The sequence below is a fragment of the Aplidium turbinatum genome, chromosome 10, assembly GCF_918807975.1.
Source record: "Aplidium turbinatum chromosome 10, kaAplTurb1.1, whole genome shotgun sequence".
Taxonomy (NCBI): Eukaryota; Metazoa; Chordata; class Ascidiacea; order Aplousobranchia; family Polyclinidae; genus Aplidium; species Aplidium turbinatum.
Genome location: NC_137481.1, coordinates 4,623,208 through 4,694,145, shown reverse-complemented (window position 1 = coordinate 4,694,145; position 70,938 = coordinate 4,623,208). Strand labels below are relative to the sequence as shown.

Here is a 70,938-nt window from a genome sequence, read left to right as displayed (position 1 = left end):
CATGTGCCTGTCAACCTTCATAACCGAAGACATGGGTTTGGATCTTCGTGTGGAACATACGCACGGGTACAACAAAGCTGCCGGTACTGGCGGCCACTACCATACTGACGTCACACCCGAAGAAGTTGAGTACCTGGGCTACTTTGTACCGGCCGAGCACATCTACCGAGTCGATAGACCGAAAAAAACTCATCAAATTGGGAGAGATTGAACTGTGGCGTAGGCTAGGAAAGAATTTGTTTTCACAACTTAAAATAGAACGTTGCGCAATCATTTCGAAGAAGGTGAAGCAGTAATTCCTGGGCGCGATTTCTAAGTGGCGAATATAATTATAACCAATCCTTTTGTTTTAATATCTATGCATAATTGTCATACCGTCACTGCCGTGCTGCCATTGTTAAAACACATGATATTGATACGTCATCAGATTTACTGTCACATTGTTCCTTTATGGTCACGGTTGGTCAGTTGTTGAACTTGAAACTTTTTGGTGTGAAGGAAAGTCTTTTCTGCTAATGCAGTGGGAAGCTTAGTATCAGAACCTTATCAGGAAATTTTGCAATTTACCTCATTGAAGTGGAAGTAGTTGTATTTCCGCAAACAATTTTTCCGCTTTTTTGCACGAATTTCCTTTTTTTACTGGGAACTTACTGTATTTTGATGTTTCTATTTTGTTTTTCACCTTAGGCTTCAGTGTAGACCAAAACAAACAAATTGCAATGATGTATTTAACTTTCGCTCTCCGGTTTCCAGATGCATGAAATTCGTGGTAAATGGATGGTAGTTTCTTTGTTCTATGTGACGTTGCCTTCTCCTGCTCTATTTTTGGTGACAGGCTTGGTCTACACAAAGTAGCATTGGAAGTTCAAGAATCAACTTTTTCTTATTTTGGCTAATCACGAGTGTTCATGTTTTACGTTTAATTTTTTGTTTTAAATTTTCAATTTTCAGCAATAAACAGAAAAGTTTGGACTGGCTCTCTTTATTTTCTAGTGGTCACTGGTAGTGTAAGCACCCCACCGCGAGGGGGCAAATTGGTAGAAAGAGTCAAGTAACTGGTAGAAAGAGTCAAGTAACTCCTACGCAATGTAGTTTGTGCAGGAGAGCGTTCTTAAAGGGGGGTGGTAATCACTCACTGAGATTGACACCTTTATTTTTTGAAGAAAAAACTTGTTTGTGATGCTAATTTTGCAGTCAAGTGACAGTGATACACACGTTTTGCCTGTGAGCCTGGGGTCATCAGTATGGCACCACTAATTCATACTACATTGTCGGATAATCCCGGCTTTTTTACTAACTTATTTGTGCTCACATTGCAGCAGTCCAAGCAAATTTGTAGAATGTATTAATCAAGCGGAAACATAAATTAAGATATACAGTACAATGAATAGAAGGCTACTAACGCAACGAGATGCGCTCAAGCTTGTGTGTACAATATGGAACGAGAACAGGAACGTAGCCTTAGGAAGAAGAATAACCTCTCACAATAACGTCTTAATAATTGCAATAACTACTGATGTCAGATCAAACATGTCCCAATCAAGACATTAAAAGATGAGGGAGAAAAAATTTATCTGGATTTTGCATTCTTTCTTTTGCAACATCTTCAAGCCATTTCATACACTTTCTGTCTAATTCTCCTGATTCCTCAGCTTCTTCCGTTGTGTATTTGCTTTCTTCAGCATCAGGGTGAACTTTGACACTTTCTTCAGTGACGTGAGTGAACTCCGAATCTCTAGAACTGCCCAGTTCTGGTTCGAACTGGTTTTGTTGTTGCTTGCAGTCACCGCAAGTTGTTTGCTTACATGATTCTGTGATTTGTATGGAAGTGACGGCTTCGATTGTAATTTGATTTGATCCACTGCTACCATCGGGGCTTTTGAAGGAATCGCTCGAGACAGTGTTGCTTTTTACCTGCAAAATATACAACTCATGAAATGCTGTTGTGACAAAAACAACCGTAAAAGGTATTAGGTCTTGAAACTTGATTGAAAGTATTTCTATGCCTTGGCCTAATCGTTTTTATTGTTAATGTCTGATTTGAAAGGTAGAATCGACTAAGCCCGATGTAGCTACTCTGAGGCATAATTTATAACTATAGCGTTAATTAACCGATTAAAGGAGAATACATAGTAGCCTAACTGGCAGTAAAATTGTATTGTTTATGATTGCTAATTCAAGTAAACATATAAACGAAAAATGCAACAAACATTAAAACACCCATTTTTTCGTTAAACTTTACAAATTCCTTTTTATTTTCTATGTTCAAAACTAAAACTTAGTTTAATTTAAAAACAACATTACTTAGTCTGAACGCAATTTAGCCCTACACGCGACTCTGCGACAGGAACTAATAAGTCATCGGATCCTACATAAGGACCAACTCCTCTTTTTAGGAATAATATTTTCAGATTTCTTGCAAGATGTTACAGTTTCAAATTCACAATTTAAGTTCCGTCAACTAGGCTATTTGTATCAACTTATAGGCCCACTGTATTCATCAAATGGTCAACAAATCTCGACCATTTGAAGTCTTAAGCTTGAGAAAAAAACTTATAGCCTAAGTTAGTTTAAACTTGAAAGACCAATATTTTTGTTAAAGATCGAGTAAAATGATGGCTTATCAATTTTAACATTAAATGTACGGTATAATAGAAAAGCAACCTAAAAGCAAAACAACCACATTTTTCTCGAAACCTTGTTGTGTTAAATTTCTCACAAGCCTTTGTTACGCCAGAATGAATAAAAACCGAATAGAATCGCCCTTGTTTCGTTTTAGTTACATTATTGTTAGATAAAAAAGATTAAGTTGTTCTGCAACTCTAAAAGCTGTGTTGTTTGAAGAGTTTGCACAAGGAAAGTAAACTCTTCAAATTTTTCTTAGGAATTTACTTTTGTCACAATAAGATAAATCTTGAATTTAGTTGGATCCGAATTAAAAGATCTTTTTCAGATTACCCTTCAATTGTAGGTCGATGAAATATGTGAGCTATGGCAATTTAAAGTTGCAGCGTTCTTAAAGTATTTTGCAGCGCAGAATCTCTGACAGGTAAGCAAACATGATAACATTCACTGAACCTTCATAATGGGCAAATAATTTAAAGCACGTAGGCTACGCAAACTGGGAATTGACCGTTGAAAAAACGTTACATAGCCTATTCACTTCCAAAAATACAACCTACAAAAAATTGAAGACTGAAAACTTCTCTTGAATATTTTACCCTTTACAGACGTTAATTTACGTAAACTTACATCATCGCAACTTTTCAATGTTTAAAACATTACCTACCTCTAACACATCACCATTTATATCCAAACCATCTTCGTCATACTCCCTTGACGACATGGTTTGTTTCCCTCGGAAAGATCTGGATTGATTGAATTGATTCAAGCCGGTCCTGAGATTATGTGGATGGTGTTTCTCTTTATTAGAAGTGATCTGTGGTAACCTAGCAACTGTGGAGTGTTGCTGAAGAGGTGCTAGTGGCCATGATTTTGCAAAAGTTGTCATATTTTCCTCAATAGACGTTGTATTTTCGTTGGGGTTGGACTTTCTTGCTACAGCATCTCGTTTTTGTTTCGAAAACACATCGGGAGCACTGTTTACACTTTCTCCCAAGAAAATTTGCTTCTGGACAGCACTAAACGTCATACGGGTGATGCTGTCCGCTGAAAAAAAGTAGAGAGTTACTGATCTGCATCAGGGCCGGGTTTAGCTGATGGGGGGCCCGGGGCACGTTTAGATCGGGGTCCCCGTGAAAAAAATCAAAGGTCACCACTTTGCAAAATTAACCTTGAAACAAAAAGGAGGCATTTTGCAGAAACTTCAAAGGCTGAGAGAAAATAATAATAATAACACAAAATTACATTTTTCCACGTCGGGGCCCCTTCAAAAAGGAGGGCCCGGGGCAATTGCACCCTCTGCCCTCCCTAAATCCGGGCCTGATCTGCATACAACGCGCGCTTTGCAATGCCACAAATTTGTAGCTTAGGCTACTTTGCGGCAACAAAAGTTGACCGACTTTATCTTGCCCCACCCCAAATATATTTTTATAGTAGGCTACTACAAGGTTTTAATACCATTATAATTCATGGTGAATGATGTTTGGCCCCCAATAGTTGCTTTTGTTCCCCTGAAATTTTATTTCTAGATGCGTCACTGCCATAGCCTCTGTCTCACCTGAGATTTTACTTAAACGTCTGCGACTATGAGGTCCACTGGTGTTGGAGAAAGCATTTGCTAGCTGCAGCAAATCCACAGCGGAGCAGCTCTTAGTGGTTGGTGGCTTTGACTCTACTGGAGGAAGGTTGATGCTGTTTCCACCATCAGGAATTTGCGGAAGAGTGTTGAAGCATGAGGTTCTTCGTTCCATGTTCTCTCTCTTTGTTAACAGGGTTTTTGTTCCATCATTTTTGGACGAAGATAATTTTAAGGAAAAACGGATGTTACTTTGAGAATTTTGAAATCTTTGATGGTTTGAACGCATGTTGTTGCTGCTTGCAAACTCACGCTTGATCAATCAGCAACTTTGGAGCAAGAATGAAACTCAATTCAGCTCTTAGTGTAACAAATTATTCTGTAAAATAAATGTAGACCTTCATAAGAGCAACTTAATTTTTAAGAATCCAAGTCTAGTAGCCTTTAAGTCACAAGACCCTGTCTGCTTTGCAAAGCGCTGAGGATTTCTATTTTTTAACCCATTTCTAAGATGGATACAGCGCTATATAAAAACACATTATTATAGTGATTAGTGATCACCAATTTTGTTTTAATGCAGCCTAACTTTTTACTGGCAATGGTATTACAGGCATTTTGTGACATCAATGATTTTGCGATTGAATATGAAATGGCAGCTTAAAAAAAAGTTATGTTGAAAGTATAATTCATGAAGTGGAATGCAGCTCTTTTTTTAGTTTAGTTTTCTAAGATTGATAAAATAACGTAACCTAGCATAACGCTAACGGTACTGCTGTAAATCTGCTGTTAAAACTTTAGCTGATGCAACAATGTTGATTGTTGATACTCGTTCGTTTATTTATTGAAGATGCAAATAAAGCAATTCAACTTTCAGAGCGTTTCAAAGCTGTTACAGTGTATCGCTTTAGGCGGCGGAAGGCTATATGGAAAGTGTAAATGTGCATGCCTACCATCCATTTGCATTACACAAATACCGACCTATCCCAAAGAGCAAAATCCGTCATTTTTACATTGATTTACCCTTAGCCTACATTGATTCAATCAACGTCTATTTGTATGTATATCTTTTTCTTGGTGATAGAATTACTGAGTTAGTTTACACACTAAAATAAATATTATACAGTACGATAGTACATCCTACTTTAAGCTAAACTTTGTGTGAATAGTTCTGTTTGCAGCTTATCCTATACCCTGTGTAGGTTGGAGGTGTAAAATTAAATCTTTTATTTTAAAATAAAAAATATTGATTGGCAGAAACACTCAGACTAATCTTTCAAGAAAATTTTATTATCGATGCTTAGACCTCGTCATTCCTATCAAAATAGTGTTATCTAAGGTAAACTGACGTTTATTTTGCTTCAGCGGCTCCGCACTATAGGCTGTGCCAAAAAATGGCGAGGTTTATGGATTTTTCCCTTTCTGAAAATTTGTAGTGGACTTTTACAAACACAAACGTGAAAAAAAAATTGAAAATATATAATGACGTCACACAGTGGCGCTGGGCGTTTCTATGGTCCCCAGTAACCATTTTCATAAAAATTGTAATATTACGAAAGCCACTGGAGATAAAAAGATGAACGTTACATCAAAAGCTGCAGAAGTGGCATGTTTATATCTGCTCTAAGAACACTTTTTATTCTAGGACTACTTGAAAAATATTTATACGCAAAAAACTCGGCTGAACTTGCTTCAGTCTGTCGTCAATGCGACGGATTGCAGCCAAATTTTTATGATCTGAATTCAAGCCAGTTGGTTGGATAGCACAGTTCCTATTGCTCAGTTAGTGAGCGCGTGACTTCCTGAACGAAATAGCTTCAAGATCATGCGGTGCTGGTTCGACTCTCGGGGTGTGTGCTTGAGTAACGCACGTTAAGAACTGCTTTCAATTCCGCGGCATCGAATGGATGGGATAATTTTCCGGCAACAACACTTCAAGAATCGAAAAACTTCAATCTGTCAATCTCGGTGACCTGGTCTTCGTCAGTGATTCAAAGCCTCTACAAGTATGCCAGACTGCCAGGGTTAAGCTCTCAAAGAAGCTTTCCCAGTCCGAGGATAAAGATTCAATCAATCATAAGTTTAGTTTGTCAAAATAAAATCTACTTGTTAGCTTGCATTCATCATTAAAATACTGGACCTACCCCGCCACTGTTGATAGCTGCCTGTGAAGGTTACCAACTTCCTGTCATAAAGTCAGTCTCGGTTCGAATTGGGGCTGCAAATGAGCCCTCGGTACACTTAAATCTAAAATAGCTTAGGTTATAACTTATAAGTCTTAGACTACCCTTAGCCAGTGTAGGAGATAAGCTTCATTTGAGAAATATTTTCTGAATAAAATTTTAAATCTCCGTAAAAGCGATTGTGCGCTTGCAATTGCCAACTAAACGAGAGTTTTCCGTCTTCTTTGTATAAATATAAACTTCCTTGTGTGGGCAGGACATGAGCAGTAGCCTAATCCGAATCGAGAAAGTGTTTTCTCACGTCAAAAAATTGATACAAAAATTTAAGTTATCTTTCTACTAATATTTCGTCGATTCAACTACATTTGGTGTTAAAAAGACGATTCTACAATAAAATACCAAAATGGCAAATGCGTCATCCCTAGCGTACAATTCAGAAGTGCTCTTGTCTCCCAGTTGAAGTTTTTCAACTACCCAACACAGCGGATCCCGTGTTGATTTGGTCTTTTGTTAACTACTTGTAAAGTACAAGGCTTAAGCCATTGTATATACTTAAACTTGAGTTGAAAAGTAGAAAGTTTTTACCTTACAGACACTGACTGAACATAAACGGAAAGTGCTTGTCTAAACATTTTCTATATCAAAGTAACCTGAGTCATTTTATATTACACGAACCTGAATTTGTATAAAGAAAAATATTAAAATCTATTTCCTCGTGAAATAGATAAAATTCTCAACACATTTTGACCGGAATTTGTAGTTGCAAAATCAACTTATATGACAGAAACTAGTTACTAAAATAAATTATCTTTTTCTAGTCCTAAGGGTAGGCTACATTGCCCACAAAGAGACAACTCATAATAGAGGACTCAAGTGCCAAATTGCCATTTTAATATAATTTAATTGATTGCGGAATTTTTATTTTTAGATTAAGAACATTCTGTAAAGTTTAAATTTGTTTTGGACTTTCAAAGCAAAAAGCGGCATCTAATGGATGGAATAATTCCCCGGCAACAACATTTCAACAATCGGAAACTTCACTCTGTCAATCTCGGTGACCGGGCCTGCGCAAGTGATTCAAAGCCTCTACAAGTATGCGAAACTGCCAGGATTAAGCTATGCAAGAAGCTTTCCCAGTCCGAGGATAAAGATTCAATCAATCAATCAAAAAAAATACTTGACCCAACGCGGCAAGGGAGTTTACAAAAAAGAGAGGAGCAAGTAGCATAAGTTAAGACGAGCTCGTAAAAGCGAAATGATGTCGGCTAGGCCTACCAAGTGAAAAAGATTTTTCACATTTGCTTCAAAAAGCTCGTTGGAAGGTTAACCTGGAGGTTTGCAGAGGTGGCGATATTGAACTGTGACGTGTGGAGATTGCCAGAGTAAAGTTTTTGCTGTCTAAGATAGTTCCATCCACTACATGTCGCTCTTGTATTATGTTTTACTGAAACCTTCAAGCAAACATTTAGGGGAGACTGGGGTAAAGTGTGCAATGGGGTAAGATGAGCAACCCCTGTTTTTGGAAAAACGAGTCGGCGGAATTTTTTTATTTTTATTCTGGATGTATCACTCATAATGCCACTTCACTCAATGTATTTGTTATGTCCACTGACAATTGCATTTTACAATGGCACGCAATTATATCAGATTATATTGCATATGTCGAAAATTCGAAATTTTTATTTTTTTGCCAAAAACTGAATAACTTTATTGTTACACTATGTAAATCAAATCTGTTTTTTTGTATTGGTAAGTATAAAGTGTGAGGATATTCAATAAAACGTTCAGGTTGGTTAGTCTTGTAGTTTTTTAAATATTTGTAATTTTGTCACAAAAATCAGGATGGGGTAAAGTGTGCAATGCTAGTTGAAGTACTGTATCTTGGAGCAATTGCTCAACTTACCCCAAAAGAAATAGCCTTAGCTTATTTAATGTTTGAACTGTTGAATTTGTGTCTTTTTAGGTTCGTATTGGATAAAAAAAAACAGTGTTGTGTTGTGAAGCATAATGCCTCGCAATTATACAAACTAACTGACAGGGGAATGCTTCAACTTAATCGAATTGCTCAACTTACCCCAGGTCATTGCTCAATTTACCCCATACAATTTATGCCGGGGTAAGTTGAGCAACACGCGAATAAGTATCAATATAAAAAAAAATAAAAATCGCAAGGTGATAAAACTCAATCTAAAATGTAGCTGATTCACTAGTGCTTTAAGTTTACCCTATTAAAATTTTCCAAAACAAACCGTTCTTTTGTAAAAGCGACTTAAAAGCAAAAAGGTGCTCATCTTACCCCACCCTCCCCTAACGACTGTTGCTTAACCTTGCCAATTCTCCGATTGCAAAGCCGGTTACTTTTTTTACAAAAATCGGCGCTGAGTTTTGCCCAATTACTAAACGAAGACCTACCCCAGGATTTTCTGAAGAAAATCTTCAGAAATCCCTGACCTACCCGAGTACTTTGTGTTGACTTAATTGAATGCATTGCGGAATCATTATAAGCAGTGAAGTCGGCTAGTCCCTGCAGGATTTTCTTGGAAGAGCATTCCACTATTAACCAGCACAGAATTGCCATGCTCATTCTCGCAGTGCTGTACACAGGATTTTCTTAGTGGGGTAGTGGAAACTCCTAGTTAATCTAGGTAGGCCTACTGTTCTGTCACAATCTTCCCACGCGATGGCGCTCTATCGAAATCAAAACTTTTTTGGTCCACCTTTTTTTTTCGGGTAGAATTATTGACTTTTTCAGTGCGCGGCGTAGCCTAGAGCAGTAGAGCTAAAAAAGATGCCTAACTGAAAAAACGTCTACAAACGTAAGTTTTTTTTAAAAGTTTGTTATATGAAGCAACACAGCAAAATTTTTCAGTAACTTAGGCTATGTTTGAAGCAGAGGGAATTCCTTGCTTGCCATAATCCGGGTTAAATTCCCTGTGGCAACCTATCACTTATCTAAGCACAGTGTTTCATTAACCAATTGGTTCTGGATAACAGGTCAAACATTCATCAGGCTGCTGGATTCCAAAGTAGACCTGATCTACAGTTTCGGATTGCCTGAAATCTAGTGCTGTTGAAATAATAAACCACTGTATCATTAAGAACAAGGTAGGGGAAGGGAAGGTAATTTGATACACTTTTAACATTTTTGCCTGTTAACTGAAAATTATCTGACACAAACTATTGATTTTAAGCTGAAATGAAAGTCTGATCCCTCACACACTTTTTAAAAACATTTTCACTTTTTTATTTTTGTTACTTTTTTTTTGAAGTTTTAAAAACGTCACTCAAATGTATCAATTTACCTTTCACGGAAGGTAAATTGATACACCCGGAAGGTAATTTGATACAGTAAAACTAATACAGAAATCCCCTTTGACAGCAAAGCAATAAATGAAAATTTAATATGTGGTTGGCGTGCTTGGGTGCAAAGATGACTGTTGAGGCCCATGTGTGCGGCGAAGCTTCTGCAGCGGGATGGTCATGGGAAGGATCATTGGCTGGAGTTCTTATTCAAGGGGGGTGCTTTGCACTTTTCTCATTTTTTGACAGCAGATAGCGTGTAGGCCTACGAAAGCTTATATAATAGTTGTTTCCCAAAGTAGCAGGTCTTGTTAATAAAGAATAACTTATTTAAATCAAGTAGATCAATGTCAACATTTATTACAGTCACAAAAAAGAATTTAATATACTGTATCAATTTACCTTCTCCACATGTATCAATTTACCTTTTTTAAAAAAAGTTATAAAATACTGATTTTTGTATGCTTGGATGCACATTGCAGAAAAAACGTGACATGCCCTTGAAGCTTTATCAATGAACTGTCAAATGAGTTTGGTTTCATCTTTCAGAAACTTTTCTTTAATTTTCCAGACGAAGATAATCATGAGTTAAAATTTTTACAAAAATACTCAAAAAACACACTTTCACAATTTTATGCCATAAAAGCACGAGTTAGCTGCATGATGCAATTTTTGTAGGCATTATTTTCACAGATCTTCCACCTAATGACAATATTTTTTTCTACATTTCTGTAGGGGGGGTGTATCAAATTACCTTCCCTTCTCCTAAAGTAAATCTCGAAATTACCGTAGAGCCTACCGGTAGTGGCTTTGACAGAGTGATGACTTTGGTGGGCATCTGCTATGATGTTGCTTCTGTAAGTTGTTCCGTCTATAAGATACCTTCAAATGGATATTTACCATTCAGATGAGCTGTTTTGTTGTACACCAACTTTGTCAGTTGTGACTAATACCTTCTAGCATTCGTATCAGAGAGATGAAAAGTTATAAATAATTGTTTTTATACAGCGCGGTAGACTTCTCAACGCTTTGTAGCCTATGCTGCTCCCAGCTCTCCGTCTTTATTCCTTCTTTATAACATAGGCTACATATTGAGACATTATGTACTTTGTACGCGCCGAGAGACATTAACATTGGAAAATTGATCACAGACGTATTCGACAGGTTAGCCTACTGCATTCTACCCGTTTTCTTGCTTTGTGATAATTTCACTTCACAAAAATCGTTTTCTGTCTTTTTCTTTAGGAAAAACGTTTATTCATAAATCAGCATGCTGCAATTGTTGGTAACAATTATTACGTAGAAATTATACTTGATATTAAGTTAAATCCCAAACTCGCTACCTTGATATTTTGGAAAAAAGGTTATCAATATTTCACGATTACTCCAACTGAATCACGCTTCATCTGTGATCAAATTTCTACTTTTCAAGTGAAGGAAAAAATCAGAATAAAAACAAATTTTAAATACCAGGGCTGTAGAAACGGTGGGATTTTGGCATGTCCGGAGTCGGAGTCGTTAAAAAAGGCCCGACTCCGACTTGATACAAAACGATAAAAATTTTAAATAGGTTTCGACATTATTTAAAAAAGAAATAAAAAAGGAGTTAAAAGTCATGCAAATATCACTTTGTGTGGAGCTACATGTACTTGAGAGGTTATTATTATTTTTTTTATTCACTTGTTGATTTATGCATATCAGTTTGTATCATCTGTGGATCCTTCTCTTGTATCAAGGGCCAGTCCTATAGATGTTTGCTGGTACACCCCTTCATTTTCTTTGAAACTAAAATTTTTGTTAGCAATCTTTTTTCAAAATGCTTTTTCTTGTTTCGAAAACTTTTTCCACTTTCGAAAAAGTTGACCTTTCAATTTTGATCGTAACTTAAGTGAAATAGAATTTTTAAAAAATGACAAAAACTTAAGAAAATCTGGCAACACTGAAAGTGGAGAAAACCAGCTACATGTATTAATTTAAAAGTCGGAGTCATATAATTTTCGCCCACCTTCACAGCCCTGTTTAATACAACAACAATGCCATACAAATTCATGCCATGCGTCGCCGCCTACTAAGAGGCCTGAAGATACAAGCAGGGTAGAATCTGCTTACCCAGACAACAAAATCTGGTGTTTTTACATTGATTCATTGTCTGCAGACGTTGAATTAAATGTAAAAATGACGGGTTTTGTTGTCTGAGGTTGTGCTAGCCGAAGCAGCATTCAAAGTTCGATCTCAGTGATGCAACCAACACACGAAACTCAGAAGATTCATTTTCTTCGTTGAGAAACCATTTCTCTTAAACTTTCTTCACTGCTTTGGACGTTTCGAAGCAAATAAGTTTTCTTGGCCTGAAATTAAAATGCAAGAACTTCGTTCACTTGAGAATGAGAAAACACAAAAAGCTATAAAACAAAGAAAGGCGTAAGCTTATGTTTGAATGACGTCATTAAAGCAATGTCGCGAATTTGTCTGCGACTGTAGCAGGCTATTCTTTTAGACTTGCCACAATTTGCGTGGATAACCGAGCTAACCGTCGACTGAAATCAAGACACCCATTCGTGCCAGCTGCTCAACTTCTTATCAACGAAGCTGATGTACAAGACATCTCTGCGGTTGCTTGGGCGGACCATAAATGGAGTTCTGAATGGAAGTCAACCGCCACCAGACTCTATTCGTTCATCCCCGACGCCGACACACGCCCCATCGGTCTAACACTACAAAGACAGGCATGGGTGCGCCTCAACCGTCTCCATACGGGCGTCGGGCTTTTCCGCTCAACCATGCACCAATGGGGAATGGCTTCTTCCTTCTCCTGTGAATGTGGTGCCGAGGAACAGACCGCAGATCACATCATCAATGACTGCTCTATCTTCCAGCCACCTAACGGAGTGGAAGGTCTGCGTGTCATGGATGATGAAACCAAAGACTGATGGCTGCTCTCTAGTAGCCTTCCAGTGTAGTCCGGGAACATCGTGAATCTGGGGTGGTAAAAGGATAGACCCTCGGCCCCAGACGCTCACACGACGACGACCGAGCTATAGTTTCAAATAATTCAGAAACAAAGCACTCTAGAATAGATGATGTTGGCGTTGTGGGATTAACAGCGGGTACTAGAAGACAGTCATGCTGGGCCATCATGACTCAGAGAGCAAAATTAATTGATGATTAGGTTATTTTTGAAGGGTTTTTGACGCTAACTGCAAAAATGTCCCATTTTTTCTCCAGCACACCAGGTTTTGAGATATTTGTTGTTTAAGTTTGATATAGTTTGTCCGCCCCGTTAGCTCAGTGGTTACGCGCCAGGCTCAAAATCACGCGGAGCTGTTTCGACTCCCGGGATGTGCGCTTGAACAACGTATTTCAGGACTGCTCTCCATTCAGCGGCACCTAATGAATGGAATAATTCCCCGGCAACAACACTTCAACAATCGGAAACTTTACTCTGCCAATCTCGATAACCGGCCCTGTGTCAAGAGCTTCTACAAGTATGCGAAACTACCAGGAATAACCAATTAAGGCTTTGTCAGTCCGAGGATAAAGATTCAAAACCAAACCAAGACGGCGCGATTTGACCTAACAGTGACAATTTTGACCTCAAGCTTGCACAATGCGGATTTTACAACGCATTGTGATTACCAGTTGCATTTTAGAAACGTATTTTTTTTATGACTAAATACGTAAAATATTACAGTGTGCAAATAATTTAAAAACCTGATGTGTTAGAGAAAAAACAAGCGCAGATTCACAATCAACGCAGAAAATTCATCGAGAAAAGTTTACCTGCATTTCTGATTAAAACTTTTACAGTAGATAAAATTTGTTGACCAGTGATAAATCGTACATTGATTCAACGTCTGCACTCTGCAGACGTTTAACAAAACTGAACAAAAAAACTGACAAAGTTTGCTGTCTAGGGACGTGCATGCCACAAATCACTTACTTCAAGCTCTTTAGCTTTAGACTTTTTAGTGTGTTTATCTTCTGCAAGATTTTTGAGCACAACATTCTTGGGCTGAAGGAGGAACCTTGAGGTGCACAAAATCAATTAACTGATTTGATCTTTGTAGTTTATTTGCTACTAGCTATTTTTTTTATTTTAGTAGTTATTTTGTTAAGTTAGCAAAAACTATTTTACTAAAAAGATAGACACTACATACAGTTTAAAAAAAAAGGTTTCCATCACAATGTATTGGTTGAAACAGATCAAAAGACAAATATAAATTGAACTATATTTTCTGTAACACAGTGCAGCTATATTTCAGCAAAAAACTTTTCATAACACTTTCGAAAAGGATAGACCCTAGGAGGGTTCAAACAAAGAACACACTGATTCAGATTGCAGATCTGTAAGAGAAAGAGGACTCACATTCTTCCTACACTTTCATATAACCTCACATCATCTGGTAATGATGTGATTTCTTGAGTCGTCAGCTCATTTTTCTTCTCTTGCACGAGCAGCTTATGAATCTGGGCTTCACATATGTTCATCTGGGCTTGTGTTTCCACTCTTTTCTTTTGCAATTCCATAAATGCCTGCAAGTGAATGTATAGTTCATGCCAACAGACAAGCAAAGCAATCTCACAAATCTTGATGAACTTGTTTTTCTTACATAATTTGATTTGATCTAAATTTAACAAACAAAGTTTGAAATATTAAGTTGTGACAATCACTAGTTCAGCATAATATTCCAAGACCAACACTTATTAAGTTTTACTCTACATCTTTATTGTCATTTAACCCTCTGCTACAGTTGAAGATAACCCTAGAAGTTAATAAAAACATTGTTGACCAAAAGAAGGTCCTGTGTTATGATTAAAGCTGAAAAATAAAAGACTTAAATTCAGTGGCGTAGCTAGGGAATGTGCCGCCTGGGGCGGATTCAGATTATGCCGCCCCTTCAAGAAAAAGCATGTGAAAATGAATTTTTTTTAATTGACTTAAAGTGGAATCATTGTATGTTTTGAACCAGTAGCGTAGCCAGTAATTTTGAAAGGGGGGGTTTTAAGGGTCGGCGGGCGAGGCCCGACAGCGTCCTCGCCAAAGACGACACCCAACGGCGGGGGGTCCTCGTCCAGAAAATTGTGAAAAATTACTTTGGATTTGGTGCATTCTGAGAGCATTTTCAACAAAAATGTGGGTATAAATCCCCTAGTATAAATATTCCTGTAAAATGGTGCTGTCCGGTGGCATACCAAAAGAATAAGATCATGTTTTCTTGGGAATTTTTTGGTAACTTAATAAAGCTAAGTCTCTATGTTTTCTTGTTGCTAATTCCTGGCTGAGATATTTGAATGTTTGGTATTGGCAAAACTCGCTCTTTTAATGGAGTTTCGTTTAAAATTAGGCAAACTTTGTTTTAGAGACATAGAGACTGAAAGCATCATTCTCAATATCGTGACGTCACATGCGTGCCAAAGGGGGGGTTGTAACCCCCAAACCCCTCCTCCCCCTTGGCTACGCCACTGTTTTGAACGTTGCCATTCTGTTTGCTTTTATTTTCCGTGTACATTTGCATTAACAAAAAAAACAAAACGTCCTGTCTGAAAGTGCCGCCCCCCAGACATGCCGCCCCTAGCTATGCCACTGCTTAAATTTTACAAATAAATCAGTTTAAAAGTGCAGCTCATGATCGTTAGCAATGGTGCATCGTATATAACCCTCAATACAAGAAAGGAACACAATGATGTTGATGATGATAAAAAGAGCTCTTGCAGAGAAGTACATGTGGTTCCTTGCATACCACAAATAGATAAATCACCACACTGCATTACTTATATAGTAATAAGGCGTTCGTCTCGTGTACGTTTACTGCACTAATGAGACCTTAAGGTCAAAACATTGACGTCATGTCTGCAGTAATAAATATTGCACTATGTGTACTTGATCAAGGTTTGGTCTTTAGACAACTTACTTTTTTCAGTTCTTGATCCATGACGATATGGTATCCTTTTCAAACACAATGTTGATTTTCGTTAAGATTGTGTGTGATTATACTGTATAAAGAAACCTACCCAATAATAAACAAAAACAATGTCATACCACCAAAGTTGCTGCCATTTATTTACATTTGCTTGCAAATGAGTTGGTTTGTTATTCGAAGCTACTGGTACCCAAGTGGAGAGACAGCCTAAAGATAACATAAAAGGAGTACCAAGCCGTTTGCTATGATTTAAGCATAAATAAATGCAGAAGGCTTTGACACTTTATTTTAGGCTACCAATAGCAAATTATTTTCTGATTATAACTTGTCTATAACTACATACATATTATACCAGTCTACAAAAATAATAGAAAATATGAAGATTTAAGTAATTTTAACAGAAAATATAAAATTATAATTTTGCAAATGCAACTCTCAACCTTGTATGTTTTAACTTGATACTCATTTTCTGTTATTTTTAGGTTATCTCTCTACTTGGGAGCTGGACTGCTGGTACAGTAGTTCCGAATAAAGAACTCACTTTTATACAAGCAAATAGAAATAAATGACAGCAAAGTTGGTAGTGTGATACAGCAAATGTTTGAATTTGGTGTAGTTAGGCTATGTCGGACTATTTATGTGTCGCATAGCTGACAATAGTTGGTTAAGTGGCGATGGTTTAACTTTCAAGATGTGCGCTTGACACACTCCAAAACATTTTTTCATTCAGGAGTACCTGAAATAAGTAGGTGAAATAAGTCATAACAACATTTCAACAACAAGCAGGACTTCATTCTGTTGATCTCGGTGGCTGAACCTGTATCAGTGGTTCATAGCACAAGTATAAAACTGCCATGATGAAGCTTCAAAGAAGCTTTCTGAATTGAAGAAATATTTCTATATAATTAATCACAGTTTTGCAAAAAGGTTGACAAAGTTAATTACCATATTTAAATGAGCATGCACTGTTCAACAATAACAAATTGTTTTATCGATGCATATTTTAAAGGCAGTGGCTATTTGACCTGCTCCGGTCTTTTAATCTGAAACACTATTTGACCGGTCATGACGTCACTACTCACTATACATGCACTTTTTTTTAACTACAAAAAATCTATTTACCAATAAATTTTTGTAGTTACCAAACCTGGTTGATTTTTTATTGATTATTATACGTTTGGTTGAATCCTCTTATATGGATCCTACAATTATTTATGATTAGCAATTCCCATAACACCGAGAAGCCAGAACTGAGGTTAAGAGTCTGCAGAAACCGGGTGCAACCTAGTTCGTACCTTGAACCATTCGTACAGTCAGTTCGCACCCTGAAAAGATCGAGAAAAAAAATTAAAAAAGCCGAAGTCGCTGATTGTAGTTTAATAGCACAAAGCCGAAGTCGCTGATCGGAGTTTCCCCAAACAATTTGAAACAAACTCGATGGTTAGGGTTAGCGGAAACTGCAAAACTGTGGAAAAATGTTTGTGGAAACTGCGATTAGCGAGGGTTATGGTAAGGATTACCGTCCCTAGTTAGGGTTAGAGCATAGATTACTCTATGGTTAGAGTTAGGGTAAGCGGAAACTGCGGTTAGCGGAAACTGCAGAAAAATGTTTGCGGAAACTGCAGAAAAATGTTTGCGGAAACTGCGATCAGCGAGGGTTAGACCATAGATTACTCTATGGTTAGGGTAAAGGTTAGCGGAAACTGCGGAAAAATGTTTGCGGAAACTGCGGAAAAATGTGTGCGGAAACTGCGATCAGCTAGGGTTAGAGCATAGATTACTCTATGGTTAGAATTAGGGTAAGGGTTAACAAAAACTGCGGAAAAAATTTTGCGGAAACTGCAATCAGCGAGGGCTAGAGCATAGATTACTCTATGGTAAGAGTTAGGGTTAGCGGAAACTGCGGAAAAATGTTTGCGGAAATTGTGATCAGCGGACTTCGGTTTTGAGCTATTTTTTCTCTCGATCTTTTCAGGGGGAAAATTTTAAAATGATTGCGGAAACTGCAATCAGCGACTTCGGCTTTTTTTGATTTTTTCTTTCGATCTTTTCAAGGTAATGAACTGACGGTCCGAACTGTTCATGGTACCTACGAACTAGGTTGCATCCGCAGAAACCTTTTATTACTATGAGTAATAGAGTTTTTTTAATTTGTTGGAATTTGAGAATTTCTCTCGGTAATTTTCTGTTTGTCGTAAGATGATGTGACCGTGTTTGCCGAACGGAACGACGCATTACGGTACATTTTTGCTCTCAACAAGTTAGTTTGGTGGCTGTAAAAAGTTATATACTTCTTTAAAAAAAATGGTTTCATCAATCAAGTTTTCTTTTAGGCAGTGTTTTTCAGCAGGCATTTTTGTTTGAAGTACGGTAAAATGCTTCTGGGTAGTATCTAACTTAGAGATGTACCGATATATCGGTATCGGCATCGGTATCGGTGATATCGGCCATTTTTTGAGTATCGGTATCGGTATCGGCATCGGTATCGGCAAAATTTGGCCGATACTGTGGCCGATACTAAACATGTAATAAAAAGGCGTTTGCTGCGAATTTTCTGCAGAAGCAAAGATATAGATTTTTTAAAGTAGTAACTAACGTCACATTGATGTAGAAAAATAAAAACCTGTTCAAATTTTTGATACCTCACACTCCCATGACTTCATGCGCACACCTTTTGGCATTGTTTGCTTACAGTGATTCTTTCACTCAAACAAAACGTTTTGTTTCAGAAGTTTTGCGTTGTTCGATTCTTAAGTTGTGAAGGAGACTCAATTTCTCCAATATTTATCATTTGTGTTTCTTTTTTACTCTCAACAGAGGATAAAACCAGGCCAGGACTGCCCAGGTGGCGGAAATGTGTATAATTTTGCATCGTTTTTGCGTTGCTGGACGTTTGGGGGACCCGTGTAACTTGGTTCTTTTTGGTGGGCTGGTTCTGTCGGTTTGTGATGTGGTTTCCGCATTTAGTTATGGTGGACTCGCCAAGCTTAGGCAATGTCGTGGAGGAGTGGGTGGGAGCGGTGAGACTGCGAGTCCTCACTGGGCTGGTCAATAAGTGGTCTTGTTGCACCTGGGATGGCGGCCTCGTTGTGGGGGAAGCGTTCTTCTCGGCTGTCGGCGCGGTGCTGGGCACTCACTGGTTTGGCGGGCTGTTGCAATTCGCTGGCCATAGCGGTGTGGCTTCCACACTAGCCATTTAGACCATCCAATCAACTATATGTTTCTCGGCAGCCGTTTTGCAGCAAGAATTGACATCGACAAGAATTGAAATGGCTAGTGTGGAAGCTGCACCGTTGTGGTTGGCGGGTCGCAGCTGCTCGCTGTGCTGGTGGGTGCTCGGCCTTGTGCTGGTGGCCGGGAGGGGCGCTCCTTTCTTCGCGGTGGGGTTGTCGTCTTGGGCGCGGCAGGACCGTTTTGATTGGTTTGGTGAGGATTCGTGGTCCCTTTGCTTTCGTGTTGGGCCTGCTAGTTCTGCCGTGGAATTGTTTGGGCTTGGTGGGTATGTTGCAGCGAGGGGTGGAAGTTGGGTCGCGGACTGGTGGAGCCGGCTTGCTGGGGGCAGCCGGGTTGCATAGTTTTTTTGGACGTTTAGCAGCGTGGGGGCGATGCGGGATTGTGCATTTTTGCTGCCTGGGGGGTCTTGGCCTGGCAAAAGCTTTTCAACCAAACGACAAGCGCCCTTAGGTTGCATATTACTTGTCGAATAGTTTTTGTACGACTACACAAATCACTTGGTTTACATTTTACATCTTATTATCAATTATGATAGCCTATTTGGAGAGTTTGCGCAAACACTTTATTTAATTTTTCAGAAACCCCAATTATGATGTAATGTTTCTTCCCTTATACCCTAGTCCTCAATTATGGTGGCCTTTCATTACTAAAACCTACTATTATGACACAAAAATGCGGTTGAGATTGGATTCTTGAATCTTTAATAAATTATACCAATTGAAAGCGTTTTTTAATAGTTCTATGCAAATAAGGTAAAACTTAGCATTTGATATAATACCTTGCAAATACCAAAATTGCATCTTTTTGTAACACCAAAGTATCGGCCAAAATATCGGTATCAGTATCGGTATCGGCCTAAAAAAGTGATATCGGTATCGGGATCGGTATCGGCCACAATATTGGTATCGGTACATCTCTAATCTAACTCATACCCTTGTTGGGGATACCAGCCCGAAAAACATCGTACGTGCCGCTGATTCAGTTGAATAAAACTATTCAATTTCTAACTTGTTGAGAGCAAAAATGTAATGCATAGTTCCATTCGGCAAACATGGTCACATCCTCTTATGACGAACGAAAATTACCCAGAGAAATTCTCAAATTCCAACAAATTAAAAAAACTCTAACTTTATTACTCATATTTGAAAAGACATAAAAAATTGGGTGGTAGGCTACTCAAATTAAAAATTGAACACAAAAATGCAGCAGCCTAACGATTGAGTCCCTTCGGGTCAAAATTTAGTTAAAAAAAAAAGAACGATTCCGGGTAGCATCAAACTCATTCCCTCTGGAACACCAGCCCGAGAACTATTGTATGCGCCACGAACCCAGTTGAACATGGAAGTCAAATTTAGAACTTATATAGAGACTTTTTTCTTTTCTTCTCATGTTTTGCTTTGAAAGATTGATTGAATCTTTATCCTCGGACTGGGAAAGCTTCTTGCAGAGCTTAATCCTGGCAGTTTCGCATACTTGTAGAGGCTTTGAATCACTGACGCAGGCCCGGTTACCGAGATTGGCAGAGTGAAGTTTCCGATTGTTAAAGTCTTGTTACCAGGGAATTATTCCATCCATTAGATGCCGCTGAATGGAGAGCATTCTTTAACGTGCGTTGCTCAATCGCACACCCCGAAAGTCGAACCAGCGCCGCTTGATCTTGAAGCTTCTTCGTTCTAGAAGTGACGCGCTAACCAATTGAGCTATCGGGGCGGAAGAGAAAAAGAAAAGAGAAAAAGTGCATTGTATATATAGTGACGTCATGACCGGTCAAATAGTGCTTCAGATTCAAAGGTACCGGATCCGGTCAAATACCGGTAGCCACTGCCTATTTTAAACTTTTTGGTTTAGTCATCTTTCCCTTTGGTTAGTGTCAAATTTGTGAGTTTACTTTATTGTTCTCCAGCCTACTGTAACATGTTATTATTATTATTTTTTATTATTATTTATTTGCAATCAGACTCAAAGTCCATAGAATTCAAATTTTTAACAGTCATCTCACAAAATATCAGTTATTGCCAGCAATGAAAAATAAAATTAAAAATTGCAGTGATCTGCTTTTATAGAGTGTCACTGGGACCCATGCTGGCTTATTCACAGCCAACAAAAAACAGTACACAAAACTCTTGTCTATTTCATATTCAAAAATACCTTACTTAGAGTTGAACTACATACGGTACCGGTACATCTTTTTAATTTTACTTTGAGGCGAGTTTTGACGCAGTTGTCAGCAGGGTTGTCAGATTAGTTGTAGCCTTCCCTTCCAGATTGCATGTCAGTTTGATTCTAAATTATTCTAAATTTATTATATTCTAGACATTTCATTTTAAGTCTAAAACAAAATACCATTACATATGCAGTGTATGTTGTAAATATGGTATAACTTACAATAAGTAGTGGTGAGAATCTTCATGTTGAAACGAAAATATCCCTATGATAAGATGATGCCAGCACATTTTTTATCAAGTTTTGTAGCCTTTGTTCACCCCAATTTTATATCTGTGCCTGCGTGCTTGTTGAAAAAGTTTGTCAAATGGTCGGCAGTGTAAACGATGTATGCTAACAAATGAACACAGCAAGTGAAAGAGCAACTGTTTTTTTCTTTATATCATTAGAATTCTTGAAAAATGTACGTAGTCGTAGGGTTGCCTCCTGCTGAGAAGCCTTGCCCAGTTTTTGCCTGTTTGTGTAAGAGCTACCTTTGATAAGTTAATCGCTGTACATCTGCTAAAAAATATCATACCGTACATACAAATATTAGCCTACCCTAAAAGTGTTTCCAGAAAGCAATATAATCCATTATTTGAGTGTAATTTTGCAAAAATTTTCCAGGGGGCATGCCCTCGGACCCCCTAGAATACGCGTGTCTTCGAAACGTTCTTAACCCCCATGAGTTTTATTGCTTCCCTTCAATCCCTTGCTCAACCCACCAGGATACGCCACTGCGTAGAGCCATATTCTTCCTACAATAAACTTCACATACGCTTGGATTTTTGAACTTCTTATCTAACTTCTTCGATGCAACAAAATATGAAAATCAATAAATACCGTACCGGTACTTAACAATAACTACGGTACTGTATTCTGTAACAACCTAAAAACATAACAGATTAAAAGTAAACTTAACATACATGGAAATATAACCCAGTGTTCGGAAGGTCTTGTCAGCTAACTAGGTTGCGCCACACTTCTCACAGACAGGCTTTCGCGCCAGAGAGCGTGCAATTCAGCAACAAAGTTTCAAAGAAAGAGACGGAACTAGGGCAGAAAGTTACGCGCACGCGTTGCAGCTACTAAATGCAATGAAAAAAATACAATTACCGAAACAATCTAGACTTGTCTAAATAATCCCAATTTGCTTCTAAAAATTATTCCAGATTCCAGACATTTTTTTTCTCTACTAGACAGTTCGTTTTGATTCCAGATCTGGAATCAATTATTCCAATCTGACAACCCTGGTTGTCAGTTGAGGTCAGAGTCAGGGTTACCAGATACTCAAGCTATAGTAAGGCCAAATTCATTTTAAAATAAGGCCAAAAAAAGGCCAAATTTTTTATTTACTTCTATTAAGGCTAAATAAACGCTAACAATTTAATTAAAGTACTTTTTTGTAAATGCCATTTAACGATCAAGCATAACAGAAAATAATTTAACACTGTCAGAACATAATGACCGGTTCGTTTGGTACAATATAGTTGTACCGTTTACTATTTTTCGCAGCAGACAAAATAAAAGGTTTCTCTCTCTTGTTTGCATAATCTGTTTAATAAACAATTACTGTCGTAGCAGAAAAACTAGAAACCATTATTACTTTAATTCATCATCAGTATGCCTTACTTACTGTATACTTACTCATTTTCAATACTTGGAAAATAGGCTGTGGAATTTGGCCTAAAAAAAGGCCATCTGGCAACTTTGAGCAGAGTTACCAAATAAGAAGATGATGTTTCTCGATAAACTTTTTAAAAATTTGCACTTTTGATAGGGCTGAAATTTGTTCGAAACATACTGCAGTATTTAAAAAAAATCGATTCTTTTGAAACACTTTTTCCTTATTTGGACCAAAAATCTTGTCAATCTGTTTTAATCAAGGATTATTGGAGACAATTACATTTTAAATATCTACGAGCCAATTCTTTTATGTTTCACTACAAAGTTTTCTGATTTTTTTTGTCAAATATATTTTCACACAAAAAGCCATTAGGTTACGAGTATTCTTGTTTTGGTCCTGTCGAACAAAGAGGTCATCAGACAGTAGGTTATGCCAAAATCTATCAAAGTTTTAAAATTTTACAAAATATATGCCAACCTGGCAGCATTGTTACCACACACACACAAACACACACACACACGCACACACAACAAAGGTTGTCGTCGTCGTCGTGTGAGCGTCTGGGGGCGAGAGTCTATCCTTTTACCACCCCAGATTCACGATGTTCCCGGACTACACTGGAAGGCTACTAGAGAGCAGCCATCAGTCTTTGGTTTCATCATCCATGACACGCAGACCTTCCACTCCAAGGTTGCCAACAAAGGTAGAGTTGCCAGAGTATCTCTTTTGCTGCTTTTTCTTTCAATTTTTTATTTTTTTATTGAGTCTTCTAAATTTGGTTGACACACCACAGATTGACACACTCATTTGCAACAGAGTTGTATAGTTTAACGTCTTGTTTACTACACTGGGTGTAAGTTAATAGCACAAAAGAAGTTGGTTGGGCGTTTGATGCTTGATGCTACAAATACATGCAAATGGGCCAGTGTTGTAGTCCTACTTTATTATTGCAGATTTGGTAGCCAACGATCAGTCTTACTTACTTTAAGTTATTAATCAGGGAGGGAGCGATGACATTTTTATTTCGTTTCTTAGGAGAATGGTACGGTACAATTATACGCAATACGAATAAAATAGCACCATAGCAATCTAGAAACCACAACAGACAGGAAACAGCGTAAGACTGTATCAGTCATCCAGTCAGCTGCTTCCCTGTTCTTAAAGTGACAAATGCCAAGCATTGGCAAATTACGTTGAAACAAAATTAGGCTGATGTTCAGTAAAAATGAAAGAAACAAGGGACGTTATAAGGTAGCCTACATGATATCAAAGCAAGACAATCAGTTTAAAATATGGCGCGGTCGCAACACTTGAACGCATCTACCATTCTGATTCTTGCGCTACCATTCTTGATTGATTTGCCTTTCATCTTGCAAATTAGTCGCTTTAAAGTTTTATTTATTGTCTTCTATGGTGCCATTGAGACAAAGAAAAAAGTTGACAAAAATATTGATTAAAGATTTTTGTGTATCGGGAAAATTCAATTTTTTGCATTTGGCAACGCTAAATCATACCAAAACATTAAAATAAGTGAACAATTAACAAAACTTACCCGTCAGTTGGTGACTCTGTAGCTTACCTACATAATCGGTGGTAGCAATGTCTGGTAGCAGGTGTAGCTCGTAGGACTTGTGCAAACATTAAGGACTATATATTTTTTCATGGTTGTTTTTGCGTATCTTATTTTTGTTGACAAGAAAGATATGCAGTTGTTCTGCCAAATTGCTTAATTTATAAATGTAAAATCAGGCCAGTTTGTTAATTTGCCATCTGCTGTGGCACAGTTAATCAAGTATTGGATTCAGATTCATGGATTTTAACATTAGCAGTCAATAAATAGCCTACATTGAGTGACACTGACGTTAGCTAAACGAAAATTAGACTTTGATTATAATTTCATCAAATGATTCTTACATGTTAAAATCAAATAATTATTTTTAGTATGATTGTTCTTTAGTATGATTACCAGTACTTCATCATGTTATTCACTTGTTTATATAGCTCTGAATTAACGTGCTATTTTGTCTTTTAGACTGATTTTAAATAAGGAAGTACATTATAACTGATTCATCATGAAAGGACCACCGGACACATTGCCTCCAGACAAGCCAGAAGAACATATTGCAGAGGAAAACATTGATAGGTTGATATTGATTGCACTGTTTTTTGATATTGTAGTTGAATTTTGATGGCAGCTATTACCGTAGTAGTGATATATTGCTGTGAAGCTGTTTATTAAATGATGCTTAATTTGATGTTTTCTTGAATGTAGAGTTGAAGATGTTGTACCTGAGGAGGTAATTGATCCCGAGTTTTCTGACAATAATGAAGATGAACGAAATGCACAGGATCTGCTTGCGGATTATGGCTGGATGGCAAATGAAGAAGAATACAACCAGCAGGTAGGCCAGCTAATGCTTGCATGATACAAAGCACTGATCTTGCATAGCTTTCTTGATTGACTTTTCTTCATAACTTGTATATTACACTATATATATTACATATTACAATATATTACTTATTATGTTTGAATAAGGACCTTCTGATTATTCTCCTTTTAGGTGAAACAGGCTGTCAAGGGTTTAGAGCAGTGGTTACCAACCTGGGGTTCCCAACCTGTGGTTCCCAACAAAGCATTTGGGGGTGCGTGATTACCTTGATGAATTTTGGAAAAAAAACGAAAAGCGTACTTTTTCCTTTCATTTCTCTCATTAAATTTGCTTCCGTTGAAAAAGTTTCAGCATAGCACTTTGGGTCATCTTAATATTCAAATAGGCTATTGCTGACATTTCATCGAAACCTTTATCAATAAATTATTCAAGTTTCCGAACATGACTGAGTTCACTTTTAGTGAGTCAAATAATAACTACACTAAACATCAGTAAAAAATATATCGTAGCCTATATTCAAGCGGGTGGTAGGCTTGAGTGAAGAGTAACTTAGTTTTCCTTCAAAACCTTGACTAGGTTTAATAACAAGCAAAGTCGCACCATTATGCTTGTAACTTGCAGCCAGGGTTCATATGCTCTATAGAAATGTATTCATGTAGTAGAGCGTTGTCTCATACGAACTTGCCACAAGACCAATCCATCTCGAGTAGAGGTAATAGCGAAAGATAACGAATTAAGTAAAGTTCCACCAGCTGCAACCTGTGTTCAGGATACATAGCAAATATCCTGTGGAGATGTGCTAATATCAAGAGTAGTAGAGCGTTGTCTCGCACCTCATCTCCACACGCGCATTAACAAAACAACATATTTTTCTGTTCAATATAACATTTTGTGTGAAAAGCATTGCCCTACCTGCCAAGTTGATACAATCTGCAGACTTTACTAGGAATAGCACCTAAATGAACAGGCGCCACAGTGCTCCGCACCTAAATATTCAGACGCCACAGTGAAGCCTATCTGATCGGCGCCTAACTGTCTGCGCCTAAAAGACGTGGACCCGTAAATGCTAGCAAGATTTGTTTTGGTTGTGCTAGTTTGTATTAATATGATCACCATGCCTGGCAGTAATACGGGCACATTCCAATTTGATACTAGGTCTTGGAGTGATTCCATTTATGATCATAGGTTGTAACTACAACATACTTTCAAGAATTTAGTGATATTACTCATATTAGCATGTTTCGTAGATTTGAACAGATTTGTGAAAGGGAAAAGTATACTACATAATTAAAAAATGTAAAATGTTTCTTAAATCACTGTAAAATGAAATGTTTGTATCTCATGCCACAATTTATTTTTGTTACACTTCACAATATTGTTAATGTTATATTCTATTCTATTGTTATATTTATATTATAATATTATATATATTCTATTGTTAATGTTATATATCTATATCTTTGATTATTATGGCTTCAGGGTAGTAATGCACTCGAATGCATGTCTGCATTAACCATGTGTGCTTTGTAAAGCAACACATATTTGCAATTGGGGCCAACACTACCGTATGCAACAATCAATCACTGGTTTATTTTTTCTCAAAATATCACGACAATACATTGGTACATTACATGATAAAATGTGAAAGGAAGGAAGCGAAAGACCTTATGAGGTTACCAAGTCAGCTTTCACCCCGTCAGTATTCAGAATATGTTTCTAATAAAAAATATACTGAAAACACTAGAGAAGAAAAAGAAATATTAAATGAAGTTAAGGTTTGCAATGTAGTGGTTACTGGTTAGTACACATTATTATGTCTACTGTTGCTTCATTTTGTTTGAAAGTACATACTCTGCCTCTACTAGTACTAACTAGTCTATTTGAAAGGTCCAATATCAAAAAATTGTTACTTCTTGAAATAAATTTAAATGATGTTTTTCATGCAAAAGTTTAGTCTGAAATTTGAGTCAAAATGTTTTCTGGGCTAAAACTATTTTTTTAAAGAACTTTTTACCTCTTTATATGCAGCACGTTTCTGTCTAGTTAAAAATAACCAGGTTTGGTGCAAAAAATTACTGGTGTATGCTTTGTTTGAATTTGCCAGATTGAAGTAAAAGTACCGGTAGTTAATTTTACTATATTTAGGACTTTCTGCTAGTAAAAAGTGGAAATTGTAGGAAAAAGAGAGGTGTTTACATATGTCTATGCCACGTATTAGATTGGCCCATGATGCAAAACAAGGGTTTGCAAATGATCTTATTATATATAGGCTGCATGTTTGAAGAAAAAAAGGTTAAGAAAATGTCAACACTTTAATGAAAATTTCAAATAATTTTACTAAACCTCGAAAAAGTTGTTTGAAGTTGCAGAATACCGTAACTTTCAAATTTTGCAATAAAATTTCATTCACTTGAATTAGTTCTAAGTGTGAAAACAAATTTCTTGACTTCTAAGATGGTTGAATTTTTGTATAAATTGTAGCTCTAAAGTAGAAGATATTTGCAAACCTGTCATAAGAAAAAGCATCTTACGGTACTTCGTAATGATAATCATGTGGTGAAAATTTCAATACATTGCTACTGAAGATACTCCACAAATTTCATGCTATTTTTGCAAAATCTGCAGCTATGTTTGAATGACTATAATCCCTGAGGGTATGGTTAGTTGGTTACAACTTTTTTGCAAGTGTGTTTGTAAATGAATTGTGGACTACTGTAGATGTGGTAGCAAAGATACCTTAGCCATTTTAATACGTGCATTACTGCGTTAGTGATAGAACTAATACTTTTTTTAATTTTTTTTAGGTGCTTGCCGAAATGGAGCAAGAAGAATATGTTGAGCAATTTTTTGAACAAATTAGAGATAGGGATGAGAGACATAGTTGGGTGATGTTCTATCAACCCCCATCAAGTAAGTTGTATTAATACAAGTTGATAATTATGTCCATCGCATAAAAAGAACTATTTTCAGAATGTTCAATGTAGAAAAAAGTTACGTAAAGAATTTTATTTTTGCAAAATTATTATCACCATTTAACATGCAATGAATGCTGTTAATGCTTTTGTCAAGATAAAACTTGTATGTCTGGACGCTATCAATTTTGTTGCTATGGTATTGGCCTAATGTTTTTGTTTGAGAATTACTGGAGTTTACTAAATTGTTTATTGAATAGTGTGGGCTATTATTGAAGCTTTTATGTGCACTATTTTGACACAAAAAATCGTTTCTAATTAAACATATTTTATGCTGGTACTGGTTGAGGTTTGTTGCTCAAGGCCATTCAACAGTTGTGGAAAGGCTTCGGTCTGCGTCAATAGTATTGTGCTTCATTAGCAATCGAACAAGAAAACTTTGTGCTTTATGTGTTTATGTCCATTGCTTATGGTGTTTGCAATAGGAAAAGCGGCATCGCTGATGTTGTGAAAATAAGAATTTTCAAAACCGAATAGAAATGTTTGAAGGAATCATTTTATGTTCATACTTCTTTGTATAAAAGAAAAAAATGGCTTTTAGTTGAGATTTATCAAAAGTTGACATGTACGCCTACCGTATGGTGACATCTGACGTCACTGCAACATAGCTGATGTTTCCTGAACGGTTCAGTGTGTTTTTGACGTCATACCTACTGTGACTTAACAGACGCCAGTGACGGCCCGGAAGTGAGAGGAAGCCTGGAAAGTAACTTTGATAAGTTGGTTGTGGATGAACCTTCATCGTCTGCGCCTCAGGTGATGGTACTTAACAAGTTAACATTATGTTCATACTCAACAGGCTAGACCTGCTTGTACAACAACCACATTGTTTGTCTTGCCACATTGCAGCATACCATAATGTTTATAATGTTATGATCTAGCCTCTGCAAGCAAGCCTCACACATGGAAAGATCCCCGATTTCAGCAGGTGCTTTGACTCAAGTGTTAAGTTACCAACCACATGTTATGCTTTTTGTGCGAACGAAAATTTTCGTTGTTTGCTTTTCTACGGTTTCCTCTACAAACAAGTTACAAATGTTTTGTTCATCCGATTTTTTTTACACATAAAAAATTACTTTCTGAATATTGTGATACTTTTTTCATCAGGGCAGTTTTTCGTGGTTTTTCACGAATGGTCCGAACCACGCATTGCAATTTCTGATACTTGGCACATATGACAAACGCAAAGATTTTTTTTCTTCCAAAAACATTTTTTTTGTGAAATTATATAAAAAATGTTCCGACCATTCGTAAAAACATTTACCAAATTAAATTCGTTTTTAGAAAGCTTTCCGAAGAAAATATTTTTAAACGAAGTGTTATAAATGTTTGTGAAGAAAACATTGTATGCTGCCACACACTTTGAAAATTATCATACTTACATCCAGTTGCGTACGATGATCATTTTTGTAGGTGTTCACTGTTCACTTTTTTAAATGTTTTAACACATACTTAATTTGCACAGTGACTTTTTATATCACGTCAGTTTATTTTGATATTAACAGCTACTGAGCAAACTGTAAACCTAGTGTGTGTTTAAATCTTGCTGAAAAAAAGTGAACACTCAAAAAATGGTTACCGTACTCCTCTGCTTACATCGTCTAAGGACGTTGAAACTATGAAAAAGAAGCAACTTTTATGCTTTCCTTCACGCTGAGATGGAAGCACTAGTAATTCCATAAACATCAGTAGCTTGTTGTAGCAAGCCTCATTGTATTAGTACGTTTGTTGATGTAGCGGATGCTTGACATCCTTAACAGAACGATGAAAGGAACAAACACGTTACTAATGTCAGTAATAACTTTCACAATAGAAATATCTCCAAATAGCGATTTTCAAATCAACGCATGCTGACCTCTCCTCAGCAGGGTTGCCAAATTATGAAAACGAACAGTGGTATCGAATATTGAAATTAAGAGAGCGAGGAGGTTCTGTTATTAACATTTTCAGTTTCAACGCATAAATTTGCTGTTCCTCAATGATTTCTGATTGCATCAGAATTGTAAGCTTCATGCATAGAGAATACGCCACAGATTGTTTCGCATGCAGTAACCTTGTGGTAGATTTGAACAATAGATGTGTCTCAGGCATGGAAGTTGTTTTTACCGCTTAGTTGAAGTGTTGTTGCTTGTAAATGATTCAGCCTACTATACACAATTTAATGGAAAACTGCTCTTGAAGTGCTTTGCTCACCTACCATGGTAAGATTTGAACCATGGTCAATTGATCTTACTGATTTTTCGTTCCCAGAGTCGATACTGATTTTTCGTTCCCAGAGTCGAGTGTTTACCTTTTGTGTTGTCGAGTTTTTGTTTGTTAGCTTGACTGCACAACATCACTTTTATACAACAGGCTTTTGACATGTTTTTTTTTCGCTTGGATAGATTGTGTTCAGCACGATTGCACACCAGTCTGCTTTTTATTTGTAAAGCGCTGAGGAGCAACGCATATCTGCGATGGACACAGCACTATATAAAAACAAGCATGATTATTATCATGAAAATAACCAGCCTTTATTTTCTTCCATAGTAGAGTATTTCTGGTGAAGCGTTCTTTGCCAGAACAAATAGCTGTTCAATTTTTATTGTGAGCTGTGCCACAGGTTTTTTCCTTATCACTAGCTCCAAACACCCTATTTTAAAAACTAAATACAGATATAAAACGTAGATTTTGAGACTTATAGATTTATTTATAGATTTTGAGACTAATATTTGCTAAAAAGATATCCAACTGATACCTTAGGCTTATAGCCCAATGTTGCAAATCTGCAACAGTTTGCAGGGCTTTCTATTCTTTGTTGATTGAAGTATTTACTTACAAATCTCCTCGTTTTTTAGTTGCATGGTTTGATTACCGATGTCGACTACTCGAGTAAGCAAAGTTTTCTTCGATAACGCGTGCGATCTATCATCTTATCGTAGAAATTATGAAAATACGTTTTCACTAAACATTTCTGGTACAGTAGTGCGCTAAATTGTACAGGAATGAAAAACAATATTGCGTTGCAGGGTGGCTTGAGTGCTGATGCAGTTGAATACATTCCAAGGTCCGAGAGCCAGTCCTGATGACGAGTATGTTGGACCACTGCACACGCCTCATCTGCCCCACATGGGCTTGTCGTCATATCACATGAAAGTTGAAGTCAACGACTTTTTAGAAGTTTGTTTTCCACTTATGATGGCGTTCGCTTTTCTGTGACATGCTATTACCAAAATCAGTATTTAAAGTTGTTTCCAAAACAATTTTCTGTCAAGTTCATTTCACTATGTTAGACCCTGCTACAATCTATGACCGATCAATATCGACGTGGCAATCTGCAAGTGATTCCCTTGCAAAAAAGTTCGTTGGTATTCAGTGTGGAGTTTGCCCGGTTATTTTTCGTTCTTTTCTAAATGCTTCCACTTTGCTAATTCCGAGCTTTCCTCTACTAAAAACCTTGTCAACATCAAGAGGTCTTGAAAAAATGTCACTTTTGAACGTATTTTTGGAACCCACACGGTTAATGACGGCAATGTAGTCCTGTTTAAACTTGGTTTTATGTTGCTTCGCCTACGCAATAGTTGGTTTATTGTTTGCTTGCAAAGTTCGTTACGTTGTCAGTATGGTGTTGTCAACGGGTTGCAACCAGTTTATGTGTTAAAATGTTGGGTTGTCGCTTATGGTTGTGTCTGGTTGGTAGAAAAGTTAAAATGTAATGGGATGAAGTTGTACGTAAACACTGTCTTCAAACGATCCACGGTAGACGATGAAAATTGAGTGGTGGCTCTGGTTTACAACAAAGAGCCCATTCAGCAAATCCTTCCTATTTTGCACTTTTCAACGTCTGAAGAGTTGAATCAACTTAAAAAGGATTATTTTGCAAGCTAGGAAAGTTTCCGCTCGCTCACAATTTTCCATCAACTTTGCTGAGTTTTGAGCGTCTTTTTGTGATCTACAGTAATAATAATTCACATTTGTATGATATGGAGAATATTCATCAAACTTGGCAAAACAAACGTGTATAACTTAGTCAATGTTGTCATTGCCGGAATGCACATGCTTGAACAAAGACATGTATTTTGATGGTGCTTTTTATATTGCACTTCATCAAGGTGTATCGGTTTCGTCGTGACATGATTGATCAACAAACGCGGTCCTTTGTTTGTGCCATCTCTCGTGTGAATGCCTGATGTTAGCGACCAGCTCATTACATAAATAGCAAGGCAAAATTGTTATCGTGTTTTTCAATGGAAATGTTTCAAGTTCTTTCAGTGTCAAATATAACCTTGTTAAATCTTAGTTTTTGCCAGGATGGCATTTTGTTCTTTTAGTCCAATGTGTGTTTCAGATACTGCCTTGTGTTTGAGATCCTCCTTTTTTTGTAAATTTTCGCTTGGTTAGAACTTGTACTCTTCAAAATGGGTAGTTGAATGCCAAGGTGCCTGTCCATGTTTTATTTTGGTACTGTAGTCATCTTTATGTTAATTTGACGCTATTCAGCGTAAAATGACTAAATTTGTGCTATGTGGCCATTTATGCTTCTGTTTAAAATCGTGATAAATAAATTACCATGTAATTACACCGTTGTATAGGGTTGGTTTTGAATCTTTATCCTCGGACTGACAAAGCCTTTATAGGTTATATATTCCTGGTAGTTTCGCATACTTGTAGAGGCTCTTGACGCATGGCCGGTTAAAGAGTGAAGTTTCCGATTGTCGAAGTGTTGCCGAGGAATTACTCCACTCACTAGGTGCCGCTATATGGAGAGCAGTCCTGAAATGCGTTGCTCAAGCAAACACCCCGAGAGCCGAACCAGCGCCGCATGATATTGAGCCGGGCGCGTCACCACTGAGCTAACGGGGCGGACTATATACTTTGTAAGTTCATGGACACAGTTACGACCATTTAGATTTGTGGCCGCGACCGACGGGTCTCAAGGCTTGACTAAGGAAAAAACACAAACACGGCTGATATTTCTGCTTCGTTAGTAACTTAGTATATTATAAACAAATTGCACCAGTACATTAGATTGAGCAAGTTACGTGAACACACAAGGTAGACCAGCTACCCGTTCAGGCATCTACGGCAGCGCTTCATAGAATCAGATGTTAAGTTAAATTTCATTGGATGTTAATACACGATTTCCAGCAGCAGAAAAACAAAAACTCAATGGTGGGCAATAGATGAGTAGATCGGCGCGACTGCTTACATATTTGCAAATCACATGCCGGCACCTAAAAATGCGACGTAGAAAGGCAGCGCTTCTTGATCAAGCCGCGTCCCTCATCTTTGGGGGGAGAACGGGGGGTCCGGCCTGACGGTAAGCATTAGACGTGGGGTCAAAGGGCAGTTGGCGATAAATAAACTTTGAACTTTTAATCACAGGTGCCGAAGGTTCGTCAGAGTTATTTTGAGGGGAGTTGCACTTAGAAGACTCGACTGCAGACAGATATGACCTTCGTGGAGTGGGAGTGGGGGGTTTGGTTTCGAATTGCTGTCTCGAGCGCTCAGGCAAGGTGTTAATTCTTGGCTGACATTTTTCAAGTTCTGCATATATAACTTCATCACCGGATGGCAGCATTATCCCAGAACCACCAGGCGCAATAAAGCGTGCATCATCCATCGACTGAATTTGTTCGTGGTGACTCATGGCCGGGCACCCGCCACATTGCGACGTTGGAGTCCCACAGTTGCGTTGTTTCATCCAAACCCGTTCACTGACTCTCGACCCGTTTGACTCAGTTTCGGACTTGTAACCGGACGACTGACTCAGTCCGCAGGAGTGGAACGAATCAACGCTTGCCACGTCATCATAATCCAGTACAGCCTTCGACAGAAGATTGTATTTTGATCTGCAGGAGCGCGGTCTGTGAAGAAAAACCAGACAAATGGCATCACGTGAAAGGTCAAATAGCTCGGGGGGTTCTCAACCCAATGTTACTGAGCAAGTTAGATGAATTGTAATATTCGGATCGAGTAGAGATAAACGAAAGAAAAAGGTCGATGCTAATCAAAAGATATTTTAATTTATCGCACAACGGCGTTTCATGTGGCCAAGGCCAAGACAGTTAGGGTCAACTTACTTTGGTACTGGCGCGGATTTGAAACTTCTTGCTTCGTTCCCTTGCTCTGTTGCGCTATCATACGACGAGCCAGATGACAAAATTTCTCGCTTGTTTTTGCGCCTACCAATGCAAAGGTTGAGAACAACATCAATCTAACACCAGTTTTTAACACATTCCAACTGGATTCCGCCTGAACCGACTTGGTGCATCAGTGGTTTGAGTGCAAGCTTCAGAATCGGGAAACATGGGTTCGATACCCTGTCGGGTCATACCAAAGACCATGATAAAAATGGTACTAAATTTCCTTCCTGCTTGGCGTTGAGGAATGGGTTTAAGAGTAACATTGTATTCGGCTGCGGTCGCGTGTGCGACTGCGTTGAAACATTTGCCTTGTTCAGCGCTGAGGCCACCATAAAAAAACAAGGGCGCTGGTAATATTTTCTTTAAAGTTCAAATTAGAAAAACAGCATTTTTCAAGCACAAGATATTATTTATAATATAAAATATCGCTTATCAAAAAGTGACGAAATTATGGCAACTACAAAAATAGTTTCCTGAAGTCAGTTGGATGATATTACACGGTCCCATGGTGTGACTGCAAATTGCTGTCTTTCCCAATCATTCGAAATTTCAAACAGCTCACAGTGGAGAACTGCTGCTAGGTTAAAGGAAGTGCAGACCCGTTTAAAACTTAAAGGAAATTGCAGCAATTAATTTTAATTTAGTACAGTAAGCAATAAGCATGCAAGAACAAACGAAGTGTGACCGGACCCAGTGTTGAATTATGAGCAAACTTACAGTTTTTGTTTAGAAGGCAACTGAGGAATGGGAGCAGGAGACGCGTTTCGGGATTGGTAGCTTGTTTGGTTGTCCTGTTTATATGATAAACAAACAAGTTAAACACTTCGCTAAGTGGCGCCCGATACACAGATTTCAGTGACACTTAAAGATACGAATGAAGCAGACCAGCCTATAATAATAATAACACTGCTTGTTTTTATATAGCGTTGCATCCATCACAGAATGCGTTGCTCCTCGGCGCTTTACAAATCAGACAGTGTCAATGCAGCCGTATAGAAGCGCAACCCAGTACAGTATTTCCCGAATCCATTCCATTGCTGAGTGCCAAGCAAGAATAAGATTCAGTACCATTTTTGAAAAGTCTTTGGTATGACCCGACACCGACAGGGTATCGAGTCCATGTCTTGTCTACCGATTCAGAGGCGGACGCACTCACCACTAAGCTAGCTTCTACATTTCAAGCTTGTAAAGTAGATGTATGCGTTTGCGTGCCCAACAGATTTTTTCATCCAACGACTTTTCATTTCAATCCCTAAAAGCGTCATACGCTATTTTAAAAACCCCTGTAACTCACCCACGGGGACAGGGGGGCTCGTCGCTTCTTCTTCGGAAGATTCAAAGGCGATTTTTCGGGAACAATAAGTCTTTGGTTTCTTCTTCGGACCGCGTTGTCGTCGGAGTCAGTGAGGAAGGCATCATCTGATCCGGACGCTTCGGAGCATGAAGGAGGTTGGGTTTCGTTGCGTGGAATTCGACCTTTCCTTTTCGATGCTACGTCATTGTTGTTTGGAAGTGGATCGGAATTGTAATTCACCGACGAGTTTGTTGAGATGTCAGTGTTCCTCGTTACCTGAGGTGAATAAGAAAAACTTAGGAGACGCCAACGATAGAAAGAAGTGTAAAAGTCGCTGCAGACAACGGATCGACCCTGATGTTTCGAGGTGAAGACCAGGCTTCTTTGAAAAAAATTGGAGAGAGAATGAATCGCGAATGGATGGACCAAATTATCCAAAAAGTGGACACAATTTGTCATATTTAGTTATTCAAAATTTAGATTAAGTGTTTGATTGAATCTTTATCCTCGGACTGGGAAAGCTTCTTTGAGAGCTTAATCCTTGCAGTTTCGCATACGGTACTTGTAGAGGCTTTGAACCACTGACAATGTTGTACAATGCATTAGAGGCTTTGTTGTACAATGCATTGTTTTGACAATTACATTTTACTCTGATTATATGTTAATATATGGCGCTGTTAAAACAAAATAAATTGACTTGACACAGGCCCGGTCGCGAAATTTTTTTCCCACGAGATTTCTGTCTCATTGATTCTTGTCACTCTAAAAGTAAGATTTTCCGAAAGTGTTTTGAGAGGTTGGTTGATTCAAATTGCGAAATAACTACTTGCCAATGAAATTCTGCAATGATAATAAAATATAAGCTTTCCCTAACCCTACTTTGTTTGAAAAGCTCTTGTGCACCGCAAAAATTAATTTAAAGAAAAAAAAAAGTTTGACTTCGACGGGCGTCGAACAATCGTTCTCACGATCAATAGGCAGAGGATGAAACCACTGAACCAACCGTGCCAACAAGAAAATGATGCATTCACACGGTTATAATACAAACTTTTACCAAAATATGTAAATGAGACAGAAATCTCGTGGGGAAAAAAAATTCGCGGCCCGGTCACCGAGGTTGACAGAGTGAAGTTTCCGCTTGTTGAAGTGTCAATGTGACGCAGCCAAATGCTAATGAGTGGTGTCGACTCGGCGTCGTACAAGAGCTTTCACTCTTAGCTATGAAGCCTACAATAGATGCATGAACAACACGGGCCTTATGAGGCTGCAAATTATACTAGTAAAGTGAAGGTATGTTCAAAGGATTACCATTAGCATGGTGTAGCCAATTGTATTAAAGTAACTTGGCTAACCTAACCTTTGGATCACGTCAAGCTGTGACAGGGATCTGACGACTCTTAATTTTTCCTTTAACTGGCGCCTCTTACCTTCACTACTTTCCCATTGAGGCCTGTGAACAAACCGGCCCAGGCCGCCGTGGTCTGCTTTTCTAAATGGACGGATCGTACCGATGCTGCCACCATGCGATCACTGTCAGCATCTCTATCGTGCAGCAAATCGTTGCACCTCAATGATTCCTTCATCTGCTTCATGGGCGGGTCTATTCCTGAACAAGTTCATTGTTTAAGTGTGAAGACGTCAAGGATTACAACAAAGCAAATGCAACGTAATGTCCAAGTCTATGTGTTGCCACTGAGAAAAAGAATAACCGAAATACAAAGACTCAAATGACATTGGTTGAGAACTACTCAAAGCTGTATTCAGACAGCATCACTATTAGCAAATATTCGAAGCAACATGTGCAGCGTGAACTCGATTGTTATCGTCTGCAGCCAGTAATGCATCCCTTAGATGTCGCTCTCACCCAACTGGTCGTAAACCAACTTTGTCTCCAATCCTCGCTCGAACATGAGATCCGGTGAGGATTGCTTGGATGGGGGTGGTGGTATGAACATTGGGGACCGATTCGCCCCATTGAAGGGGGCATTGGACCACGCTCCATGGTCGCTCCGGTGCTGTCGCATGCCCCTAAGTCAAATAAAGGCAAACTTACTGTAAAATGACGGCTGCTATTGTAAGCTTACACACAACACACATTGACGAGTACAAACGAAATAAGATGTTGATGGGATAATTGAATATGGATAGCAAATATATCTTGAAAGAGCGGTATGTAGTTTTGGAGGCAGAATTTCTTGTCTACGTTTCGTCTTAAAACAAAAACGTTTCACTGTCAACTCGAAATAAAAGCGAAATGTACGAATATCTCTGAGCGCAGACAGTACGGTAACGTTAAACTTGTGGTTTCGCGCCGGGTTCTTTGAAGAATCACAAACTATTCAGGTTCACGAGCGATGAAAACGAAACCTGGGAAACGATGACCATTTTAATCACTCTTCTTATGGAGAAGTCGTTTCAAACCGTCTTTTTCGCAGTATAATTTGGTCTCGACAAAAACACGTCGGATATCAGTTGAGCTCACCTGATCCATTTGATCATGTCCTCTTTGTGCCCAGCAGCGAATATGTGTCGGTCTGTTGTGTCTCTAACCTGAAAGCTGTGGGAGCGTTTCTGACGAATTTGTTCGATTTCGTTTATCTTCACATCCTGAAAATATAAAAAAATTAACACGTGATACAGAAACGTCATGTACGTTACGTCAGATGGAAATATCAATGCTAAATCTCAGCTGGGACGTCCAAAAAAAAACCTGGAAAAACAGGTGAAGAATGAGGCAGCCGAAGTTGGACTGAAAAAGATGCGATGGACAGAATGAGATGGAGAATAGGAGTGAAGACTGTCACTGCAAGGGAAGAATCGGCCACATTCACAAGAGGGGACAAAACGAGTTTCGATAATGACGATGATTAATCGCTAAATAAAAAAACACTTATACAATGCTTCACCGATTGCTATCAAGAATATTTCCAGAATAAATTTATCTTGCGTAGCTGCTGTAAACATAGCCAGTGTCCTAGATAGTAGACTATGACAGTTATGGGTGTGACCAGTAGCTACCTTAGGAAGCAGATCAATAATGAACTGAGGAGGTTGATTCGATGACTCTGGATTCTTCCATCCCTTGAGCAGTCCTGCCTTGACCTCGCACCACACATAGCTCCAGTTGGGAACGGCACCGACCATATGCTGAAGAGGGATCGTATTAGCTGCAGGAACTTGCTACCGAGACATAATCCAGTTGATAATAACGCAATAAACGCAAGTGTGACGTAATGAAGAAGTTTTTTTTTTTACAAATTGTAGCACACTATTACATATCACCTGTTATTTTAACCAACTCATTCGTTAATTAGAACACGGCTGAACAGAAGAGCCGATGATAAAAGGTTTAATTTCAACATCAATCTTGCCCGACCAATTACCGCCTCTCAGTATAAAAATTCGGAATGTTATAAATTTAGAGTCAGTTTCAAATGTCACTCAAAAAAACAGCGACCCAGACGTCTGCAGACATTGAATCAATGTAAAAAAGCGGTTGCTTTGTCGTCTAGGGACTTACCAAGGTGTGAAGGAAGCCCGACAGAGATATATCGGTGATGCACTTTGGTTGGGCTGCCACTCTGCACGTGATGCTCTCGTATAGAAGTAAAGATAAGTGATGCTGATTGGTCAGATCAAGGTCATGTGATCTCACCTCATCAGACACATCACCCAAAGTCAAAACTAAAGAACCAATCTTTTCATATTGAGGGCCACTGCAAAGTGATAAGAAAGAATTACTTTCCGGAATATTACAGTGGTAAATAATTGACTAAATTCATACTTACAATGTTTCATAAAAAAAAACTAAGCTTATGAGCAAACTGGTTGAAATGCCTGGTTAATTTAATCAAAAAAATAAAGCAAACGTTTCAAAAACTAAACTGTCTTCATCATCAGTGCTATAAAATGTTGATACTCTAAATTATATTCCGGCCATGAAATAGTCGCATCTAAAACGTATATGCTTACACATTAATAACATTAATGACTGATACACAACTAGTGGGGACAAAACCGAATTTGGATGATGATGAAATGAATTAATATGCATTTATAAACGTATACTGTATACGCACCTATAGAACACTGAAGATGAAGACAGTTTAGTTTTCGAAAATTTCCTGAACATGAGTTTAGTATCTACATTTTGAGCTCTTTGTTTTTTGATTACACTAAGCTTGTCACGCATGAAGCTCATGAAAGCACAATTGTGTTCATTTAATTTGTTCAACAGTCATTTGAAATCGAGATAGACTCCATGTTATTCATCTAAATTCCCGTAGACTCAAACGTCTATTGAAAGCGTGCATTGCAACTTACTTGATTATCTTGCTTGGTGCATTTTCTTTCTAAAAAATAAACAAACAAAAGCGTCAATGAGATACGTTGCTTAAGTATACACACCGAGAGTCCAACTCGTGTCGCAAACTCTTGCCGTCAATTGTTTCAAAGTCGGGTGCTTAACCACCTGGGCTGTCAGAGCGGACGTCGTCCCTTATTTTGTCCATCTACCAAGTTCCTAATTACGACCAACATTTTTCACATGGTTTTGTAGCTTTATATTAATGTTTGTGGAAACATTTTTAAAACAAAATTTTGTAATTTCAGAATTCCTGTTCCGGTGGCGAACTTTTTTCCCCACGAGATTTCTGTCTCATTTGCATATTTTGGTAAAAGTTTGTATTAAAACCGTGTGAATGCAACATTTTCTCGTTGGCACGGTTGGTTCCGTGGTTTCATCCTCTGCCTATTGATCGTGAGAACGATTGTTCGACGCCCGTCGAAGTCAAACTTTTTTTTCTTCTTTAAATTAATTTTTGCGGTGCACAAGAGCTTTTCAAAAAAAGTAGGGTTAGGGAAAGCTTATATTTTATTATCATTGCAGAATTTGATTGGCAAATAGTTATTTCGCAATCTGAATCAACCAATCTCTCAAAACACTTTCGGAAAATCTTGCTTTTAAAATGACTAGAATCAATGAGACAGAAAGCTCGTGGGGAAAAAAAATTCGCGTCCCGGTGTAGCAGTCCAGGAGTTACTGCAGGCCAAAAGTTCAAATTGACACTGTTCATTCCTTATCACTTTCCTCACAACAAGCGGTGTTAGGTCCTCACCATGTGCTCCTTCACTCGCTTTCCCTCCAACTTCCCGATCGAGCGGTTGAGACGCGACAACAATTTCTCAGGAGTGGCTGCGGAAACACTGCCATTGGACATCGGGAAGGCGAAAACTTCAACAAGCAACTTGAAATCATAGCAAACGTTTTCACTGCAAGTAAAAATATAAAAAAAAAACTTTCGCGAATTAAATGACGTGAGGAAGAAGCATTTAAATCTCAAGGGGTGATACTCAATCAACAAAATACATTGGACGACCATTGAGGAAAATGGCCAGTGACGTCTTTAAAAAATAAAGAACATTTTTGATGGATCAGTTGCTGTATAGCTACTTGAACTATTCTCCCTTTAAAGGTGACAGGCTGACATATGGTTGTTCTAAAAACAGTGGAGAGGAAGTTTTCATCCCAATAATCGACCACAGTCCATATACAGGTAACCGGGAATTGGCCGGCATGCAGCAGTTACGATTGTTTTGCAAGCAACGATCAAGACGCGGCAAGTATAATTAGCACAACGCATAGTTCAAGTTGATTGCGCCAAATTCTACAACTTTTACATTGAATACTCGGCTTCAAACGTGAAATCAATGTTCTGATTGTAACATTTCGTGGCAGCAACAGACTGACAAAACAAGTCACCGATTCGACATTAGTTTTGGTTGAAACTGCCAAAGTTGCCAAATATACTTCCTTGAAAGAATTGTAGAAACCGCAAGCGAACGGACGCTTGGTCTGCCATGGATTAATTTCCTTCAAAAGTTCAGCATTTCGACACAATTTTACAACTAATTGGCCACCGATTGCTTTGTTTACAAGTTATCAATTGACGTGCCCTTTGGTGCTTTTAGACTCCAGAACAATCTATAAATTTAGTAGCCACTCGTGAGGCCCCACGTCAGAAATGCTTCTGGAAGCCTCTTTTGATCACGTAGGTCACGTGCACAAAGTCATTGAACAAACGCTCAATACCGAGTTTGCTCAGTATCGGAACAGACTCAGTGACGTGGCTCGTTAACAAGGATGGGATTGGCGTCAAGTTCATTTAAGCTCTGTTAAGGCGTGGTCAAGGAATCCAAAATATGCTTCATCTTGACTTGATTAGGGATAAACCTAATGATTTCAATATTAAGCATATTTTCCCCAAATGCTTTGATGTAGCAGTCACTTTACTTCACCCTTTCACGTCCAATTGTATGTCTACTGAGGTTAAAAAGAGCTTTTCAAACAACAACAAAACTCACAAGATTACAGGCCCGCTGAAGGAAACATCTGTGGTGGTTTTATCTACGCACACAAGTTCTGTGTCTTGTACTTCTGATCCGGTTGCTAACAGGCAGAACACGGCGTGTCTGTTGTGATCTGTGGACATAGTGCAAGTTCAGAGATGTCTTCTCTCGTCGACATGTATGCAAGGAAAACTGAGCCAAATGGACTTTTCGTTATTTTTGACACATGAAACGATATCTCATCGAAAAAAAAACACTTCAAACAAAACTTGTTTTTGTTGCAATGGTCTTTACATGGCTGTCTTGGTCATAAAAAAAAAAAACAAACAAAAAAACGAACAGACATATCAAATATCATATTACACTTATTGAATAAGCTGATTGCACTATTTGAATGAGTTGAAGATGCTATTATTATAGAAAAATCGATTCTTTAAGTAAATTATGAGAAGAGATAAGATTGTTGTACAAACGCAAGCATTCAATGAATGCAAATTAGCAGCACTTGGTGTTATTATTACTATTATTTATATAGTTTGCTAATTGTGATTCAAATAAGTAACTTCTAGTTCGGAGAAAGCGATTTCTTCACAATTATTCGCTTACTGCTTTTGCAACCAACCTTTAGATTTGGTGTTGGCGAGTGCATCCTTCCACATGAGAGGAATCCTTATGTCTGGAATAGAAAAGATACAAGCTAAAAACCGTGTTATCAACGAAGTGTGCGGCACAAGTTCAACACAAAGTTGGTTGGTGTTTATGTTGGTGCAACATACAATTTTTACGACACTGCGGAGGCCAATGCAAAAAGTAAACCACAAAAGTATCCTACAGAGAGCAAATTACCTGAAATCGCAACCCTTCCTTTAGATACTTTTGACCCTTCGGCCCACCTGTCGAGACAAGGAAAATAAATTAAAATTTAGTAAGCCTAACCATGTTGGACGAATAGCTAGCTTGAAATATTGCTGATTAATCCATCAAAGAAAATAAAAATTTCTGAAATTAAAAAAAGAGAAACTTAGTAACAGCATTTTGAAAGCAGCAGGTGCAATTCGTATAAACACCAACAGACGTGGGGAACTGGGGAAAGCCTGGCACTCTTCGGTATAACACAAGGAGAAGCAGAGATTAACAATTTATTAACATATTCAACCAGTCTGTATGAATGAGCTACAACTACTACAGTAAACACCAATGACTTTAAAAACTGACGTCGACTGACAGAAAGGCTTGGAAGACCTGGATCGCTATGTCTGTATCAGATAAGGCGCATAAAACCATCATCATACCCAATCAGAAACAGTCGCATCAACTTCAAAAGGGTTGGCTCACAACATAGCGCAGCAAACGCAGCTTAAAAAATGCAGGATCCGCAAACATGGCATGCATAATGTCACGCTTACCCTGGGTCGTCCATCATGGCTTCCATGACCTCAGCAGCTTTCATCTTCTGTAGCTCAGCCATGTAAGCGAAGGTACGTGCGTTTGACGTGTGGAGGGTTTTTGCAGCTACCAACAACTGAGTCTCATGCGTGCAGGCAGCCATGAGCCGTGTAGCGCCATCCCGGATCTTTATCTCCTTTTCCAAGCGATCCTGGAGTCCAACATGCTGAATATACGAGAACAATTGAAAAGGACTTCAGAAGTTCGTATTCTAGAAGTAACGATTTAAAGAAGGCTTGTTTAAAAGTTAGACAGACTGCAAAGTCAGTGCCAAGGTCGTCATGGTTCAATAGAAGACCAAGGTAATACTGTATATGCTACGCGACTACGTGAGATTAGATTAGGTCCACAGGGTCAAACATTCGCGTGTCGTTGTCAGTTGTTGGATCAAATCTTGTGATGTAATAATAGCCAACATTTCATCAATTCGGGCGACTGAAGCGAAGCCAGGAAGTGAAACGTTTTGTGCGGAGTGAAAATTTATTTCCATACTTTGCATGAAATTGTTTACTTCAAAAACGCTTTTCAGTGCTGACGTTTAACTGTGAAGAACAAAACGCGTCACAAACAACCGCTATTATGCGAAAACAACAGGTGGGAAAACTATTGTGTAGCACACTGAGTCGGCTTAAAAATATGAAGACAATTTTCAAAATGCCTTTCTTCAACTTGTCGTCTATTTTATGTTTACCGGAGTACACTTAAAAAGTAATATGAGCCTGAAATTAAAAAAACTAAGCCTGTTTTCAGCATCTCTCATTCACAATGCTTGTGATTCTTTACGAAGAATACAACGAAAACCGGGCAAACGCTTATAAAGCAACCCAAGCTGGGAGACTTACTCATCCACATGGCAAACAGACATTTAACAATTGTTACACTGCAGACGTCCGGGTTAGAATGCTTGACAATAGTCTCAATTACAGATTTTGTCGATTTCCAAATGTTTTGGATTATGATTCACCCTAAAGATCACCTGGGACCTGGTTAGACAATCCACCAAATAGCACTCGATACAAGCGGAAAAAAAACAAGAGAAAGGTAGACTCGGTCTTCGCAGCATAATTGGCAGCAGTTTCAGTTATTTTTTTCATTCATTGTTTTTTCAACTGATTTTCTGACCCGACTAAGACTAAGTGCACTGCAACTCGCATCAATCACACAACAAGGATGACACAAACAAGTTTTGATCAAACAGTTTACTTTTGCTTAAAATATCTACATCGCATATCTCACTGGAGAAGTTGAACATTTTCTGACATAGTAAGTACGGTAACCTTCAGTCCAACGCTGACATGAGCAAAGCGATTGACGCACAATTGACAAGTGGTGAAGTAACAATGCCATGCGAAAGGCGTTGTGGTTCGCCACAGTTCATAAGTTATTTAACATGATAAATTCAATTCGTGTTCAGCGAGAGCGAAGAATACATTCAACATATGCCTGTCAAAGTAGCGTCTGATCACCGCACTTTAAAAATAATTTCATTGTAAACAGCCATATCAATATATCTCAATATAAAATCGTATACAATGACACTAATTAAAACAGAGACAGCTGTGAATGAAAACACATTGGAAGATTAAAACTTATAAGTTATACACGGCTAGAGTAAATTGTGTTTTTGACTTGCAACCGTGTTATGGTGCGCTTCACAATCCTCGTGCGAGGCAAAACTTCATTGATTTGGTTTCAAATCAAATGTGAAGAATACGGTGCGATACTGATGAGCCCAGCCTCATGGGCGAAACAAGTGTCTATCGCTGTCAATTCTCACTACAAATCGGCTGCCGAGAAACATTTCAAATCAAATGTTAACAAAACAACAAACGCAATCACTTGTTTTACTGTGGTACCTTTCTAAGACTCGCCCCAATCTGGCGGATGTAGAAAAGATTGAGGTCGCTTAGAACTTCAGCCACTGATGAGTCGAGTAAGGACACCATAGACGAAGACGCACCGGTTTCAATCATAATACAACACAGGCTAGAACACTTGCAACATCAACATTTAACTACAGTACTCACTGATAGAACGATCGAAGTGCTAAAAAATAAAAGTAAAGCACGCTACTTTACCAGTGTTGGTTTAACGTTCAAGAATCATGCACGCCTTCTGATCTGCAGTTATTGAAATTAAAAGGCAGACTAACTGACCCGCAGTTAACTGGTGATGACAGAGTTATAAGTTATAGAAATAGATTAATGCGCGACAGAACGGAATGATAAAGTCTTGAAAGCAACCTGTTGACAAGGTTAGTTCATTTTGAAGGTTGAATAAAGTCATCTTCTGACTCTGAAAACAATTATGAATAAATTGTTGATTTAATACAAATGTGCAGTGAGAACAGGAAGTTAGAAAATAAGTTCTTGTACGACACATGTTGGCAATGGCATCCTTAAACTTTTAAAGTTGAACTGTTTCCGTAATGCCAAGCAATGGCATTTGCTAGCTATCCTTGCACCACCACCCTTGAAACTTCCTTACTTTTCCATAAGAAAATCACTTTGATCGTTGCTGTTGGCGCTGCGCTTCACTACTCGTGGCAAAAACGTCTAGTAACGCTAAAGTTATTTAATGCAAAATGGGAAAATTTTGTTTGCTGGAAAAATGTTTCTTATAACGCTGACTGGTTTAATCTAAAGCTTTAGTTATTATCCAGAGCTGTTGCAGGCAAGATCGTGTAAACCTGGTAATTTTTTGCAAATGAAAAGATTTTATCGTCAAACAAAAACCATTGCTCAAGATCACATCCAAATGCACAACGCAAGTTTTTGATAATTCATGTAATAATATCACTCAGCATCTTCCGCTCAGGTACTGAAATACAAAATCACCAGTTTGTCTTGCCGGATCCCACAAAGTTGGAAAATTAATATTTATCCGCTGAAAAACTTTCTGAATAAACTTCATTATTACCACAGCTTGACATCAACTGCAACGGGCAAACAGCCGCGTTCTATATATATTCCCAGACACAACCATGTCGGCCACATTATCACCGCAACCTTTTTCTCGACACACACAACTTTATGCGGCGCTGCAAAGCAACAACAAACTAGATTGGCTTCCACCAACTTGATTTAAAATTTAAGATTAAAGAAGACACAGAGTGTGAGTCATGTTAAAGAAAACAGTGGGCAAAAATCGGGTGATAGACAAACTTAAAATCCAACTCAGTGGAAACTGTCAACATTTGTCCAGCTTTGAAATGTATAAATATAAGGAAGTTCGCAATCCAACCAGACCTTTCTTTTTAGACTAAAAAAATCATTTGATTGAGGTTAAAATCGACTAATTTGCTGGCTTAACATAACATTTTTCTAGATAAAAATTTATTGTCATCACAACTACCAAAAAATCTCAAAAGTCTAAAATGTGCAGTTTCTGTGTATGCAGTGAGAGACTTAGAAAGAATTCACGTCTAAACTCAATGCGAAACTCTAAGTGAAAAAAAAATTGAGTAGGCTGGTTGACTTGATAAACAAAAAGTATCGATTTAAATTCAAACGATCTTGAAACCACACATTTCAACGTAAAATTTGTTCAAAACATCATTTACGGATTTACGCCAAAATGCAGTCAGCTCACAAAAATTTAAACAAATCCGTGTACAACTTCTGTAAGATTTCTAGAGAAAATTTCTCGATTAAATCCTGTCACTTGGTTCAACCATAACTGCGTCAAACGAAAACGGTTTAATTTTCGATTGGTCTTGAGTTTTTCATCTCACTTCACTTGCGTCATCATTTTTGTACCGTGAGTGATCAAATAAAAATTTCAAACTTTTTCGATATTGACAAAGAACGGTATGGTAGCTGACTTGTACGAAAACATCACGTCATACATTAAAAATTCATAACGATATGTTATTTTGTGCAGGTAAGTCAATCTTGCAAAATACAAAATTGCAACAAAAAAAACAATTCTCAAAAAAGTGGCAAAAACATATGTTGACAACCCGAAAAACATAAATTTCACAAAACAAAACCCAGATCCATGAGACCAACCAACGTTTCTGGAAGTGAAGAACAAAGTGGTTGGTTAAGATACAATATGAAGAACAGCAAGGGAGCTTCATTTCAAGGAAATAGTAATGCTGGATTACGTGCGAAGCCTGGTCAGTCGGCATGATGTGTAACTTAAACATATTTCGTCAACCAGCAAGTCAATTGCTCATTCGGAATGCATCACTGCCGGCATATTAGACTTTTGCCAAATGCCAACCCAAAGTTTTCAAATATATCCAACCTATACGTCCATCAAATCGAACAAATGAAGATTGTAAGCGAGATTGGCACTTTGGCAGCACGTATGCGCAACTCGACTCGTTCAGCTTGCCAGTTGAACGAAATAATCAAACTTAACGATTTCAACACGTTGTCAAATCAATATGAGTTTTGAATATGCATTGAAGGCACATATGTTTTTTTGTGCCTCAAGCGAACCTGTCATCTAAATGCTGTATATCCAATGCATCTTATTTAATGAATGTGTGTCAATAACAAACTGACTATTGTGGACAACATATTAAAAAACCACCGGAGAAATATTCATTTGGCAAACACCATGAGAAATAATTTCGGCTGCAAGCAAACGGAAACACTTGCAATCGATCAGTGGAACATTGGCATTGAGAATACGACCCGCTTTATTTCTAGGTTTGTACATCGAACCTTATTGTTGGAAACTTGTGGCCACACATGAGGAACCAGCGATAGAACAACTGAATATGAAATAATGCAACTGAATGCCTTCCATTCATGAAATCACGAAGAGGGGCTAAAACGTGGAAACGTGTCCCCGTGTAAACCCATTCAATTGTTCTACCATGTCATCGTTGTTTTCTGCTAAGAATATAAGTTCTCATGGAAACGTGGGCATTAACGGGAACTATCACTGCACCGAGCAGTTGAGTTTAAGCAGCCCACACTTACAAAAAAAGTTCAGAAACGTCTTGAAAATATTTCACTCACACAAAGGCAATCGATCAAACATAAAAGTAAAAAAACAATTCTCGACTCATCATAAAATATCTGTACACTGTACACGGCTTAACACTAACAAGAATTGTTCAAAATGAAGCTTCTTGAACCTTCAAGGCAACATAAATTCAACTTATTAAGGGCATAATTTATACACAGAGAAAGATGTTTGTGTTTCGACTTGTGATGAAACGAAATTGTTTGAATTCTGAAACAAAAGGAAAATTTTTTTTGGCATCAAGAAATCTAATTTCGAACGAATCGAAGATCAATGGATTTAGGGAAGAAACGAAGTTCAGTTGCATCGCGAACATGTTTTGCTCAGCAGTCAGCACAGGCTTCAAAATAGGAGTGCGTGGAAAGCCGCTATCACGCCGGATCAAAATTTGCTGACGCCTAACCCTCGCCATACGGGGAACAAAAAACGGAAAACCGTGAACAAAACTGAGTTTGTGCAAGCTGAGATTGCAAACGCAATGGTGGTAGTCGATCTGCCTGACCAAGCACTCAAGCAGCAATACGACAGACCAAACAACGCAATTCCAATCGGTGGCCAAGTAAATAAAAAACGAACAATTTAAACCTAACTCATCTGACAAAATTGTAGAAACGTTAACTACAAAAACGTCATTCATTGCAAATGTCTGCAATTTTTAGACAAAAAACAACTGAACTGAATGGTTATAAACATCTATGAAGCACAGCAGCGACTTCTAACGGAAATCTTTCTTGAGGGTTGGTTGTGCTTGATGACAAAGTAAACGTTAAACAACAACGATTGATGCACACAATGATATTTTCAACCTTACTTTTTGATGTTAAATTTAAAAAAATTGATTTTAAACTCGCAATTTGAGTCATGCTAAGTTGGTGAAAAGAAGTACAAACTTAATGAAACAAATCTGTTCTAAGAAGTGCGATTAAAAATCGTATTATACATTGTAACATTGACTGGAAGCTGATATAGTTCCCGATTTCATCAGAAATTACAAACCAAATGTAGGTACTTTATACAAACCTTGAAAAACGATAATTAATTAGGAAAACCGAACTGAAAGTGTGATCCCTGAAACTCAACTCACTCCATAGTTTGTAGTTTTATGTTCATAAAATTAATCCAAAATGACTGAAAATATTAACAAAGTCTATATTTATGAAGTACAGTAGGGTACCGTACTGATACTGTACTGCTTAGATAACAAGTACTGTATATAATATATACTAATAACTGCCATTAAAGGGGTACTGAAGGAAAAACCTGACTTGGCGATTTTCCACGTTCTTTGTGTTTAACTTGCTACCATAAAACGATTTTCAATAAAATTTTGCCCCATTGCGGTCTGATCAGCATTCCGCGCGTACTTTTGTCAGAGCTTTCAAAACCAGAATGGGCCTGAGCAGCGAAGCATGCGACTGTACAGTCTACGTAATAAAAGACGAGCAATCAGCTAATCACGCAACAGTTGTTACTGCCGGCGATTTAACTGTAGGCTATGTATGTATGTACATCAAAACATCAGATTTCAACGTCAAAACATCAGACAGTTTGCTCAAAACCTCAGATCTGATGTAAAAACATCAGATGTTGTAACGTGGCTTTTGTTATTGCTGTCTTTTGTGACGTATTCTCGAGCTGTGTTTGCACTTTTTGGTCATTTTTGAAAAAAAAAATGAAAATAAATGAAACATTGGACTTTGGGCCTTGCCAGCGCCATTGAAAACAAATTTTTTTCGGTAATTTTTTTTGAAATGTATTCTTGAAAGTTCAGTTTATGCATTTTAATGCTTAATTCCCGTTTGAAAATTTCATTTATATGCCTTTAAGTATGAGCAGGTAAGCCATCAGTCAAATATGAAAGCTTGCATGAAGTTATGGGCTGTAATAAAGGGAGGCCATCGTTCAACCAATTGCTATTATCAATTAAGAACTTTACACTATGTGTGGAACATTCATTTGCTTAAAACTTGCTCTTTTGACCTCAGTAACTGTGCCCTTTGCGACAAAGATTCAATCCCTCTGTTTTTATATTATGCAAAACTGTCAAGATTAGCCTCAGCTTCTCAAGAGGACTAATCAGTCTGAAGATAAAACATTGTCATCTATTGTACTCAAACCATACGTGGTTCAAATCAATATACTCACAATTTGATCAAGATTTTTCCTTTTATAACTCGTCATATTGAAACTTCTTATTGTAGAGAGGTTACGTGGTGAAGATTCTGCTATTGTCTTCTTTTGGGTAGACTTTTGAATCACAAAATCAAGTGATTGATGGTTTAACAATTTACAGAAACCAAGAAGTCAACATGGTTCTACTGTATGTATAAAAGCATAGGCGCCAACTTTTCAAAAAACCTTGGGGGGCGAGAAAGGTGATGACGTCATAACCGTAACGCTATTTTACTCAATTAAAATAGTCTTTGATTAAGCTTAGTGTCTTGTTTATATTGACAAATAGGTCGCAAACCGAATTTATTAGAACCGCTGCTTGAAAGGATTAGTTTTACGCATGCAGTACGCCTAGTCGTAAAAATTTTGATATTGTTAGCGGTTAGCTCGTAATTGGAACAGTTGGAAAACAAGACGATTCGTTTCCGTTTCGTGCGAGTGAATAACAACGATCAAGACAGTGAAGTTATCGAAATAAAACGCAAAAAATCATGATCTCAAGCAGAGTGAAAACCCGCTATCAGTTTTATTAACCTCGTTTCGCTAATCACTTACTTTCAAAGCGTTGACAACGGCGAAGTGTTTTCTCCTCTGTTTTTATCGAAAGTCTTTGTAGTTTTTTATTGAATACAACAGGCTATATACTCGAGTAAAGGTCGAGATGTTCGCAAGTGATTTTCACTTCAAAAAGGCAAGTTCAACTAACACGGGACATGCTGTTGTCTCCAGCTCGGCAGTTTTCAAAATGAACGCACTAAAAATAATTGTCGACATAGATTACGGAGTGTGAAATCGCGTCGGCCTAAGTAAAAGTTTTGAATACGTTTATTTGCAGTGATTCAAACTTAATTTTCAAATTCAATAATTCCTTGTCAATTCTAAACTTTATGCACTTGTTGAGCAATATGCAAAGCTCACTAGACAAAACAGCAAAAAGAGCTGTTTTAAGAGATCATTTTTTTATTTTTGCGTGTAGGATATAATCGTTCTTATTATTACGTTTCCATGATCGTTAAAGTTGATGCCAAACCTTAGCGGCCGCATAAAACAATGATGTCAGGTTAGCTAGGTGATAATAGCGGTAAGAGACGTGAGACGTCGTTAATGCAGGCAATATCTGCGACCAAGACCATTAAACACCTTTTCTTTTATCGGTTTTCGATTTAATTCTCACACATTGCGAAGAAAACAATGCGTTCTGTAGAATCATAATTGTCTCACAGCAGGAAGACCTCGTTGAAAATAGCGCGTCTAATTTAGCTGGTTTACTGAATATTGCCGTGAATAGTTGCGTGACTATTCCAGCAGCGTAAGTTACTCTACCATCTACTTTGAAATTTCCATATCGTATGAGAAAGCCATGCGATCAGCTGCTGTTTTGCGGGCAAGAGCAACGTAGGCTTTTCTTGCTTTCGGTATTCTTTAAGTCCGTTTAAATTATCTAAATCTCTTTCGCGAAGTGTTTTATCTTTGAAACACCACTTGTAATCACCATTTTTGTTGCCCCTCAACCATAAATTTACGGGGGGCGCCGCCCTTCGGCCCCCCCGGAAGTCGGCGCGTATGTATAAAAGGATTGTCTTAATCAGAGGAGGGTAACTAGCCTATTTATTGTCATCGGCCACAATACACAATTATTATGATACTTAACACCAGAGGCCAAAAAATTAAAAGGTGCTTGTAGGTTTTAAGCCGCTTGTGCCCAGGGGCGGATCTACTGGGTGGGCCTGATTGGTACAGACCCACCCAGATTGACAGTGGGCCCAAAATCAGATTCATGAAAAAAAACATATTAATGTTTAATACTATAGAACAACCAAGTGGCACTAAATTGTCTGCGGCATCACTATTTCACAGCATTTGTAAGAGATATTCGGTAACCCTAAGTTTTTGTGTGCTGGCCCGCCGGTGAAATTTTTTTTCCCACGAGCTTTCTGTCTAATTGATTCTAGTCCCTCTAAAAGTAAGATTTTCCAAAAGTGTTTTGAGAGATTGGTTGATTCAGATTGCAAAATAACTATTTGTCAATGAAATTGTGCAATGATAATAAAATATAAGCTTTCCCTAACCCTACTTTTTTTGAAAAGCTCTTGTGCACCGCAAAAATTAATTTTAAGAAAAAAAAAAGGTTGACTTCGACAGGCGTCGAACCCTCGTTCTCACGAACACTACATAAAGGATGAAACCACTGAACCAATCGTGCCAACGAGAAAATGTTGCATTCACACGGTTTTAATACAAACTTTTACCAAAATATGCAATTGACAGAAATCTCGTGGGAAAAAATTTTTGGTGATATTGATGAAGGCCCACCAAGTGGCATTATTGATGAAGGCCCACCAAGATATTTTCTAGGCCCACCCATAAATTACGTTCTGAATCCGCCACTGCTTGTGCCAAATGGTCGGCAATGTAGGTATCTCCTGTATATATTTCTCATAAAATCACGGGCGGCTTAAAACCTCCAAGCCCTAATTAAACAACAAACACAACACAAATTATGCACTACAAAAGTGATTAATGAAACATCTGATATTGCCTCCAGATATCTCGTTCCTGTCATCTTTAACAGAAGAAATGGCAACTTGAGTTGATTCGACAATTGATTTTATATCCGTAAGATGGTTCCTGAATTTTGTCTTATACAACTTTATTTTTAACATATTTCTTCCATTTTGTCTAGGTGTGAGCCAAATAAATAGGTACCTTGAGCCATGTGCTGTACAACTCTAGCCTAAATGTAAACAAGAACTAGCCTATTAAAAGTTAACATTTTAGTTATAAATTATAAAGTTTAGAATTGTATGAAAATTTATTTCAAATAGCACAAAATAGCATCATCTATCAGTTTCAAGGGGCATCTTTAAATGTCGTAAACCTTGTATAGTTGAATTGATAGCTATGAAATTTTCTTAGTCTACATAGAATAGATAAAAGCTTGTGCAATTGGTAACTAAGCTATGACTTTGAGAAAGGCTTGTGCAATTGATAGTGAGGTTTTTTCACTTCTCAGCCTGCATAGAACAGATAGGCTAGGCTGCTGTTATGATTGTAAAAGGCTCCTATTAGGGCAGATAGAATTTTTATAGATTAAAGATAATACAGCTAAGATTATGCTTGAGACCTTAGCTTTAAAATAACTTTATAGCTATCAATTCAACTGTACATACAGTGTACAAGGTTTATGACATTTAAAGACGCTCGTTTCAGGAAGTACGTACATTCTTGAATCTTGAACAAAAAAAATAGATTCAGGTTAAATCAAGGGTCTCAAACTTAAGTTGCACTGAGGCCCAAATGAACACTTGTAAATTGACTCGAGGGCCGCACCACACAATAAGAAGTCAATTGTCTCTCCGTTAGTTCAGTGGTTATGCGCTCCACTTAAGATCAAGCGGCGCTGGTTCGACTCTCGGGGTGTGCACTTGAGCAACAAATTTCAGGACTGCTATCCATTCAGTGGCACCTAATGGATGGAACAATTCCCGACAACAACACTTCAACATTCGAAAAACTTCACTCTAACAATCTCGGTAACAGGCCCTGTGTCAAGATCAGGAGCCTCTACAAGTATGCGAAACTACCAGGAATAACCTATCAAGGCTTTGTTAGTCCGAGAGTAAAAATTCAAAACAAACCAATAAACAAAATAACACAGTGAAAACGCAATAAAACAGATACTGTACACTGTACAGTAGTAAGAACACACCAAGAACGTTAGATTGCAAGAAAAATTAGTAAGAACAAAGAGATGGAAAAACACTGTACCAACGCAAAAAAAATGAAAAAGAAAAACAAAAAACATGCAAACAAAACGACGGACTTGGAGAGCTAAAATCTTGCAATCAACTTTCAAAAACGCGGAAAAAAGTAAACTGTTGAAGAATTGACTTCAGCAAGTGCCAAAGTTACTATTGCAAAATTATGACACAATGAGTGAATAAGCAATGTGATTGCAACAATGCAACAGCTTTAACCTTTTCTCAAATCAGGGCAGAATTCCTTGTCTGGTAACACTATTGAGGCTATTATTACACTATGTAGAGTAAATATAGCCACAACCGTTTATTCTTTGGAACTTTATCATCCCTAGAAACACATTTACCGTACCGTACTTCAAGCTTTCATTTATTACACTTTTGGTACTGTCAATAAACAAAAAACACTGATAAAAGCTATCTGTTTGCAAAATAGCAAATTTCTGCAGATTTCCATCAAACTTCAAAATGTAGCCTAGCTAAATTTCATAAATACAATGTTTTGATTTTTGAAAATTTGAAGTGACGCTAGAAAGTGCGAAGTTGCCAAGACAATATTTCAAAAATTTTACCAAAACAAAAAAAATTTTTGGAGAACGAGGGGGTCAACTATATTTGCCAATGACATTTTCTACATAGTAATAAATTTGCACCACAAAAACATAAAATTTACAAACGTAAAAATACGATAAAGTGCGCTCAGTGTAGAACAATTCAGTCTGATCAGCCAGGTCTCAGGACTCAGGAGCAGCGAAAGATCATTTGGTTGTTGTAAAATAGCAACTGAAAAAAGTTTCAAAATTTTTATTTAAACGAACGGAAATATCTGGTTTAAGTTTGGAAATTATTTGTTAAATCTGGCAATTGTAAAATTTTTTAATGTTTTCAAACTGCCTGTGACTCGTTTTTTGTCATGTTTCCTTCAGGGATATCGAAAGAAGGGGATATGAAGGCTCAGAGCGATTGCTGATTCTCATGACACTAGAAGAGCGGTGGCTAGTTGGTAGTACCGCGTTAAACATGCGGTTCTTCTTAAAATTGCAGAAAGTTTTGTATTACAGCTGGTACACTCAGCTACACAAAACAGTTAGCAAGTGTTATGTAGAACATATTTAAAGAATACTTGTTTGAAAAGACAGTTGAAAGGTTACCAGTTAGCTGTTTTATTTTGACAAAACCTTTGCAATTGGCTAGGTGTAAAGCAAGTATATACGGTAGGTAGTGAAATTAACAAGTACATATGAGCATTCATTGAATATCCTACCTGGTGGTAACAGTGGCGTAGCAACGCAATATGCCGCCCTTGGATTTTTGCACAAAACGCCGCCCCTACCCCCCCTGACACCGTCGTAAAAGCTAATTAAAATTCCACACAACAGAAGATTTAAAGCAGTTTTGTTAAATTTTATTGAAAGTTCAAAATAAAACCACTTCTTACTCAGACGGCTGAAGGATTCTTTGTCTCCTTTCATTAATTGCTTGCTTGAATGGCCCTTCTTTATTCTGAAACCTTTCGGGCCCTAATTTGATTATCTCAACTCTCATGTTATGAGTTAATGTTTCTGGTCAAGTAGTCACATCGTTATGAGAATAATAGATAGCATCTGTTTTATCTTTATCTGACAGTGTTTCATTCACAGGCTTTCAATGACCACTTTGTTATTGTTTTGCTAGAGGTAGCCTGCACTTCTTCCGTCTCAATTTGATGTACGGTACCGTAGAGATTTACTGTGCTAATCTCTTCTGTTTTGTTTAGCAGAGGTAATTTTTACGAACTTCAAAATGGTACCTTCATTCTTTTTAGTTCCTCTTCTCTAGCTTTCTTTTTCTTTTTAAAAAAATCTTCACTTTCTTTTACTCTCGTCATAGGCAAAAATTAACTTTAAAAAATTGCAACTTAAATCTTGTACTGGAATCTGCTGCACATTAGTTAAAAACAATTACCATAATTGCAAATTTGCTGAGTTAAACTAAGTGATCTATTTGCAGAGGTGGGCACCCGCTACTTTAAAAGTAGCGCGCTACCCGCTACCGCAACTCGGACAAAAGTAGCGCGCGCTACCGCTAGTTCTACCGCTACTTTTGTCTAAAATGACTCTAGGAAACACTCTTCAAGTCCCTAGTGACGCAAAAATGACCTTAAAAACGAATGTTATCATTCGTTTTTTTACACTGTCATTTTAACATCGTAATAGAAAACACATTTTAAGGGAAATTTATTGTTACGCATCTTTCAAAAACACGACATTTCAAAATGAAAGTCACTAGGTCCTGTCCGCTTTGGCTTAAGCACATCTTTTCCTACAGAGAAAAGTCTCTCCACCGCAGCACTGGAAAGAACGGGGGATGTTGTATTTAATGAACAGATGTTTACTCAGTATTCGAAAAGCTCAAGGACTTGCTCCTCTCCGAAAAAAAGGCGTCCACAATTGCTGCTTCCTTAATCTGCACCAACGTTTCACCGGATGGCGCCAACACACCAAAAAATTCATCCTTGGAATCGTGACTTGTGTTGGTGTCACTCTTGTCGGTATCAACCTGGCTTGATGTCTCCCGCAACAGTCGACGCAACGACCGAAACTTTGCAACCAAACCGATTATATAGCTGCTTGACCACGCCAATGTTGCTACAAAACGAGTATTTTTTTCATTTTAAATTAAAAAGTAGCGGGTAGCGGGAGTGCGACTGAAAAAAAGTAGCGCCTCTCCCGCTACCGCTACTTTGGAAAAAATAGCGCCGCTACTGCAGCCGCTACTCCAACTAAAAAGTAGCGCGCTACTGCCCACCTCTGTCTATTTCAGACCTGAAACTTTAAACCTTTCACTAACCTAACCCATCTTCACACATGAAGATGGAGGAATCCCCTCTATCTACCACAGACAGATAGTAAAGGTGACAGTTGACTCGATGACCTCACGGTCTATTCCTGTCTCCTCCCGAATATGAAATAAACATTTCATTTGACCCCAATTAAATGTAGTCCAAAAAACCAACCTCTCATACGAAAGAAGAAGAAGCAGTGAAATAAACTTAAAACTAATCTGAACTTAACTACCAAAGCTAAATTGGCTGAGCAATGCTATAGCTTACAAGTTACAACCGACATTCTATCATTACTTCAACAGCATGAATATCATTAAACCGTCACAAATACCACATGGTGAGGCACATCTAAAAAAGTTGCAAATTAGATTATAGGCATAACTTGTTTAGTTTTTTGGCTTCACTTAGATCAGTGTTAATGTGACTGTCTTTGTTCGTTTAAATTTTAAAACGTTATCACATTTTGCCGCCCTCTAGCAACGTGCCGCCCCTGGATTTATCCACAAGATCCAATGGGTAGTTACGCCACTGGGTGGTAATAGTGCAATGCAGCTTGTCACTTGTCATAACAAAGTTGATTAAATTATTATCGGTGCCAATTGTCATTTTACCATAAACAAAGATTATTTACAATAAATAGAAGCCCTTCTATTGTTAGACATATTAAAAGCCTTTGTATCCCATTCTTTAGATATCCATGGTTTCTTTGCCAAGTGGATCTATGTGCCCCGATTGAAATAAAATCTAAAAACAGATCAGACAAGAAAATCAGCTATCGAAAGCTAGGCTATCGCACTGCAAACTAGTTAGCTATCGCAGGTGAATTCATCAAGTTAATCCTTAACAAAACCTCGACCCGCTTGGTCTGTTTCGCAAAAATACAGAAAAGTGAAAAAAATTAGAACTGGTCAAGATACAAAAAGTGGGACCTCGTTTCGTTATGCGAAAATATTGTATCGCGCATTATCGTTACCTATGCTACTGGTAGGCTACATGTGCATTTCCTCCATGAGCCTGTCAACTTGGAATTTTTGATCATGGGAATGTGAAACTGCATCCATTTTCAGCTTAACTCCTCACTACAAAGGTTAGGCTGAGTTTTTTCTGATTTAACAAATATTGTAACTTACGGAGGCTATACTTTTATGAATTATATAAGAGTAGGCCTACTTGTAGTGAAGTTGGTCTGGTTTGGTTTTTGAATCTTTATCCTCGGACTGACAAACCTTTATTATTCCTAGTAGTTTCGCATAGCCTACTTGTAGAGGCTTTTGACGCAGGGCCATCAATCACCGAGATTGACAAAGTGAAGTTTCCGATTGTTGAAGTGTTATTGTCGGGGAATTATTCCATCCATTAGGTGCCACCGAATGGAGAGCAGTCCTTAGAATGCGTTACTCAAGCACACACCCCGAGAGTCGAACCAGCACCGCTTGATCTTGAAGTTTCTTAGGTCACGAAGTGACGATGAGCTATCGGGGCGGACTATTGAAGTTGATAGGCTATTTAAGTACGGTAGCCTACAATAATTCAAGTTTTTCGGGTAAAAGCAAGCTTGTAGCAATGTCTAAAAATTGTCAAAGTGGCAATTTGACCCTTTTGATATGACAGGAAAAGCAGAACTGCGCGTTCTGTAAAATATCAAGTCACACAAAAGCAGAACATAATATTGATATACCATTTAGTGGCGTAACTACCCATTGGATCTTGTGGATAAATCCAGGGGCGGCACAATGCTGGAGGGCGGCAAAATGTGATAACGTTTTAAACGAACAAAGACAGTCACATTAGTTTATTCTCAAAGTGACTCAGACTTAAACGACCTAAGCATTGATCAAAGTGAAGCCAAAAAATTACACAAGTTCAACATCTAAACTAAGTTGCAACTTTTTTGGATTGTGATTGACTACCGGTATGTGTTAGCCTATTTGTGGCGGTAAAATGATACTCATGCTGTTGAAGTCATAATAGAATGTCGGTTGCAACTTGTAAGCTATAGCATTGTTAAGTCAATTTAGCTTTGGTAGTTAAGTTTAGATTTACCATCTGTCTGTGGTAGCCTAGATAGATGGGATTCCTCTATCTTCAGCATGTGTGAAGATGGGTTAGGTTTGTAAAAAGTTTAAAGTTTCAGGTTTGAAATAGATTAGCCTACTTAGCTTAACTCAGCAAGTTTGCAATTATGGTTATTGTTTTTTAACTATTGTGCTGCAGATTCCAGAACAAGATTTAAGTACGGCAGCAAATTTTTTAAGGTAATTTTTGCATATGAAAACAGTAAAAGAAAGTGGAGCTTTTTTTAGAAAGAAAAGGAAAGCTAGAGAAGAGGAACTAAAAAAAATGAAGGAGCCATTTTGAAGTTCGTATAAATTTCCTCTGCTAAAAACACAGAAGAGGATAGTAGCCGCAGTAAATCGCTACCTCAAGTTGAGACGGAAGAAGAAGTAGGCTATAGGCTACCTTGAACAAAACAATAACGAAGTGATCATTGAAAGAAGTCAGCCTATGAATGAAACACTTTCAGATAAAGATAAAACAGATGATATTTATTCTTCTCATAACGATGTCGCTACTTGGCCAGAAATATTAAATCATAACATGAGAGTTGAGATGACCAAATTATGGCCCGAAAGGTTTCAGAGTAAAGAAGGGCCATTCAAGCCGGCGATTAAAGTAATATGTACTAATTAAAGAAGGCGACAAAGAGAAAGAATCCTTAAGGTTTCTGAGCAAAAAGTGGTTTTATAATACGCTAAAGAATAGTGATAAAGTTCTCAGATCATGGTTGCTATATTCGGATAGCCACTCCGGATTACTATTGTTTCTGTTGCAGATTATTTCAATCGAGAAAGGATAATTCTCCATTTGTTTTCATACCTTTTGTAAATTTTTGGCGTCTAAGTCCGTGCATTTCTTGTCATAAAAATTCAAAACTTCGCAAGCAGTGCTTTGATAAATGGAATGAGCTCGCACTGAGGCTTCAGGTTCATCAAACAACTGACAAAGAAATCCAAATTCTTATGAATAAGGAAAAAGATAGATGGAGAGAAATCTTGCAGAGCGTAATCGCAGTCACAAAGTTTCTCAGTAAACAAAATCTTCCTTGTCGTGGTCATCGGAAAGATTCTAATTCAAGAAACCAGGGAAATTTTCTTCAAATTTTAAAACTCCTTGCAAATTGCAGTAGGCATAGACTACAGTGCAGTAGACAGCCATAGCTAGCCATAGACTACAGTGCAGTAATTTAAGAGCACATTTTTAGTACCAAACTCTCCAAAAAGGGCATGACAACGTAGGCCTACCTTTCACCACCTATTGTGATTTATTTACAAATGCTTCATCCATTCATCAGCATAACACAAGATATCAAACAAGCAACAACTATTTTATAAATAAATCGAACACAGAATTTGGCAGAATTTGTAAAGCAGCCATAGCAGTAGACAGCCAAGCTAGCCATAGACTACAGTGCAGTAATTTAAGAGCACATTTTTAGTACCAAACTCTCCAAAAAGGGCATGACAACGTAGGCCTACCTTTCACCACCTATTGTGATTTATTTACAAATGCTTCATCCATTCATCAGCATAACACAAGATATCAAACAAGCAACAACTATTTTATAAATAGATCGAACACAGAATTTGGCAAAAAGTCCATGCAGGTATTGGGACCAATGCTCTGGTCAGAGGTTCCAAGTAGGCTAAAAAAACTTATCATTTCATTGTTTCAAAAAAGAGATCAAAACGTTAATTTTACAAAGCTACAGTGCATCGTAAGTGATATGTTATGGAAACCAACTTGTCAGTTTCTTCGGAAACTTGATTATTCTCTGCTTGCTTTTTGGAATTTTGTGTTTAGGCCAACGTTATCTTAAATGTGTTTTTTTTTTGGTGCGTATGTTGAAGCGCGGGAACGTTTCAACGTTTTATTTATGTTTTCTCTTGTAAGCTTATTTTACATGGCGAAATCGTCATTTCCATAGGGTGGCAATTGACTAGTAGACCGTATATGGTCGTCTCATTGTCTCCCTGTCGGTATGGGAACTTGTGCAACTTTTGTATTGTGTATATTGCATATTTCAAACATGTAGTCTACCTATGTTCCTGTTACTGACAAATAAAACATTGATTGATTGATTGCTATCCAAAATGAATTAATTGAGCTTTTTGGTAAAAAGGTAAAAGATCTCATGCTGGAGGAGATAGACAGCAAAGTATTTCTCAATTTTACTTGACAGTAGGCCTACTCCTGACGACTCTCATATCGATGATTTGGCTTTTATTGTTAGATAGCCTAAAATCGACAGCAATAACGAGGTACAAATAAAGGAATCCTTTCTAAATTTTTTTTCACTGCACGGAAAAAATGCAGACGAAATTACTATGTCTATTCTCAATGAGCTTCAGCAAATGGCTTAGACATAATGATGTGTAAAGGCCAAGCATACGGCAATGCATGCACCATGACTGGAGTCCGCACTGGAGTAAAATGCAGAATAAAAAATATTAGTCCTGAGGCCTTGTTTATCCCATGTGAAAGTCACTCACTTAACCTTCCATGAGTTCACGCAGTGGGATCGTAGGGAGCAAACATCGTTTATGTGAATTAACACCTTATTTATTTATGAGTCTTAAGCTTTACCTCACTGTTGCCGTTTTTATCGCAAGCTGTGAAAGAAGTTTTTCAAAATTTAAGTTGATGAAATCTTAGTTGAGATCGACGATCGGAGAAAGCAGGCTGTCTGCGCTAGCAATAGACTACTGTCCATTGAAAGTGACTTAGTGGAGACATTATCTTTTGACGATTTGATTTCTGAATTTTCTTCAATGAAAGCTGGACGTATTGAATTTTGAACTTTCAATAAAACTAAAAACACTGCTTTAATTCTTCTAATATATGGAATTTTAATCAGCTTTTACGACGGTGTTAAGGGGAGCGGCATTTCGTGCAAAAATCCAAATGCGGCATATTGCGTTGTTACGCCACTGATACCATCGTCCAAGACTATTAGGTTTATAAAGATTTTAAACAAAATGATGCAAGCTTATGAAAATATAACAAAGATGAAGCATTCAATTGATTGCTACGCATGCCTTTTGTGAATGCAAAATTAAATATCACAGCAGCAAATGGTGAAATTTTGTTAGGCATTAATATCTTATAATTGCCTACTTGTGGATGCTCAATCGGTATACGAATCATGGCCGAACGTTAACTTTTCTTTATAAAATTTAGTAGACTATTTATACCACTGGGTTAATGTTATGGAATTAAGCGAGTGTAGCGAACGAGAAATGTTGTAAAAACTGAGAAAACTGTAGTTTTCTTTGGAAAAATACCCCTTTTTTTATTTTGGAACCGCATTACCAAGTGTTCCATCTAGGCCTTAAATCTGCTACTGATCAAGGCAATTGATCTAGATCAGGGGTCGCCGACCTTTTTTTAACCGCGGATCCGACCCGCGGGCCGTAGGTTGCCGACCCCTGATCTAGATCAAGGCTTACCACTTACCAAGTCATTTGATTATTTTGTTTGTTATTCAGCTCAGTAGGCCTATGTAGCCTAAAATTCATGTAGAAGAATGTCGTACCCCTTTGCGAGAAGGCGGAAGAAGAATGAATTATCACATCAGGCTGTGCAGATTTCCCGAGCAGCAAACCTGTGACTTAGGGCCGTTGAGAAGATAATTTTGGCCCAGTATCAATGAGATCCGAAGGCCCCACAATCAAGACCCTTCCAAGAAAAGCGCATTATATCCAAAAATTCGAGTTGCTTTCTTCTTTCTTCAAGTTCCCGAGCCCCTTAGAAATGTTATGAGCTCTTAAAACCATTCCGGCCCGGGTCCAAAAGTATCCTCTCAACCCCCCATGTTAACGCTACTGCTGTCTCGTATGAGATTATTATATAATTTCATACATTCATCTGGTAGAGATCGTTGGTTTTATTAGACATCGTCGACCCAGACAATCTCTTTCGTATTATTCCATTGCATGTATGCATGTCATCTGTGGGAAAATTATCATCAACGTGACATTAATCGCCTGCGTGTTGCCTTCAATAATGCATTTAGAATTATACACAATTTGCCTAAACTCTATAGCGTACGTGAACATCAAGTCTTGTGCAACATTATAACATTTGATGCATTACTTCGGAAATATGTTTTTCTTTTGTTGGAAGATGCGAAGTATCGTCTAACTCTATTGTTGCCTCCCTGATGAGGTCCGATTGACATCGTATATCAAATTACCGTCTTCATTATAATAATTCTATGTATGCTGTTATCTAGTTTTGATGGCTGCCATGTCATCTGGTTGTTTTTATCGTTCTGAATACTTTCAGTTCTTCTAACTTGTAACGCTACCGTACCATTGTCTGTAAACTTGTAACAGTAGATCGCCTATTTAGTGAGATTTTGTGCATTTGCAGTTTGTGTATTATTTCGTTGTTTTGGATATGGACAACTTTGTCTGATTCAAATAAATATTACTATTTGGATATTTCGAAATCCATTCCACTGGATTGTTGGAGGTCAAAAAAATCAGCCAAAAGTGTTCCAGTTATCAAACGTTAAATGACGTTGAAACGATGCAAAAGTTACAGCTATATGAGTACTTTCAACATTATTGAATTCGCACAAGATAGCCCCACTAGCAATATTGCCAGTTTACGAAGATTACCAGGCAGTATGCTGATTGCTGAATGCCGAATAGCATAGCTCTTTTGTAGACTTACTAATGATATTGACACTTGGCTTATTTGTAGCTGTGAGTTTTTTTGTTACATACTTTCCGATGAACAACCAGATTTAATGCTGATTAATTTTTTTAAATCAAGTTTTTCTTTTTTAATTGAAGTCAACACAAACATTACTTAACATACAAGTAAAGAATTGAATTTCACGCTAATTTACTCAAACGTAGCTTTATCAAGCAATCTTGTTTGTTTGCCAAGCTCCCGAAAGTTCTCGCCTTGGGCGGAGTTGTAATATTCACCATTGCGTGTTTCATACGAATAAATCCGAAACAGGGAAGTGAAACTAAACACCACAGTTTGGTTCGGAGCCAAAGCAAATTTGGCTGCAGTGTTTGATTGGAGTGATTGTTAAAAATATACCAATGTCTGATTACCATCACGTATGGTAATGTGTGTGAAGTAACTTTCTCGTTAGTAGGCTGCAATATATCGAGAAAAAACGTAGCTTAAGTTTTTAGAACATTATCAAAAATTGTAGGGCTTAAAAAATTTGTAAAGTTTGGCCTTGTGTCATCATTTGTGTCATTTACAAATTACAAGATTTTTTCTTTTCCTGGTACAGCCTGAATGGAAAGTTTCTTCGTACTAAGATTCACTTTTATTTCAAGTCACGTAAGCGCGTTGATGAATCGGGAAAGGAAAGTCATTAAAATATTTCAATAACTAGCTTGTTTTGTGTTAGCTACTGTTCAGTTTTTTCAGTGGTCGTTTAGCTAGGAAGACAGATTTTATTCAAAAGTAAAAAAATTCTTGGAAACGCTTTGGTTTTGTCAAAAGAGCGTAGTTTTTAATTGACTTTTAGGTTTTGTCCACATGTTTCAATCAAACCTGAAAAAAAAAAATGGTGTCGTTTTCCCAAGCAATCTGAGCTGTCCAGCCGAGCAATAGGTCTTTAGGCTACATAAGTTTCCAAAATAGGCAAAAAACTGGTGTTGAGAACTACATCAGCGGCAGACCCGTCATGAAAGTAGCAACAATAAAGAGCTCCTTTTGCGCTTTTCCACGTGCTTTGTAAAACAAAAATTATATTAGCCTACATCAACGTTTAGTATAGCTTTGGTAGAGAGATAATGTTTGATTACCAAAGACAGATAATTTGTTGTTAGTTGCAAGTTGCTAACAATTCACTGTCCATGGTATAAACATTTAAATACTATAATCAGCTCCCATTTCTCCAATTTTGCAATAAAAATATTGGCGGTAATGGAAATTTAATGAGAAAAATAAAAAAATCGTTTACTGTAATCATAGCCTACAATAGCTTTTGTGGTGCTGTCGTATTTATTAATTTCACACAGATCTTTCACAAAAAAATATTATGGTTGTAGCCAGTGGCGTACGCAGGATTTTCTCAAGGGGGGGGGGGGGGGCATTGACAGTAGCGTAGCCAGGAATTTTAAAAGGGGAGTTTTTGACGACTGGCGGGCGAAGCCCGACGTAGTTTTCGCCTAAGACGACACCCAGCGGCGGGGGGTCTGGGGGGCCTCCCCCAGAAAATTTTGAAAAATTACTTTGAATTTGGTGCATTCTGAGAGCATTTTCAACAAAAATGTGGGTACGAATATTCCTGTAAAATGGTGCTGTCAGGTGGCATAGCAAAAGGATAAGATCATGTTTTCTTCGGCATTTTTCGGAAATAAAGCTAAGTCTCTACGTTTTCTTGTTGCTAATTTCTGGCTGAGATGTTTGAATGTTTGGTATTGCCAAAACTCGCTCTTTTAATGCGGTTTTGTTTCAAAGTAGGCAATTTTTTTTTAGACTGAAAGCATCATTCTCAATATCGTGACGTCACACAACATTTTTAAGGGGGGAGGGGGGCATGGCCCAATGCCCCCCCCTGCGTACGCTAGTGGTTGTAGCTTAATTGTTATCAACTGACTAAGCCTTAAGTATTCAAAAGCAAGTTTTAGGTAGAAGTAGCCTACGTTTGCGGCTGTATCTCTTCCCACTTCACACTATTAATGATCTTGAAAATTATCTTGTGTTAAATGCTAGTTTAAATTAACTGATTGGCGGCGTCTATAATACTAATAAAACATATTCATGACACGAAAATATCCACCCGGAAATGTTAACCCTGGTTAGATGCTGATATTTTATTCCAAGCTATCATTATTATTCACCAAGAGAAAATTAATATCACGTTTCTCATGAAATTTCGTGACATCACGAACTGAAACAAACAACTCAGCAAGAAAATTTGTCAAGGCTTAAAGATGGATGTAGCCAAGGTTTATTGGAGCGTGAGATTAAATATTTTTGTTCAATCCTATAGTTGGTCAGAATGTCGACTACGTGCAACTAAATTGCAACCCCGACAGTTCACACGTAGGCTATTGGTCGTTACAACTTTGACGATCAGAACTGTAGAAAACAGGCTGTACAGCCGCAGGAAAATAAAACGTTTTGGGGGTGCAGACAAAATTTGCCCAAATTTTGTCTTTGGGCAAATTGCGTGTTTAGTCATCGTAGCTGTAGGAGTTTGGGAGTGTAGGTGGGACAGTCGCATTCCCGCTACAAAAATGTCTCGAGTTTGAGCAAAAATGTCCAGTTAGGCTAGGTGGCCAAACTATAGTTTGTTGCATTTTCAAGAATATAATTGAAGAGTCCAGGTGCATAACGATCAAACTACCAAAACCAACTTTTGAGTAAACTGAAAATTAAGTTTGAGATTGATCGTTTTGTGGCTGAACTCTGTTATTTTAAAGCCTTGTTTTGAGAGATATGGATCGTTTTGCCGCAAAAAAAGGCTGCTACATAAAACTTTCGATGTTAACACAACGGGAGATGGTAAAATTTAAAAATCACAAATAATGGAGTTTGATCGTTATGCACCTGGACTCTTCAATTATATTCTTGAAAACGCAACAAACTATAGTTTGGCCACGTAGCCTAACTGGACATTTTTTGCCCAAATTCGAGACATTTTTTGTAGCGGGAATGCGACTGTCCCATCTACACCCCCAATCTCCTATAGCTATGATGACTAAATACGCGGGCTTGAAAATGCAATCCAAATTTAAAAAAATATTACAATCAGTAGAGTCCAAAATACCACCGATAGATAAATGTTCCAAAGTAAATGAACCAAATTAGCAAATGCAACGAAAATTGCTGTGTTTGAAGATCCATGAAATGTTGACTATATAGCTGTTTGCAACAAACGCCTTTGGGCCAACAATGATAAAATTTGATTAAACACAATGACTAAGTGTTTAATCTTCACCAGTGTAGTACCGATGTTTGAATTTCGATATTATTTTTTTACGCGTTTGTGGGTTGATGAATGTGGTGTGACATATTCTCTGCATGCTAGACTGGGCACTGGGCAGAACTTAAGCAGCCAGCATGTTTTCTTTTTGTTCGATAATGAGCGGAAAGTTTGTCTCATGGTTCACGTTCTGCCACGAAGATGATATGTCACGTGAGGAGTTCTCAGTATTTTTTTTTTTTGGCAAAATGAAACATTCACGAGTCACGACGTGTCCTGTTAAGTGTTCGCCTCCTTGCAACGTTCGTTGAAACAGCGACAGCCATGCGGCCATTATGCTGCGCTAACTGGTGTTCATTTACGGTTTGAAATTTTTTGAAAAATTTTCAACCATCACACGTAGTCGCGTTGTTGGTAAGAAAATAGGTTAATTAATTGCTCGTTATTGGCCATTATCATTGAATTGATATCGACAAAACTTGTCAGTAAAATGTAGAAACAAACTTACATTTTGCATAGTGACTAAAATTTAACAAAAGCAGTTAATAAACGAAATGTGTTTTTTAAGTTTGATTTTGCAGACTAATAAATTGCTAAATTCTCTGCAAGCGCATAAATTGCAATTGGGCTTGATTGAAAGATGACAAGAATAATGCTTCTTGCTCTTCTAGCGTTGCAGTGCCTAGCAACGAAAGCTCAAGGTAACAGTGATGAAAACTTTATGGATTATTTTTGTTAGCAAAATTATTATGTTTTCATGCAGAACGTCTGTGCCAAAAATGCTCTTACAGTAAATTACGATTCTTTCAACTGCTAAAATGTTTTAATGGTAGCCAATGATAAGATTTTCCATATTTCGCAATATTGATGGTGGGCTAATTGAGCCATTAATATTTTGGAATTTTAACATATTCTTCCGTTCTGATTGAAACTCAAGTTTGTGAGCGAAGAAGTTTTTGTTTTACTTAATTTTGAAATGAAAGAAAAATCTTTTTGTTGTCAACTCAAAATGTAAAAATAACTACGAAAATCTCTCACTGCAAAAAACACATTACCATGACCTAACATATGATTAAAGTGATTTTATCTGATCTATATCAAATATTATCGAATATTTGAGCTCATGAGTATTTTCCAACAACATCTCAACAATTTGAAATATTTTTCCTTTGAAGATTTCCTTTCGAAAATACAAAATTTATTTCCACAACTCTTGATTACCATGAACGTGTTTCTTGATTACGATTGTATTTCAGGTGAATGTGGTGGACGGAATTTGGCGGCCGCGCACGCCGTAAACCGGCCTTGTACGAAATCATGCAGAGGGCCAGGAGATTCGAGATGCAGAAACGACAAGACGTGTGTGTGTGACCATGAATGCGGATTCTCGTGCATTCGTTTAGGTGAATACTGTTTACTTTTAGAAGCAAACTGGTTGAAACGCCTTGTTGGAACGCCTGGTTGGAACGGGACGCCTGGTCAATCTAATCAAAATATAAAAGCCTTAAATGTCAGCTGCGTAGCCGAGTGGTGAGAACGTCTGTGTAATGTTCGAAAGGACGTGGGTTCGATACCGCTCCAGAGAACCTGGCTGTGTCTCGGCAAAGACACTTAATGGCAAGCCGAAATAAGGGGAGCAGCTGACTGATATGTCCCTTTGCTGATTCCTGTGGTATCGCAGTGTACTGTATGTTGTCGCAATGGGCGCAAATAAAAACACGATTATTATCACATTTATAGTTATATTATGAGACACTAAACACATGTTCAGCAAACGTTTCGAACACTAAGCTGTCTTCATCTTCAGTGCTATTAAAAAGTACTGAAAATTCAAGTGCTATTTCATAGCACTAAAAACGATAACAGTTTAGTTTTCGAAGCGTTTGCTGAACATGAGTCTAGTATCTAGTTTTTGGACTCTTCATTTTTTGACTATTTACTTTATCTGAAAAACTTACTGATTGCGAACCACAAAAATCATTGAAAAAGTTACTGCATATTTTTTTGGTCAAGTTCTAATTTGCAAGCAAATCAATTTTGTAAAAGCTCTGTCTGTCCAAAGTAAAGGTTCTCATTATACTAAGCCTTCGGCACTAACGAGAGTAGGGTGGCTAGTTCCTTTCTCTCGGCCGCCTTTCCTTCAGCAACTACGCCCACCCAATTTATTACACCCTGGGTAGAGGTGAATGGTGTTTTTCAACAACCAGCTTAAGCCGGGAGTCGAACCAGGATTGCATGATTGGAAAGCGAGCGCCTTACCCTCTGCGCCATGTGGACGGCTCCCGGAGCGGACGCACTAATGATGAGACAGGGAACAAATCCATTTCATATAGAAATTGTAAACCTGCAAGATGTAATGGTATCCATCTTGAACTCTGAGCGTTGCGCGAAAAAAAAGTCTGTCCAAACAGTTAACCAAGTGCATTGTGATGGCAGCACTGCATTTGCATACAATGGCTTTAAAGAAATCTGTCGATCTCGACTGACTTCCTCTTTGACGATGCTGATGTAATAGTTGCAATGTTGAACTGAAAAAGTGCCTTTATTGTTTACGATGCAATAACTTCATTTTGTTTACTTTCAGATAAATTTTGTGAAACCCCTCCTTCTATCCCAAACATGGCGAGAGTTCAAGTGTTTCGGAGATCGAACAACGGGAGACTTGTTGCTTTGAGGAGCTTGTCTTACAGGTACAACGATGTGGCCGAGTACAGTTGCCTGCCCGGATATAAAAAAGATTTTCCGGTAATGCAACATTACTGTCATGGGCGCAAAGGGTGGACGGGAAGAACTACTTGTGTATGTAAGTCCATTAACTAAGGAGCTTCTAGATCGGACGCTTCAATATTGCTAGCAAATATATCGATAGATATATTTGTTACGTCATTGTGGCTTATTACACAGTTTGTTTTTTCATCTCCAGAAAGTGAAATTCTTCCATTTTCATTTCAAGTTTACGTCATCAAAAGTTTTATCTGTCTTTCGTAAACAAATCTATTTGAACGTAGCCTACGTGTGGGAAAGACTGTGTGAGCATTATCTTGCCCTCCCCCTCCCAAAATCCAGTAGTTGGCTCCTATATTTAGTGATAGCTCTTAAAAATAGGACATGGCGTTAGGTTATAGCGGCAAACTCTTTCAACGCAGAGAAAAAATTCACATTAATCAGCTTTAAGATTTAAAAAATGGTAAGTAGTCCGATAAATAATTTAGTAGCATTGGTGAAGAACCAGATCCTCAATACAGAGAAGCAGAATGTATGAGATAAATGGACAATACAAAGCTTAGGATAATGTCCGAAAAAATTAAATAGGGGGTGGAGAAGAGTGCCCCTGGAAAATTTTGACTAATATAATTTTGTTTTGGTCATTTTTTTGGCACTTTTGGCGCAATGATAATTAATTAATCTTTTTTTTTTATCAAAATGCACACTTTGTATGTAACCACAGGTCGTTTGTCTGTAGGCCTAATTATCAAATTAAAATTAAGTTTGGCAGAAGGTTTGGTTTAAATTTAAGTCATATTACCATTAAAAAAACATTCCCGACCACACAAGCATTTTAATGATGCCATTCTTGAATTAATGAGGCTGTTTGAGTGAGCAGTGTTTACTTTTGAATATTGCATTATTTTGTTAGTTTTTTGGGTTGGTTGGTTTTGAATCTCGGTGGGTTATTCCTGGTAGTTTCGCATACTTGCAGACATTTTCAGTCAAAACATTTTTTCCACTTAAAAACTCTGCATGCCCAAGGTCGCTGGTTAGGTGAATAAAATGTGGTTGACCGAGCAAAGCAAGCGAGAAAATTTGCAAAAATGGAAAAAAAGATACATATTAAATGTTCGTTCATACTAACGTTAATAAGCGAGAAAACGCTGAAAAAAAAACTCAAAAATTTAAGGATTAGGATAACTATTCAGTTTTTGCTTCTAAATTTTTTTTTATTGTTCCTTTTCTTATAGTGTCGTGCCAGCGCTACAACAGAAGAGAGGTGATA

At 37.8% G+C, this 70,938-nt stretch overlaps 6 protein-coding genes across 9 annotated transcripts in view; 3 read left to right on the top strand and 3 right to left on the bottom strand.

Moving 5' to 3' along the window:
• LOC145778355 (beta-keto L-gulonate decarboxylase-like) overlaps positions 1-972 on the top strand; it is a 3,914-nt gene extending 2,942 nt beyond the window's left edge. Inside the window, exon 6 of the mRNA XM_082589827.1 lies at positions 1-972. This exon is cut by the window's left edge and continues 9 nt beyond it. Within this exon, the coding sequence (XP_082445953.1) occupies positions 1-211 (211 nt within the window). The 3' untranslated portion in view covers positions 212-972.
• A 387-nt stretch (positions 973-1,359) lies between these two features.
• LOC145778850 (uncharacterized) lies at positions 1,360-4,551 on the bottom strand. The gene is made up of 3 exons (XM_082590435.1): positions 4,181-4,551; positions 3,290-3,669; positions 1,360-1,914 (listed from the first exon to the last, which is right to left on the bottom strand). Exons 1-3 carry the CDS (start codon positions 4,485-4,487, stop codon positions 1,540-1,542), a joined length of 1,062 nt encoding a protein of 353 aa, XP_082446561.1. The 5' UTR covers positions 4,488-4,551; the 3' UTR covers positions 1,360-1,539.
• Positions 4,552-10,662: 6,111 nt separating this feature from the next.
• Positions 10,663-21,155, bottom strand: LOC145778501 (prefoldin subunit 1-like). Of its 2 annotated transcripts, none has more exons than XM_082589989.1 (5): positions 20,982-21,155; positions 15,591-15,686; positions 14,045-14,211; positions 13,619-13,703; positions 10,663-12,026 (listed from the first exon to the last, which is right to left on the bottom strand). In XM_082589989.1, the coding sequence occupies exons 2-5, from the start codon at positions 15,609-15,611 to the stop codon at positions 11,946-11,948; spliced, it is 354 nt and encodes a 117-aa protein (XP_082446115.1). In that variant the 5' UTR covers positions 15,612-15,686; positions 20,982-21,155; the 3' UTR covers positions 10,663-11,945. The 2 variants fall into 2 exon arrangements, with proteins under 2 accessions (XP_082446115.1, XP_082446116.1); XM_082589990.1 differs by having other exon boundaries at positions 21,011-21,155.
• Positions 21,156-24,694: 3,539 nt separating this feature from the next.
• On the top strand, positions 24,695-32,582 carry LOC145778603 (polyadenylate-binding protein-interacting protein 2-like). Its single transcript, XM_082590127.1, has 5 exons — positions 24,695-24,805; positions 24,935-25,064; positions 27,857-27,962; positions 28,692-28,780; positions 31,033-32,582. The coding sequence occupies exons 1-5, from the start codon at positions 24,735-24,737 to the stop codon at positions 31,087-31,089; spliced, it is 453 nt and encodes a 150-aa protein (XP_082446253.1). The 5' UTR covers positions 24,695-24,734; the 3' UTR covers positions 31,090-32,582.
• Positions 32,583-32,982: 400 nt separating this feature from the next.
• LOC145778189 (rhotekin-2-like) lies at positions 32,983-50,609 on the bottom strand. 3 transcript variants are annotated; one of them, XM_082589632.1, is made up of 16 exons: positions 50,366-50,609; positions 43,198-43,403; positions 42,638-42,684; positions 42,414-42,467; positions 41,807-41,924; positions 40,561-40,714; positions 39,767-39,795; positions 38,964-39,159; positions 38,462-38,623; positions 37,926-38,050; positions 37,308-37,471; positions 36,871-37,049; positions 35,444-35,719; positions 34,867-34,940; positions 34,087-34,188; positions 32,983-33,870 (listed from the first exon to the last, which is right to left on the bottom strand). In XM_082589632.1, exons 1-16 carry the CDS (start codon positions 50,399-50,401, stop codon positions 33,273-33,275), a joined length of 2,520 nt encoding a protein of 839 aa, XP_082445758.1. In that variant the 5' UTR covers positions 50,402-50,609; the 3' UTR covers positions 32,983-33,272. The 3 variants fall into 3 exon arrangements, with proteins under 3 accessions (XP_082445758.1, XP_082445756.1, XP_082445757.1); XM_082589630.1 differs by lacking the exon at positions 50,366-50,609 and adding an exon at positions 45,094-45,269; XM_082589631.1 differs by lacking the exon at positions 50,366-50,609 and adding an exon at positions 45,094-45,268 and having other exon boundaries at positions 38,462-38,590.
• A 16,975-nt stretch (positions 50,610-67,584) lies between these two features.
• Positions 67,585-70,938, top strand: part of LOC145778425 (protein lev-9-like) — a 5,316-nt gene continuing 1,962 nt past the window's right edge. The window contains exons 1-4 of the mRNA XM_082589906.1: positions 67,585-67,645; positions 68,201-68,347; positions 69,529-69,747; positions 70,904-70,938. The exon at positions 70,904-70,938 is cut by the window's right edge and continues 106 nt beyond it. Coding sequence (XP_082446032.1) covers positions 67,585-67,645; positions 68,201-68,347; positions 69,529-69,747; positions 70,904-70,938 — 462 coding nt within the window. The remainder of the gene's footprint in view (positions 67,646-68,200; positions 68,348-69,528; positions 69,748-70,903) is intronic.

Bases quoted from the DNA above. Each gene is read 5' to 3' on its own strand.
- LOC145778189 (XM_082589630.1), bottom strand. From the start codon at position 45,210: ATGATTGAAACCGGTGCGTCTTCGTCTATGGTGTCCTTACTCGACTCA. The intron at 39,160-39,766 runs GTAAGTTGCAAT...ATCACTTTGCAG, and splicing joins GCACCAAGCAAGATAATCAA to TGGCCCTCAATATGAAAAGA. The intron at 34,941-35,443 runs GTGAGTTACAGG...TCATATAAACAG, and splicing joins GAGCCCCCCTGTCCCCGTGG to GACAACCAAACAAGCTACCA.
- LOC145778501 (XM_082589989.1), bottom strand. From the start codon at position 15,611: ATGGATCAAGAACTGAAAAAA. The intron at 14,212-15,590 runs GTAAGTTGTCTA...ATTCACTTGCAG, and splicing joins TGGATCAAGAACTGAAAAAA to GCATTTATGGAATTGCAAAA. The intron at 12,027-13,618 runs GTAAGTGATTTG...TTTTAATTTCAG, and splicing joins CTAAAGCTAAAGAGCTTGAA to GCCAAGAAAACTTATTTGCT.
- LOC145778603 (XM_082590127.1), top strand. From the start codon at position 24,735: ATGAAAGGACCACCGGACACATTGCCTCCAGACAAGCCAGAAGAACAT. The intron at 27,963-28,691 runs GTAAGTTGTATT...GTGACTTAACAG, and splicing joins GTTCTATCAACCCCCATCAA to ACGCCAGTGACGGCCCGGAA. The intron at 28,781-31,032 runs GTGATGGTACTT...ATTGCGTTGCAG, and splicing joins CTTCATCGTCTGCGCCTCAG to GGTGGCTTGAGTGCTGATGC.
- LOC145778850 (XM_082590435.1), bottom strand. From the start codon at position 4,487: ATGCGTTCAAACCATCAAAGATTTCAAAATTCTCAAAGTAACATCCGT. The intron at 3,670-4,180 runs GTGAGACAGAGG...ACTTTTTTTCAG, and splicing joins ACGTTTAAGTAAAATCTCAG to CGGACAGCATCACCCGTATG. The intron at 1,915-3,289 runs GTAGGTAATGTT...TATATTTTGCAG, and splicing joins TAAATGGTGATGTGTTAGAG to GTAAAAAGCAACACTGTCTC.